This window comes from Daucus carota, chromosome 3 (genome assembly GCF_001625215.2).
Source record: "Daucus carota subsp. sativus chromosome 3, DH1 v3.0, whole genome shotgun sequence".
In the NCBI taxonomy this organism is placed as follows: domain Eukaryota; kingdom Viridiplantae; phylum Streptophyta; class Magnoliopsida; order Apiales; family Apiaceae; genus Daucus; species Daucus carota.
The window spans coordinates 36,922,357-36,994,445 of record NC_030383.2 but is presented as its reverse complement, the minus strand read 5'-3'; the positions used below and the strand labels follow the sequence as shown (position 1 = coordinate 36,994,445).

The window sequence follows — 72,089 nt, the reverse complement described above, 5'->3', positions numbered from 1 at the left end:
CAGGACCAAGCACATAGATATCAGGTATCATTTCATTAGAGAACATGTCATGAATGGTACTGTGGTGTTACATTTCGTACCCACAGCTGATCAGATTGCAGACATCTTCACTAAACCACTTGATGAATCCACTTTCTCTAAGTTGGTTTGTGAACTAGGGATGTTAAATATGCCATGATTCTCTTTGTATATATATATGTATTTTATATATTATTATATATTTTTGTGAATTTTCTGTGTAATTATATCTATTTTATTAGTTTTTATATAATTGTTTGTAAATTATCTGATTAACTTATGTGTAATTATGCAGGTTCATATCCGTCTCTATAATTTTCTAAGTGCTGCATACTCCCCTGTAATATTCTCCATGCATTTAGATAATTATATGTATTTAGTTTGTATTTTTCAAAATTAATCAAGCATAAATATTTGTTTTTAAGTTAATTCATTTTAATGAATTAAAGTTAAATTCATAAGTATTTATATTTAATTAAAGTTGAATTTTACAAAATATATGTGTAATATATTATATATTATGTGTATTGGATTTTTGATTAAATGTGCAAAAGGTTTTATTGCTTTTAAATAATCAAAATTCATAATACTTTTTATTATTCTGTGTCTAAAAGCTCGGTATGACTTTTTCAGAAAAAGTCATACCGCGTTTAGCTTCTGTCGCACACTTCGCTGTGTGGCATGACTTTCTTTAAGAAAGTCATACCGTATGCTGCTAACTCCCCTTTTCATTTCCTCGGTATGACATTCTTTAGAAATGTCATACCGGTTGCACGAGAATGTCTTTCTCAAGTGCACGGTATGACATTTCGAAAGAAAGTCATACCGACCCCCTTAAGTCTGTATGACTTAACATAATAATCTCATACCGCTTTCATTCATCTTCTCCACTTCACCACTTACACGCGCACATACACAGACATTGTTGTTTCATTCGAGTTTTTCAAGTTTTTGCTTCAAAGAACTTGCTGGTTACTTATTTCAAGCTTAAAGCTTGCTGGTTACTTCGAATATTCAAGAAATCAAGTCGAATTGCTGCTGAAATTTTGAAAATTTTGAAACCCTTCGACCCGAGTTAGACTGAGTCACCGAGTTTCATCGATTTTGACCGAGTCTGAACGATTCTTGACCGATTCTGTGCTCCTGTGGCCGTGTAGTACCAGTTTTGTGCGATTTGTGGTGGTTTGTGCATACTGATTTCAAAACCCCTGTTTGTTGATTTCGAAAATTAGGGTTTTGAGAAGCCAATTGGGATTTTTTGAAGTTAGTGGGTGCTAAGACATTGTTTGGGACCTTGTTAAGCCTTTTTAAGGATTAATTAAATTTTAATTCGATTTTACCCATTTAAATCGAATTATTAATTAATTAATTAATTGATTTGTTAATTATTAATTGAAATTTGTGAGAAATTTGAAAATTATTATTTTATTTGAAAAATTCTCACTTAATTCAATTTTTAATTTTAAAAATGGCCGGTCGCTTTGTAATTGAGGAGACTAATTTGAATGGATTTTTCGACCCTGAGGCCAGTTTGGCTCGATTTAGACCGTGGGTCCGGTTTCTGAATAGCCAGTCGCTCGTCAGCACTGCTATTACAGCTCATGCAGACCTCCAGATACAACCAATTCAGGACTTCTACTCGACAGCCCTGAATACTACGTTGTTGGATAATCATCGGGTTTCTGGAGATTTACACGGAGGACGTACGATTACTATCAGCACTGATGATGTGAATCGGATTTTGGGGTTTCCCAGGGAGAATTTTGCTGAACTCCCTACCGAAGCTGAACTCTCCAATTTCTTCGAGACAATCTTATATCAGGGAGAGATCAATTTGCCTAGAATGTTGAAAGGCAATCTGAAGCCTGAGTGGGATCTTTTCTTCGACACTTTGGCTAAAGTGTTTGCTCCGACCACTCGCAAGAACTTTAATGTAATAACCTCGCTGCTTCAGAAAATTGGGTTCAGCATTGTTTATAATCGTCGGATTAACTTTGGAAAGCTTATTCTGCAAGCCATTCTTTCCAAGTTAGGGCCCCTAAGGAACAGATCTGTTGAACAGAACGCAAAGGTTTCCTGTTTCTATCCAAGGTTTATTATGCTGTTTCTGAATGACAAGATGACTGACGCTGAGAAGGAACACTACTCCAACTCTCCTGTGGCACAAGTTCCTCGTGCCTGCACCAAACTTATGACTCAGTTGGATAACAAGAATAAATTTGCCAATGTTCCACTAATCACCACTCCTCACATGCTCCAAATGTTCAATGCTCCTCTTCAACCGTATCAACTTCAAGTGGCTCCTGCACCACAACCTCAGCAGCCTCAACAACAACAACAGCAGCAGCAGCAACCTCAAGAACCTCAACCCCTGCAGACTCAACAACCTACACAACACCATCAACAACAACTTCTACAACAACAACAACAACAACAGCAGCATTCACCTCAACAATCCCAAGAAGCACAATCTTCACACCACTCATCCAACCAATCATCATATCACTCCCCCATCCATCAAACAGAACAATCTAACCCTTCATTTGAAGATCAAACTTTGGATTATGATCTCTTCGAGCATCAACCATCTTCATCTGAACCTCTCCCACACCAAACACAATCCCAAATCATCCCACAAACACAATCTACCTCACAACCCCTACCCTCTGACTCTCCTATCAATCCAGAGCTGCAGTCCTTCCGTCAGGACCTACAGGTAGCTCAGGTACTTTCTAATTTATCATCTAATTTTAATGTTGATACGTCAGATTATGGTTGTGATTTTGTTTGTGACCTTGATTTTGTTTTCCAGCCTACCAGCAATGAACCTGACAACACACAGGTTCATAACCTAGCTGAAGATTCTCTTCAACAAATATTCGTTTCTCCAAACACATCAACCAACACTTCAATGCAACCTGTTCGTAAAGTTGCGAGGAAACGGAGTTCGAGTAGTTTAATGAATAAACCCACAGCTCTGTCTCCCTCAAAGAAGCAAAGGGTGGAAACCTTGGAGACAACTGTAGCCTCATCTGTGCCTTCCCAACAAGGCTCAGATTTTGATATGGCAGATAAACAGTCTCTGGACCCATTCTCTCTACAGGATGTGGCCATTGAAATTGACCGTCCGGCCGCGGTAACTTGTACAGAGTCAAGCACTGCGCTAGCACTCACGCTAGTGCCAGACCAAACAGATACACAGGTTACTATGTTTACTGAGTGCACAGATTTTCAAAATCAATGTATTATTTATGAAAACTTTGCTGATCTCCCTTTATTTTCTGATCAGGCGGAACTTGGCAGCGTGCAAGTTAATCTGCCCTCACAGGCGTCCGGAGGACAATTTGTTCCTCCACTACCTTTGAACCCATCTCAGGGGACATTGGTAGTATATACAGGTACAGCGGGAAGAGTGAATGAACAGAGTGATGTAAGGCAAACACCGAGCGATACACATGCACGTGAGGCTAGTGAAACAGCTTTGAGTGTACGTGAGGTGAGCGCACACACTAACCCTGCTCTGTTTGAGGAACAAATGGCAAAGCTAAGAGCTGAGCTTGCCAGAATGATTGCTGAGAACGAGAAGCTCAAGGGTGCACAGTTGGTGACCCTGCAACAGAAAACTGAGGAAAGGCCATCCAGTTCTTACAGGGATGAGCTTAAAGAGGAAATCCATGACTTGGCTGTTGAAATGAGGTCTAATCATGAGCTTTACATGTCCAAATTTGAGACCATCGACAGCAAGTTAGATCAACTCCTCAGAAACTCCAACAAGTCTGATGATCAACCCTCCGGAGAGGATCCCTCAACTAAGGGGGAGAATAGAGACAAAGGTGACAGGGATGATAGAGGCAATAGCTCAAATCAAAGCAACAAGGATAATACCACTTCTGGATCTGCCCCTGACAAAGAAACTCATAAGTCTAAAGGCAAAGAACCGTTACATCAGTCCGACAATGTTTTCAATTCTGATAGTTATGATGACTATCCACAGGATATGGATGATGATGACATCTTCGATGCTACCTATCGTCAAGCAGAAGAAGAAGAAGGTAAATTTGATGAGGGTTATTTGTTTCAGGATGAAGAACCTGTTGACCTAGAACATGAGGAGAATGTCCGGAAGTTCAAAGCTGAAAATGAAGCTAGGAAGCGTAAGCTTCGTGATTTCCAAAAACTTCTAGAGGACAAGTTGATCACAGAAGAACAAATCAAGATCGAGAAACAGAAAATCTATGATGCTGCAATCAAGCAGAAGAATCTTGATATAAGGAGGAAAGAAGGAAAAAGCTGGGACATTGCAAGAAGAATCATTAATGGACCTCAAAGGGAGCCTTTCGACGACAACAAGTTCTTATCTCTGATCTATGATCTTAGAGAGGTAAACCCTGACGAGGATGTCTTTATGCATGCCTTTGCTTTGGAATTGAATTATGTGACAGTGGGGGTCAACAATTTGCTAGAGCAATGGGAGCTAATTGTCTATACACAGAGGAATGGTTCTTTCAGACTATCTGTCGAATCTCTGAAATCATTCTCTGTATCTGAGCTCTGGGTGCTTCGGAATAAGGTAAAGCGCAGCTCCAACCTGAATGAACTTCTTCGTGACAAACTGCTGGAACAAGCTGTATTCAACAGTCCTCAGGTTGTCAGGAATCCTTATTGTGTTAAGTTCGTTCACAAGGAGATCTTCAGCACTGTCTATCTCAACGAAGAAGCCTTGCCAAAGTATCCAGCTAAACAACTTGCTCTTGCCTCCACTCTTTTAAGAACCAAGGGCTTTGCTTCTAAAGCTAAGTCTGATGCTGATGATGTGATTCTTGCTTACTGCACTCGAAAGAATGTTGCTCAATACTTTCGAAGGATGAAAAATGTTACAAAATCTCAGCCATCAGACTTCCGCGAAGACCCGGTGGATTTGGAAGTACTACATCAACTGGCTCTGGCAAAGGAACGAATGAAGCGTGGTGAATCCACTACATCTGAAGTGCCAACCAGGGAAGAACCATCAACTCCTATCCTTCACACTTCTGATATCGAAGAAGGAGAAGTTGATCGTTAGATTCATTAGGGATTTGTAATATATGTTCAAAAAGAACATCCTTTTGTAATCTAATGTAATCTTTTGAATTCTGGTCAATGTTTAATGAAATACCAGAAACTTTTTGCTATTTACAATTCATGTTTAATCCTTTGTCTTATCAGTTAGTTGAGTTATCCTCTCGATAATTTGCATGTTATGTTAACAAACAAATAGGGGGAGATTGAAAGGCATATGTTTAGCCTATTTGTAATTAAAGAGGTACCAACTCAACTCTGATAAGAAAGCAAGGTAAATAGCAAGTACTGTTGAAGGAATCCGTACGAAGAACGTCAAGTGATTTATTGAAATTATATGTCTGAAGAATTTCAGGATGCTGCTGCACACCACTGGAAGAAGTTCATTAATATGTTCAAGCCTCAGTGTACAAATAATCTTTTGTAGCACGTCCAGAAGTCCAGAAGGTATAAAGTTTTAATACTTTATTTATTCAGAAGATTCCATACTATTGTTACTAATGAAGAAGAACTACGAAGACAAAGAATCGACGAACAAGCCACATCTCAAATGTTTATTTGATAAAGAATATTTAATTCAGCTAGATACAGATGAACCAGACAGTACATTTGTGTGTCAGCTACTCTAATTAGGTATTCTGCATCAACTACAAGTGGCCGTTCGATCAAGACAAAGATCTACAACGTTCATCAAAAGCCTGGAGTCCCTGCTGTTGAAGAAATATAATTTAATAAATATTTCTTTAATTATTTCACTTATCAAAATAATTAAATTAGTTGTATAATTTATTTATTAAATTGATTCACCTTCGAATTAATTTAATTTATGAATTTATATAATTAATATAATTAAGTGAGTAATTATTGAGTATTTATTCAATTATTTATAAAGGTTTTATTGTTTAAATGACTCGGCATGACATTCTCAGAGAATGTCATACCGTGTCATGTATTTAGGCTTCCTACAGCATGACTTAATAAAGTCATACCGTGTCTGTTCAACAGACTTTGTTGTCATGACTTTAACAAGTCATACCGAGTTCTGTTGTATGACTTATTGAATGTCATACCGTGTGTTGGTATCAGACATTCACTAGTATGACTTAAAAAGTCATACCGTGTCCTGTGATCAGGCTTTGTTGCTTTGTGTGTATGACTTGAGTGATTATGACTTAATAAAGTCATACCGAAGTGATCAGAATGGCTTTTGTGTTCAAAGTCATACCGAATGACTTAGTGACCAAGTCTGATTAAGTCATACCGAGTTTTTCAGTATGGCTTTCTCTTAAAATGTCATTCCTTCTCCTTGTTTGGCATGGCTTTGTTGTTTTAAGTCATTCCTAAGCTAGAAAGTCATTCCTTTCAATGTCATACCTAGATCTAAGTGGTTTGCCTATAAATATGGCTTCACTTCTTCATTTCCAAATGTTCAAGCATTGTAAAAGCTTTCAAGTTGTTTGTAACTTGCAATTGTTATATCCACAGTTTTCTGTGCTTTGATCACTCGGTTGTTTTAATCACTAAACTAGAATACATCCTGTCGAATTTATTCTACGAACTTTAGTGGACATTAAAACGAACCTTATTAATTATATAACGACTTAAAACATTGTTATATTAATTAATTAAAATCTGATTAACAAGTTTAATTCAAATCAGATTATTCCGCCGCGATTTTTAGTGACGATTGTATTCAACCCCCCCCTTCTACAATCGTTTCAGGACCTAACAACAACAGTCCATCAAGTCATTACCGTACTACTGTTCCACACAAAAGTGGACCTATGCGTGTCCTGCAATGTCAACAAAGTGTCGTTAACCGGCCCGGGATGATAAGCTGCAGGATCCATCTGTGCCAACAATTTTCAAATATATTTATAATTCGAATTCAAAGCTTTTGTATATATACAAAATCTCATTCCAACATAATATTTGTAATTCGAATTCAAAGCTTTTGTTTCTAACTAAATTAAATTACTACCTACAAAATCTAACATGCACAAAATCTAAAATTCCAACATATCAAATCTATAAATTAGCCTTAATTTCAATTAGCCTTAATTCCAACATATCAAACAACAAATTAATCCAAATCAACTCATTATATATACACACACATTAATTTAGAGAGAATCGAGATAGTACCTTAAATTAATTTTTGTTCGAATTTCTTATTTATTTTAATTCTCTAATTTCATAAATATTCTAATTCTCGAAATTTCATATATATCTTATTTTATAGAAAATTTAATATATTTGAATTATTTATTAATATAATTAAGATTTTTATTAATATAGTTCGAATTTTTTATTTTAATTCGATTATTTTGTTTTATTTCGAATTTTTATTATTATAAATCGAATTTTAATATAATTTTGTTTTATGCTAATAATATTAATATAAATCGATTTTTTTTAATATTAGCTATTAATATCTTTTTAATTCGAATATTTTATTTTATTTTTAATTTTTTTAATTCTCAATATATTTTATTTTATTCTAGCATATTATATATATATATATATATATATATATATATATATATATATATATATATATATATATATATATATATATTTTCGAATTTTATATTTTATTTCAAATTTAATTCTCTTCATTTCAAATTAATTTTCTACCTACAAAATCTAAAAATTCCAACATATTTCAAATAATTCCAATCAATTATTTTATGCTCTTAATATTTTGATTTTATTTCGAAAATTATATTATAATTTTTGTTTCTAACTAAATTAAATTACTACCTACAAAATCTAACATGCACAAAATCTAAAATTTCAACATATCAAATCTATAAATTAGCCTTAATTTCAATTATAAATCTTAAAAATATTTAACAAATTTAAAAATCTAAATGTAATAACAAATCTCAAGGCACAATCATTAAACTAACCGATCTTATAACATGCAAATCAAGCTAATCAAACAACAAATTAGTCCAAATCAAGTCATTATATATATATACACTAATTTAGAGAGAATCGAGATAGTACCTTAAATAAGATTTCGAATTTGATTTGGTATTAAGTGATAAGTGGTATTTATACACACTTATAGGCCTTCATTTCCACTTAAATTGGTTGGTTGTACTTAAGTGTTTAGTGTCTTTTGATGTGTTTTTAGTGTTTTTCTGTGCAGGTCACGAGTTGAGGTGATGAAGTGATTTTCTATCATTTTAGGTTGTTTTTGGTGCATTATTTGCAAGAATAGAGAATTGTGGATTCATCACGACTTGGGATTTTGTGGGTACATCTTCTACAAACCCTCACGAGAACACACTTGTCCACTAGAGCTATCTAGGGGTTTAAAGGGCTTGTTGCATGTGCTAAATGCAACCGTGATCACCTACGGAAGTGGTACTAGAGCGAGGAAGAGCATGCACGCGAGAACGAGCTAAAAAACGAAGAAACGGGCTGCCAGTGGCAGACAGTAGCGCGCCCGCGCTAAAGCTTAGCGCGCCCGCGCTAGCTACTGTCCCCAATAGCGCGCCTGCGCTAGTTTAGCGCGGCCGCGCCCAGCAGAAGTGTCCCGGGCCGATTTTTGATGCTTTTCTGATGGATTTTAGCAGCGGTCGAGGCCCAGTTGACTTGGTCAATGTATTTTAATTTCTCATGTGAAAAACCCTAGCCTCCAAGTAGTTTTAGATCGTAGAATATCGTAAAAATAGTTTTATCAGTTTTTCTCTTGTAATCAAGCACATTATCAGTTTTGTATTGGATCGTTCTTCGCGAGGAAGTGACACTTTCGAGCGAGATCGTGAACATCAAATCTGTAACGTTGTGTCTTTATTATTAATTCAAGTATTTTTATTCCGTTTAATTCTCGTAGTTTATTTATCATGTTTTCATTAGAACCCATGATGTCGATTAGTGCGATTATGAACTAACCGCCTTCATGGGATTCTAATGGATTTATCGATGTAGTCTAGTAACGAATATTAATTGCTTGATTTTGTGACGTACGTTGATTTCTTTGCATGCGCCGTGCTTATTCTTCTTAGGAGCGTAGCTAACTTCTAAGTTGTTTGTTAATTCTTTCTGAAGCGAGAGTGGATGATTGAATTTAGAACTATGCCATGTAAACATAGGATTATGTGAATGAAGCATAATTTGTGATAGACTTGAACTATTTTTATCACCCTGTGTAATCACGATAGACGACTGGCTATTAAACCTCTCTGCTTACACTACCGCTATAGAGATATAGGGTCTGAGCTTTGTTGGTGTCCATGAGATTTCTGTCTTAATTGCGGATTTTGATTGGTATGATATGTGTGCAACGAGAGTTGGCATGTATTACTTTCGTGTTGTCTGATTAGGATCAACAGTCGCATGTTAATCAGTAATTTCAATTCTAGATGAATTCGATAATGAAGTTAGAATCCCATGTGTTTTCCTATTCTGAATTTGATTAGTAAATTTATTTATTAGTATAAAAGAACCCATCCTTGTTAATTGTCTTGGCAGTGAAAATTGCTCATACATTGTTGCATAGGTGCGTATTCTTAATTCACCAGTCTCTGTGGGAACGAACAAATATATTACTTGTGATCACGTGCGCTTGCGTGTAGATTTTTTGCGAACAAGTTTTTGGCGCCGCTGCCGGGGACTCGGTGTTAATTAATTAGTTTATGTACTTGTCATCAGTGTGCATTAAAATTCACTGACTAGGATTTTATTCTCTTCTCACTTTTCTTCTTTTCTTTATTTCAGGTACTTGGGTCGCGTTTATGCTAACACGTTCTAAAGCTCGTAAGGAAGCAATTGATTCATCTTCTTCTTCTTCTTCTTCTGATTCTGAAACAATGACAGAACCTGAAGCACAACCAGACAGTAAGGCATTGAAGGATTTCTCTATGCCAAAGATCGATGATATCCAGTCAAGCATTGTCAGGCCTGCAATCGCAGCCAATGCCTTTGAAATCAAACCTGGAACTATTCAAATGGTCCAGAACTCAGTACAGTTTGGGGGTTCTTCTACTAAAGACCCTAATATGCATATACGTAATTTTATAGAGATCTGTGACACTTTCAAATTTAATGGAGTTTCTGATGATGCTGTGAAGCTAAGGCTTTTCCCATTTTCACTGAGAGATAAGGCTAAGGGATGGTTGCATTCTTTACCATCTGGCTCTATTACTACATGGGAAGATCTAGCTCAGAAATTTCTCACTAAATTCTTCCCCATGGAAAAGACTGTTGCACTACGAAATGCTCTATCTCAATTCTCTCAACAATCAGGAGAAACATTCTGTGAAGCCTGGGAGCGATATAAGGAGATGCTAAGGAAGTGTCCCCATCATGGCATGCCGGATTGGATGCAAATAAACTGTTTCTATAATGGTCTTGGACCTCAATCCAGACCTATGCTTGATGCTGCTTCTGGAGGTGCGCTATGGGCTAAAAGTTATGAAGAAGCTTATGATCTTATTGAAATGATGGCTGCTAATGAATATCAGAACCCTACTCAAAGACTTACTCAAGGGAAGGTAGCCGGAGTTCTTGATCTTGACACGTCTACAGCTATTGCTGCTCAACTTAAGGCTCTCACGATGAAAGTCGATTCTCTGGCTCACCAAGGAATTCAACAGCCAATCTCAATTTGCGAATTATGTGCTGGTACTCACTCTACTGATCAGTGTGCCATTTCTAGTGAATCAGCACAATTTGTGAGCAACTTTCAGAGAGGTCAACAGCCTGCTCCAGCTACTTACCATCCTAACAACCGAAATCATCCGAATTTCAGCTGGAGTAATAATCAGGGTTATAATCAGCCTCAACAAGGATTTCAACAGGGACCTAAACAATATAGTCAGGCTGGAACTTCACAACAGTATGCACCTAAACAGCCATATCACCCTCCGGGATTTCAGAATCATGGGCAATCAGCTAACGAAAGGTCTGACATGGAAGAACTAAGACTCATGTACAAGAGTCAGGCAGTAACTTTAAAAGCCTTGGAGACACAAGTCGGTCAGTTAGCTAATGCTTTATTAAGCAGACCACAGGGGAATCTCCCTAGTGATACAGAGGTACCAGGTAAGAGGGACCCTAAGGAGCAAGTCCAATCCATTACGCTGAGATCTGGAAAAACTACAACAGGGCCAACCTCAACATTAGTACAAGATCAGGATGATGAACCACAAGAAATTCCAGCAGAACTCCCTTCGAATACAATGGGCATAAAACCTAATGTTGAATTGGATAGGGCTATCCCTGCAGCTGCTCCGGTGTCAAAGCCATTATATCCACCACCTCCGTTTCCTAGGAGGTTAAAAAAACAGCAGCTGGATAAGCAATTTGGTAAATTCCTTGAAGTTTTCAAAAAGCTTCACATCAACATTCCGTTTGCTGAAGCACTCGAGCAAATGCCTAGCTATGCCAAGTTCATGAAGGGTATTCTTTCAAAAAAGCTAAAGCTCGAGGAGTTAGAGACAGTAGCTTTAACGGAGGAATGTAGTGCTGTGCTTCAACAAAAATTACCACCTAAGCTGAAAGACCCGGGAAGCTTTACTATCCCTTGCACTATTGGGAAGTTCTCTTTTGATAAGTGTCTGTGCGACTTGGGAGCTAGCATCAATCTGATGCCTCTATCTATCTTCACACAACTTGGCCTGCCAGAGCTCAAGCCGACAAACATGTCTTTACAGCTGGCTGATCGTTCGATCACATATCCGAGGGGTATAATTGAAGATGTGCTGGTCAAGGTTGATAAATTAATATTTCCAGCCGACTTCGTGATTCTTGATTTTGAAGAAGACAAAAGAATTCCTATCATCTTGGGTAGACCCTTTTTAGCCACCGGGCAAACATTGATCGATGTCCAAAAAGGGGAACTTACAATGAGAATACAAGATCAGACGGTCACGTTCAACGTATTCAATGCAATGAAATTACCAACTGATGAGGAATCTTGTTTCAGTATGGATGTACTTGATGCTACGGCAGAAGCTAATAGCCAGCGGGTTTTACAGAATGATGCATTGGAAGCAATCCTTACCAATGATGAGGAATTGGACAGTGAAGAAGAATTGGAAGAAATCCATCATCTTAACTCATCATCTTGGAGAAGGAAGTTTGAACCACCTGTCGAATCTCTTGGCTTGGAGGAACAAAAGGAAGATCATAAACCACTACAACCATCAGTAATCGAAGCACCTAAACTTGAACTTAAACCGCTACCGGATCACTTGAGGTATGCTTTTCTTGGTGAAGGTTCTACTCTTCCTGTTATTATTGCAGCTAACTTGTCAGGTGAGGAAGAGGAAAAACTTTTGAGGGTGCTAAGGGAATTCAAAACAGCAATTGGTTGGACTATAGCTGATATCAAGGGAATCAGTCCATCCTTTTGTCAACACAAAATTCTCATTGAAGAAGGAAGCAAACCTTCAGTGGAACAACAGAGAAGGTTAAATCCTATCATGAAGGAGGTTGTAAAGAAAGAGATTCTTAAATGGCTCGATGCAGGTATCATATATCCAATTTCAGATAGCTCATGGGTGAGTCCAATACAATGTGTGCCTAAGAAAGGAGGCATGACAGTAGTAGCCAACGAAAAAGGGGAACTCATCTCAACTAGAACTGTCACTGGTTGGAGGATTTGCATGGACTACAGAAAGCTGAATAAAGCTACAAGGAAGGATCACTTCCCTCTGCCTTTTATTGATCAGATGCTTGACAGGTTGGCTGGTCATGAATTCTATTGCCTGTTGGATGGGTATTCTGGCTATAATCAGATTGCTATTTCTCCGGAGGATCAAGAAAAGACAACCTTTACATGCCCTTATGGTACATTTGCATTCCGAAGAGTACCTTTTGGCTTATGCGGTGCACCAGCCACTTTTCAAAGGTGCATGATGGCAATATTCTCAGAGATGATCGGCATCAATGTGGAGGTATTCATGGACGATTTTTCTGTATTCGGAACATCTTATGACGAATGCCTCACGAATCTGAGAATGGTTCTTAAGCGATGTGTGGAAACTAATCTGATTCTCAATTGGGAAAAATGCCATTTCATGGTGCAAGAAGGAATCATATTGGGACATAAAGTATCTGCCAAGGGACTGGAAGTTGATAAAGCGAAGGTGGAAACAATTAAAAATCTTCCTCCACCACTCTCGGTTAAAGGCATCCGAAGCTTCCTTGGTCATGCAGGTTTCTATCGGAGGTTCATCAAGGACTTCTCAAAAATTTCCAAACCTCTTTGCAATCTGTTAGAGAAAGACATTCCATTCAAATTTGATGAGGAGTGCTTGGAAGCATTTGAATTTTTGAAAAAGAAGTTGACATCAGCACCTATCATCACTGCACCTGATTGGAGTAAACCATTCGAATTGATGTGTGATGCCAGTGATTATGCTGTAGGAGCTGTACTGGGCCAGCGTACAAGTAATGTGTTTCATGTTATCTACTACGCCAGCAAAACTTTAAATGATGCACAGTTGAATTACACTACTACAGAAAAAGAACTTCTAGCTATTGTCTTTAGCTTTGAGAAGTTCAGGTCTTATCTTCTTGGAACAAAAGTAGTGGTATACACTGATCATGCAGCCATTCGGTATCTCATCTCAAAGAAGGATTCTAAACCAAGACTAATTCGTTGGGTTCTATTACTCCAAGAATTTTATGTGGAAATTAAAGATCGGAGAGGCACGGAAAATCAGGTAGCGGATCATTTATCCCGACTAGAAGATCATAGCAAACAAACTACCGACAGTATTCTAATTAATGAATTCTTCCCAGATGAACAGTTGTTTGGGGCTGAGGCCGAAGAGCCATGGTTTGCTGACATTGTAAATTATCTGGTGAGTAAGGTCATTCCTCCAGAATTCTCTTATGCTCAACGCAAGAAATTCCTTCACGATGTGAAATGGTATATTTGGGATGAACCCTTTTTGTTTAAACAAGGAGTCGATCAAATTCTCAGACGGTGTATCCCTAATAATGAAGTTGAGGGAGTTTTGCGCGAGTGCCATTCCACTGGTTATGGAGGCCATTATAGCGGAGAGAAGACAACAAAGAGGGTACTTCAAGCAGGTTTTTACTGGCCAACTCTGTTTAAAGATGCTCATCAGTTTGTGTTGGGTTGCGATCGATGTCAACGTACAGGTAATATTTCTAGGAGGAGTGAAATGCCTCTTAAAATGCTTTTGGAAGTCGAAATATTTGATGTTTGGGGTATTGACTTTATGGGACCGTTCGTTTCGTCTTGCAACAACCAGTATATTCTATTAGCAGTTGACTACGTGTCTAAATGGGTGGAGGTGAAAGCCTTACCTACAAATGATGCTAAGGTGGTCTTGCAATTTCTTCAAAAACAAATCTTTACCCGTTTCGGAGTCCCTAGAGTCATTATCAGTGATGAAGGCTCTCATTTCTGCAATCGGAAATTCACAACCTTGATGACGAGGTATAATATCAATCACCGGGTTGCTACTGCTTATCATCCTCAAACGAATGGTCAAGCTGAAGTGTCTAACAGAGAGATCAAACGCATATTAGAGAAGGTAGTTAACCCTTCTAGGAAAGACTGGTCCTTGCGATTAGACGAGGCTGCTTGGGCTTATCGAACAGCTTACAAAACACCATTGGGTACTTCTCCATTTCAGTTAGTGTTTGGGAAAGCTTGTCACTTACCAGTAGAATTGGAACATAAAGCTTATTGGGCACTAAAGAAGTTGAATTTCGACTTACAATTAGCTGGAGAGAAACGCATGATGCAACTCAATGAGTTGGAAGAGTTCCGCCTCCGTGCTTATGAAAATAACAAACTCTACAAAGAGAAGGTGAAAAGATTGCATGATCAGCGGTTGATACAAAAATCTTTTGTAGTAGGACAATTGGTTCTATTGTATAACTCTCGGTTGAAGCTGTTTCCAGGGAAACTCAAGTCACGCTGGTCGGGGCCGTTTACAGTCAAGACGGTATTCCCCCACGGTGCGGTAGAAATCTATGCCAAAGCACCGGATGAATCATTTAAGGTTAATGGTCAACGGTTGAAGCCTTACTTTGGCGGAAATGTGAATCGTGAGGTACAAACCACGATTCTTCAATCGGAATCGGATTAATTCTGGACTTCACGTCGAGCTAACGACGTTAAACAAGCGCTTCGTGGGAGGCAACCCGCGCATTGGAACCATGTTATACTGTTGTAAACATCAAAAACGCAAAAAACGAGAAATTTCGGCCTTGGGTGACAGACACTAGCGCGCCCGCGCTAGTGTCTAGCGCGCCCGCGCTAAGTTGCTCAGCGCGCCCGCGCTGCACTTAGCGCGACCGCGCTACTGTCTGCCCAGAAGTCGTTTTTCTCACAAAAAATATTTTCTTTTCGTTTTTAAAAGCCCACAATCCTAATTTTGCATGCCTAGCCCGAAATATATCCTCCATAACCCTAACTCAGCTCTCAAAATCCTATATAAACACAAAACCCATCTCCAATTCCTATTCTAATTCTAAAAACCCTACATATATATATACACATCCATACACACAACCACCATCAAATCTCTCAAACCCACCACACATAAACCTCTTGCAACTCTAAATCTCTATCAATGGCACCCAAAAGAGCCCGAAGATCACAAGGACCAAGCACCCAAGCCCCTACATCTAGCGATTCTTCCTCGATGGGTGAGGTTGAATTCACCTCCGATGGTGCACGAAACGAGTTTCAACGGCTTATGAATAAGTCGATAGTCAAGGAGAGGGGATTCTTACCCACGGCGGAAGATGGTGATCTCTTGAAGATGATTCAAGAAAGGGGATGGGAGTCTTTTTGCGAGGCTCCGGAGGCGATTCCCTTGGCCATTATTCGCGAGTTCTATGCTAATACCAAGGAGAATCGCGATGGGTTCACGGTGGTGCGAGGAATCCGTGTGGATTATAGTGCGGAGGCGATCCGTAGAGTGATTGGGGGGCGTGCCAAGCGCCGTAATGAAGAAGATTGGGTTGTAGAGAGGATCGGGCGTGCCAAACGCCGGTTTGACGATGATCCGGTTGATCTTGAGCGGTTGGTGTATGATATGTGTGTGCCGGATACGAATTGGAAGATAACAGCACCTCCTTTGCCGGCACATGTTTCTTTTCCGGCAGCCGCTTTGAACCGGTATGCGAAGGCGTGGAACGCCTTCATCTGTGCTAACATCATGCCATCTTCACATGGGCATGAGGTGACGGTGGATAGAGGTATTCTGCTCTTTGGGATTGTCTCGGACAAGTATATTGATCTGGGACATGTTATTCATCAGGGGATTCTGAGGTTCTTACAAGGAGGAACCACTGGTGCCATTCCATACGGCACAATTGTTACGAAGCTATGTCGAGCAAGCGGTGTTCGTTGGCCAGCCAACGAGCAATTACAGTTGCCAGCAGCACCTATTGATCATTCGGCGATCAGTCGGATGACGGAGTGGGATGGAGGAGTTCCCCACCCTCGAAGCCTCGGGTACATATATGATGAGATGCCAGGGGGACGTCCAGGATTTATTAGGAGGGAGCGCACTAGAGCTTCTGGAGCTGGTACTTCACAGACGGAGAGGAGCTCCAAACCGATGGGAGATGTTCATTATCGCCGACTAGCGAGACAGATGGACACTATGCATGACATCCACCAGAGGTTTGCATTTGACTTGACACAAGCTCTTGGTAATGCTTTCCAGGCACAGGGGGTCACAGTTCAGTGGCCAGTATTCGGAGCAGGGATGCAGTATCCTCCACCTGATTCACCTCCAGCAGAGGAGGGGGAGGACTCGGACTCCGAGTAGGTATGTGGGTGCTCTAGCCTTTTTACCGCTTTCAATGGGGACATTGAAAATTTTAAGTTTGGGGGTGGTAATCTAAGGAAGAGCATATTATTATAATGTAGTTTATTATTGCATGTGTTAGTTAGTTCATGTAGTTCACGTTTATTTTATTTTGCTTTGATTATTTCTCACGTTTTCTTTCTATTTTTCTCAATTTTTTTATTTTACATGTTTAGTGGTAATTGTCGTAGTTAGTATCACGAGCATTTGCATGAATTATGAAGTTAAGCCAAGTTAATTGCCTATGATGAGTTATGTGCGTAGTTCTTGATTAGTAGTTTCAATTGCAATGCTAGGTTAGTACTTGGAAATTGCTTGTGTTGGAAATTGTAATTCACATATGTTCTTGAGATAGGATTTAGACGAAATTCCATGAATTCTAGGATTGAATTGAACACCCTTCAGCTTAGGTCTGTAATTCTTAAGTTTGGGGGAACTGAGGAGTAGATATACCTTTCTAGAAAAAAAAAAAAAAGAGAAAAAAAAATAGTAGTAAATAAATTCACCAAAAAAAATAAGTGGTAGAATTAACTAGGTTGAGCTTATTAGTACTCGAGTAATTAAGTCTGAGGGGACTTTGTGCCTAACAACCTAAAGCCTTCGTGGTTTGGGATTGTTGACCCAACGCTCGCTACATGGGTACTAGTGCATAAATCTATAGGGATCTCAACCATTGCACGGTTAAATAAACCACTAGAATAGAGTGAATAATTAGTGTGTGAAGTCTTGTGGTGTTCGTAACGCATTTACACTGCGAAGCGCTCTGACCTTAGACCGAGCAATTAATCACCAATAAAAAAAAAGAAAAAAAAATAGTGAATAAAATAGAAGGGTGTGGACATTCTTTGGGACCTTGGCTTTTAGTGGGACTTGAGTGACGGGGTGTTAGTTTTAAACTTTTACGATTCTTGATGGGGATTCTGTGGAAGTAGTAGTTTTTGTCTTGTCTCAATAAAAGAGCATTCTTGCACACACTGGCACTCCACACTTGTAAATAGAAGAGTAATTGACTTAGTAGCGGGAGAGATGAAATTCGAGAACATTAGCACAATCTGAGGTATTATAATTGGCAAGGCAATTACTTCATAGTTCACTCATTCACCACGTAGTTGCATTCATGCATTGCATTGTATTATTGTATAGTATCGTTGACGCTTGAGGACAAGCATCAGTTTAAGTTTGGGGGTGTGATAAGTGGTATTTATACACACTTATAGGCCTTTATTTCCACTTAAATTGGTTGGTTGTACTTAAGTGTTTAGTGTCTTTTGATGTGTTTTTAGTGTTTTTCTGTGCAGGTCACGAGTTGAGGTGATGAAGTGATTTTCTATCATTTTAGGTTGTTTTTGGTGCATTATTTGCAAGAATAGAGAATTGTGGATTCATCACGACTTGGGATTTTGTGGGTACATCTTCTACAAACCCTCACGAGAACACACTCGTCCACTAGAGCTATCTAGGGGTTTAAAGGGCTTGTTGCATGTGCTAAATGCAACCGTGATCACCTACGGAAGTGTTACTAGAGCGAGGAAGGGCATGCACGCGAGAACGAGCTAAAAAACGAAGAAACGGGCTGCCAGTGGCAGACAGTAGCGCGCCCGCGCTAGTTTTATCAGTTTTTCTCTTGTAATCAAGCACATTATCAGTTTTGTATTGGATCGTTCTTCGCGAGGAAGTGACAGTTTCGAGCGAGATCGTGAATATCAAATCTGTAACGTTGTGTCTTTATTATTAATTCAAGTATTTTTATTCCGTTTAATTCTCGTAGTTTATTTATCATGTTTTCATTAGAACCCATGATGTCGATTAGTGCGATTATGAACTAACCGCCTTCATGGGATTCTAATGGATTTATCGATGTAGTCTAGTAACGAATATTAATTGCTTGATTTTGTGACGTACGTTGATTTCTTTGCATGCGCCGTGCTTATTCTTCTTAGGAGCGTAGCTAACTTCTAAGTTGTTTGTTAATTCTTTCTGAAGCGAGAGTGGATGATTGAATTTAGAACTATGCCATGTAAACATAGGATTATGTGAATGAAGCATAATTTGTGATAGACTTGAACTATTTTTATCACCCTGTGTAATCACGATAGACGACCTGCTATTAAACCTCTCTGCTTACACTACCGCTATAGAGATATAGGGTCTGAGCTTTGTTGGTGTCCATGAGATTTCTATCTTAATTGCGGATTTTGATTGGTATGATATGTGTGCAACGAGAGTTGGCATGTATTACTTTCGTGTTGTCTGATTAGGATCAACAGTCGCATGTTAATCAGTAATTTCAATTCTAGATGAATTCGATAATGAAGTTAGAATCCCATGTGTTTTCCTATTCTGAATTTGATTAGTAAATTTATTTATTAGTATAAAAGAACCCATCCTTGTTAATTGTCTTGGCAGTGAAAATTGCTCATACATTGTTGCATAGGTGCGTATTCTTAATTCACCAGTCTCTGTGGGAACGAACAAATATATTACTTGTGATCACGTGCGCTTGCGTGTAGATTTTTTGCGAACATTAAGCCGCGCTAAATCTCGATTGTGAGCCTCGGGCGACCTCTATTTTCTCCCTATTCTCCCTCTTTTCCCTCTTTTCTCTTCTCCTCCTTTTCTTTCACTTCGGCAGTGCAGTGCTTGTGTATGAAATGTGTGTGTTTTGTGGTGTTTTGGGGTCAGGCTGGGGTTTTAAGCGAAAAAGGAGCACACGTGGTCGCCCGTGATAGGGTCGACCACGTCACGGCTGTTCAGCAGGGGTCGCCCCTGACAAGGGCGTCCTGCACGGTGAAAAAAAACTACTGAGGTCGCCCCTGACGAGGGCATCCGGTGCAGGGGAAATTTTTCGGTTGGGGTCGCCCGAGTTTTGTTGAATTAGGCTGGTTAGTTTTGAAAAGTTGAACGTAGGCTGGTTAGTTTTGAAAACTTTACGTTCAGACCGGCTAGTTTCGTAAGGGAGCCCAATACATATGGTAGAACATTTATCTGCCTGCCAAGTGCAGAATTTCAGAATTTCACATGTTATAGTACTATGCTTCCGCTTTTATGTAATTTGTTCATAATATTTTAGATGAATCGGTTATTTATTGATACTATTAGCAGCTTGTGACAGTTTTATTAATCCGTAGTATGATTGTGATGAATACCTCAAATTACACAATTAGGTACTGATATGGGTCGGAAGTAATATTTAGATATTAAAAGCCCAAGAACACTAAAGCCTAGTTAAATAGGGCCTGAGACTATTAAACATTAATTTCGTAATTAATTAATAGAGGCCCAGTTGTAGGTCCAGTTACGAATACAAGTTCTACAATACATCTGTTTCTAACAGATAAACATCCCGGAGTGCGGATAAATATCAGCAACGAAAGAATAAGAGTTTTATCTTACCTCTTGTCTCGAGGCATACTTCGATAAGAAGTCTGATACACGGAATTATACTTCCATCCGACTTCTGACTCCGAAGCGCCTATATAAAGGGCTCTACCCCTCATAACTAGAACTACGTTTTGGACTTGATTCTTCTCCACGCAGAAGATACGTAGGCATCTCGCACCGAGACCAGTCCAAAGCACGAATCGCTCACCCCCTTCGTTTTCTATTCTATAACATTTGGCGCCGTCTGTGGGACCTCAACAACAACCATGACGAACCCAACCGGACCGCGTTCAGAAATCCATGTTCCACGCAGTCGAACCACCACCGGGGTCTCGACTGAATCAACCCCTGTAACTACCTCCCTCCCGCTTGGTACGACCATTGCTCGAACTACTACTCCCCTGACTTTTGGCTCGCTGCCCCCTCTGACTCGAGTAATTGCAACCGTCACCGACGCCGGCACACATTACTCAACGGTCACTACGACCACCCGTGGAGGCACAAGAGATGACTATGTGCATGTAACTGACTACGACTCTTCCGAATCGGAGCAGGAGCATGATACACCCCCTCGAAGGAGGAGAGATGCTGATCGACACCGTCGACGCCGCCATAGGCAAGAAACTAATGAGCCCCGGGGGCCAATAACTTATGAGGAAAGGATCCGGGCCTATGAAGAGGAAATCGCACGGTTAAAAAGAGACCAGGCAAGGATGCAACCCCCAGAATCTAGAGATGAAAACCCTCGTCAAACCGTGATGAATCAAATTCACTTGTTACCAGCAGGCGATCCTGATAACCCGGTTCCCCCTTTTACGCAAGAAATCATGGGTGCAAGGATTTCCCGAAAATTCAAGCTCCCAACCATTAAAGCTTACGATGGCACGGGTGATCCCGCTAATCATGTTCGGACCTTCATGAACGCTCTGTTACTCCAGCCCGTCACTGAAGCAATCAAGTGTCGCGCTTTTCCCCAAACCTTGAGTGGGATGGCCCAACATTGGTATAGTCGCCTACCCCCTAATTCTATCTCTTGTTTTGCTGACTTGAGCAGGGCTTTCATAGGGCAATTTGTTGGAACCAAAACACATGCAAAGAGTTCTGCCTCTCTAATGAATTTGCACCAAGGTAAGAACGAATCACTCCAGGAGTATATGAATCGTTTTACCAAAGAAGCCTTGAAAGTCCCAGACCTTGATCAGAAGGTAGCCATGATTGCACTCCAACAAGGCACCACTGATGACAATTTTCGCCGATCTCTAGCCAAGAGGGCTCCGGACAATATGAACGACTTACAAGAGAGAGCCGGAAAATATATAAAGGCGGAGGAAAGTTTGAGAAAATCCCAGAACAATCAGGGACCGAATACCAACTTCAAGAAACGTGGGAATGACACGGAGTATAATGCTGAGAATAAGTACTCCCGGAAGGAAGATGGGGAAAAATCGCCTGCTAAAAAGAAGCTGGGGCCGAGGTTTACTGAGTATGCCAGGCTTAACGCCCCGAGGAGTCAAATCCTCCTGGAGATCGAAAAGGATGAGAGTGTTCGATGGCCGAAGCCCATAAGGACCGACCCAGAGAAACGAAATAAAGATTTGTATTGTCGATTTCACAAGGACACAGGACATAAGACCGATGATTGCCGGCAGTTGAAGGATGAAATTGAGTTCTTGATCCGAAGAGGCAAGTTATCCAAATTCACCAAGGATGGAGACAAAAATTATCGGGACAATGACAGCCGTGGAAGAGACAATGATGATAAGAGAACCCAGCCTCGAGGGCCTGTAATTAACGTGATCTCCGGAGGGCCTACAGCTGCTGGAACTTCAAGTAATTCACGGAAAGCTTATGCGAGGGAAGTAATGAGTATAGTTGGAGAACCCCCGAAGCGGGCAAAAATTGACTATGCGATGGCATTCGACAACATCGACCTCGAGAAGGTAAAATTTCCCCATGATGACCCCTTAGTAATTACACCAGTGATTGGAAACTCGTCCGTAAAAAGAGTGCTCATTGATAATGGAGCCTCGGTGGATATTTTGTTCTATGATGCCTATGAAAAGATGGGATACTCCGATACTCAACTGACACCCTCGGATATGCCTATATATGGCTTCAACAATGTGGAAACCAAGATTGAAGGCATGATCCAACTCCCTGTAACTATGGGTACCGAACCTAGGCAAGCCACATGCATGATAAACTTCTTGGTTGTTAAAGCTTCGTCGACCTATAATGCCATCCTTGGAAGGACTGGAATACACGCTTTTAAGGCAATCCCATCCACTTACCACATGAAGATTAAATTCCCGACTAGGAACGGAATTGGAGAAGAATTAGGAGATCAGAAAATGGCCCGAAGCTGTTATATTGGGGCATTAAGATCTGGAGGAGCCGGGGGGCAAGTATTACCTATAGAGGACCTTGATGTCCGAGAAGAAGAGGAAAGGAGAGGCAAGCCTGCCGAAGATTTGGTTCCAATCCAATTGTATACAGAAGAACCTGAAAAGGTCACTTATGTTGGAGCATTACTCCAGGAAGATTTGAAACAAGAATTTGTGAGGTTCTTGAGGAACAGCCGTGATGTTTTCTCTTGGACAGCGGCTGATATGCCAGGTATCGATCCCTCATTCATAACACATAAGTTGAATGTAAACCCCGTGAGGAAACCTATTAAACAGAAGAAAAGGAACTTCGCCCCTGAAAGGCAAGAAGCCATTAAACAGGAGGTCGATAAGTTGTTGGAAGCAGGTTTTATCGAAGAGATACAATTTCCAGAATGGTTGGCGAACCCTGTTATGGTCAAGAAGGCCAATAGAAAGTGGAGGATGTGTGTAGACTTCACTGATCTGAATGATGCTTGTCCCAAGGATTGTTTCCCTCTTCCAAGGATAGACACGTTAATAGATGCCACCGCTGGCCATGAGATGCTGAGCTTCATGGATGGCTTCAGCGGATATAATCAGATCCGGATGGACAAGGACGATGTACCCAAGGTATCGTTTATCTCTGACTTTGGTGTATTTTGTTATTTGGTTATGGCCTTTGGACTTAAGAATGCAGGAGCAACGTACCAACGCCTTGCAAACAAGATGTTTAAACATCTGATTGGAAAGACTATGGAGGTATACGTAGACGATATGTTGGTGAAAAGCTTGAACAAATCGGATCACCTTGAACACCTTAGAGAGGCCTTTGAAGTCCTGAGGACGCATAAGATGATGTTAAACCCGGCCAAGTGTGCCTTTGGGGTTGGGTCCGGGAAGTTTCTTGGTCTAATGGTCTCCAAACGTGGTATCGAGGCCAACCCTGACAAAATAAAAGCTATCCTTGACATGGAACCTCCCAAAGGTGTAAGGGATGTACAGAAGCTAACAGGAAGGATTGCGGCCCTAGGAAGATTTGTATCCAAGTCGGGGGACAAATGCTTACCTTTCTTCAAAGCCTTGAAAAAGGTTAAGAATTTCGAGTGGACAGAAGAGAGCCAGGTAGCTTTTGAGGAACTGAAGAAGTACATGGCAGAGCCACCTCTTCTATCGAAACCCATTGATGGTGAAACCTTGTATATATACCTAGCTGTTTCAGAACAAGCATTGAGTGCTGTATTAGTCCGAGAGGAGTTCAAGGTTCAAAAACCGGTATACTACGTGAGCAAGGTTCTACATGGAGCGGAGCTCAATTACTCCGTGATCGAAAAGTTTGCCTTGGCCATGATTACAGCATCGAGGAAGTTGATGCCTTACTTTCAGTCTCATAAGATAGAAGTCTTGACAGACCAACCTCTCCGAAATGTCATACATAGCCCTAAGGCTAGTGGAAGATTGGTCAAGTGGGCAATTGAGCTTGGAGAATTTGATATCCGATACAAGCCTCGAACGGCGATTAAAGCTCAGGCCTTAGCTGACTTCCTAGTTGAATGCACCATTAGCAACCAGGAAGTCGGGGGGCAAGGAGACAAGGTAGAAGAACCTACTGAGGAAGAACAACCTAAAGAATACTGGCTACTATTTTTTGACGGGGCTTCAAAAACAAGAGGTAGTGGTGCAGGACTTGTGCTCCAAAGCCCTGATGGCTTTACAGTGGAATATGCTATTAAGCTGGACTTTCCGACCACAAATAACGAAGCAGAGTATGAAGCATTAATAGCTGGACTTGGTTTAGCTAGAACCTTGAGGGTAAAAAACTTGAAAGTCTGTGGCGACTCAAAGCTCGTGGTCTTCCAAGTGAATGGTGAGTTCGAAGCCCGTGAGGAAGCTATGACAAAGTATCTGAGGATTGTAAAGACCCAGATGGCACAATTTGAAGAATGTCTGGTAGAGTATGTGCCGAGGGAGGAAAACGCTAAGGCTGATGCCTTGTCGCAATTCGCGTCCTCTGATGACGAGGTATGTTCAGGAAGTGTTTATTATCAGGTTTTGAGAACCCCGAGCATCGAAGCAAAACTAGTTGCCCCCATTAACACAGGGGCCACTTGGATGGATGAAATTAAGTTGTACTTACAAAGCGGCCATCTGCCGCCTAATGCTGATGAAGCACGAAAGTTACAGGTAAGGGCCCTTAAGTATGTACTCATTGAGGGAGTCTTATATAGAAAATCGTTTGTGATCCCTTACTTGAGGTGTTTGTGGCCTGATGAGGCCCAAGAAGCCCTAAGGGAGGTGCATGAAGGTGTATGTGGCCAACACCTTGGAGGAAGGGCATTGGCTCACAAAGTAACCCGTCTCGGATTTTATTGGCCAGATATGCTTAAGCAGGCCCAAGAATATGTGAAAAGGTGTGATCGATGTCAAAGGTTCGCACCAATAGTACGACAACCCCCGGAAATGCTAACATCTATCAACACTCCTATCCCCTTTGCCATGTGGGGAATGGATATCCTTGGACCTTTCCCACTTGCTAGTGCGCAAAGGAAGTTTCTGTTGGTAGCGATTGATTATTTCACTAAGTGGATTGAGGCCAAACCACTGGCTAAGATAACCACCAAGCAGGTTGCCCAGTTTGTATGGGAAAATATTATCTGCAGGTACGGAATACCCCGAATCATGATTACGGACAATGGGACTCAGTTTAATAATGCTGAGTTTAGAAGTTATTGTGAGGATTACTCGATTGAGTTACGCTTCACTTCAGTTGCTCATCCTCAAGCTAATGGACAAGCTGAGGTGGCCAATAGAATAATCCTCGATGGACTGAAGAAAAGAGTTGAGAAGGCCCAGGGGTCATGGGCCGATGAGATACTTCCTATACTATGGGCGTATCGAACCACTTGCAAGGTTTCAACTGGGGCAACCCCCTTTCAGCTGGCTTATGGAGCCGAGGCAGTGGTGCCACTTGAAATCACTCATACGTCCTCCAGGGTCCAGCAGTATGAGCCAGAAGCCAATGAAGAAGGTATGAGACTTGCACTTGATATGATTGATGAGATTCGTGACGAAGCTCATGCTAAGATTGTGGAAAACCAGAAACGAGCTTCCTATTACTATAACCTATGGGTTAAGGAGCGATATTTCGGAGAAGGAGATCTGGTACTTAGAAAGGTTGAGGCTTCTAGGGTAGGTCCCAAAGGCAAGATGGCTCCAAATTGGGAAGGCCCATACCAAGTTAAGACTGTCACAGGCCATGGCTCATACAAACTTCAAATCTTGGAAGGAGTTGAAGTCCCCAGAAGTTGGCATGCGACCAACTTAAAGATATATTATATTTAATGTCTACTCTGTGATAACAGAAGTTAGTAGTTACCACAAAAATAAGGTCATGTTGACCACTGCCATGTAGTTGATTTCCGGAGATAGTTATTTCTTTTGCTATAATAATAAAGTCCCGAGGATTATCTAACTTGTTTTATCCAAGTCACTTTTGCTTGTACTTGTGTCTTGTTCGATGGAAAGTTCACAAATTCTGATCGAACTTACATGTTGAAGATAAAAATCCTAAGTTTGGACTTAAAATAGTCAGTTTCAGAGTTTAAAAAATTCTAAGTAAGAATAACTCTGATTAAAATCCCGAGGATTATTCTGAGATTTAAATTAATCTTACGAAAAGTATTCTAAGTAAAGAATGTTGAATATGCGAGAATAAAAGTAAAACAAAGGAAGATTTAAATATATAAATTAAAACCCCGAAGGGTATAAACATCTGTATAATTAGTTACAAAAGCAAGCCACGCAGGGCTAGAAATAGGCCTAATCTAAGGAAGATCGTCGTCAAAGACGTCTTCCTGGTCCTTCCCCTGGAGTTGGGCTGTCTCCTGGGCCTCCACAAGAGGGGTCTCGTCCTGGGCTTCGATGTCTTGGGCTTTTTCCCCAAGATCCGCCCCAGCCTTGTCGAGTTCCTCGACCTCGAGTTCCTCAGTTGGAATCTCCACATCTTGGGAATCAATTGGGTGCGAGTCCCCAAGATTCTCGACCTCCATGGGAGAAGATATCTCTTTCCCTGAGAGATCGGGGACTGGGAACCGCTCCAAAGTAACCCCCTCGATCTGAGAACCGAGTTCCTCGATGATCTTCACCCAACAAGACTTGAACGTCTCGGGGAAGCTCGCGTCGTACTCAGCCACCAGGAGATCCTCGAACTCCTGGGATTTCTTGAAGTCCTCCACCGCCTCCTTCTTAACCCTCGCCAACTCCGCCTCCAGGGTGCGGACTTTTTCTTGCTCAGCCACGAGCTCAGCCTCCACCTTCCTAAACTGCTCAAAATTGGCGGCCGAAGACTCGAAGTAGCGATCGCGGTCACGTTCCGCGATCGACTTCTCGGCCCTCACCGCCTTCAAATTATGAACGGCGGCTTGAAGGTAGGTGTTCATCTGCCAAAAATAAACAGAAAATTACTAAGTCAGGAAACACCTAAGTAGGAAGGAGGTGAAAAATATTGCGAAGCATGGAAAAGGAAAAACCATCAAATATCAGAAAAAAAAGGGGGGTATTTAGGCCTTACCGTGGCAACTGCTTAGGCCCCCAACATCTCGATCTGTAGATCGTCGGAGGACTCGACCACGTGGGCCCGGTCGCGTGGCGTCACGACGCTCTTGGACCACTCGGCTGCGGCCCGGGCGTCACCCACGATAGTATCCTTGTTTAAAAGGCCCCACTGGACCACGTAAGGACTCGGGTCCTCGTCCACAGCTTTGGGCCTTGGGGCCAAAAAAGCCGGGACTTTCTCCACGACTTCTTGGGCCCCACTTTTTCTGGGCCTCTTGACCCGCTGGACTTCGGCCGGTACCACCTTTGCAGCAGCCTGTTCCCTCTTCGCAAAAATGGTGTTTAATCTATCCAAAACTGCAAGTGCAGAAAATAAAAAATGGTTAGAATACATGGAAAATAAATAAGGCCCAAAAGAGGTGAAGGTAAAAGTAGAGTACCCTCTGGGCCCAAGTCACTCAGCCCACACTCTTGGAGCGAGGCCTCTGAAACTAGCATCGAACAATGGTGGAGGCAATCCCCCGTTAATATCTTGACTGCGGCCTCTTCCTCCACCCCTAGTTTTATGGACCTAACGGCCCCATCTTCGGCCTTGCTAAAGTCCGAATAAAAATAATCGGCCCAATTCACGTCCTCCAGATATATATAAAACCATTGTTTCTTCCAGTGAGGAAGAGAATCGGGTGCCGTACCCGAAACAAAAATACTACGGGCCAGTGTCCTGTATTGGATCTTGACCCAACCCTCGTCATTGGGTGCGTTGACGAATTTAAGAAGATACCTAAAAACGGAGACACTGGGCTCAATGCCATGTCTCCTACATTGGACTAAGAAGCAGTAAATGAATTTCCAGCCGTTGGGCTGGAGTTGGGTTGGACAAACGCGGGCCTCGGCCAGTAGTCTAAAAACAAACTCTGGAGGAGGCAATCTGAAGCCCGCGTAAAAAGTTTCTTTGTAAATTCTAATGGCCCCAGGCTTGGGATAGCAGGCTCGGTCATTTGGGCCTGGGGCCACGGCCCTATAAGGCCCGTTGATGCCAAAAAGATAAGCTATGGCATCAACGTCCTTCTGATCATACTTGGAAGGAAACTTATATGCATCTAAGTGAAGTAAGTTGGGAAAAGCTTGGCCAAATTCACTTAGCAAATCACGAAGAGAAAAAACACTGGCATGAACGAGAGATTTTTTACCTCGATTGGCCCTAGGCTTGGCCGCAGGAGGCTGAGAGAGCTGAGATTGCTGGGATGAAGAAGAATCCGCCATTGATATTCTTCTGATGAAGGTTTGAAACCCAGAAATTGATGAATGAAGATGAAGATTGATCGGAACCTGGGGAAATCTTTGAAGATTGCCCAGAAACTGGAAAAAGCTTTGAAGATTGGCCAGAAACTGCAGAAGAACTTGAAGACAGCCGGAAATACGCCTCAGAATTCGCCGAAAAACTAGAGGGTTTGAGAGTGTTTGGGAGGATTTTTTAGCTCTTAAACTTGGAAACTTTGGGTGAAATGAGAAATGAACTCTCAAGTCACTCAATATATAGGCAATCAACAACCGGTTCATTTACCGGTAATCCCTAAAATGAACTGGCAACAGCCCGTAGACTGGGCTTTGGGCCGGTCACCAAGCCATGTCACAGGCGGGAAGCCCATGAATTTGAAAAATTCGAACCTGTTCTAGAAAGATCTCGAGAATTCTGGGAGACACCCACGAAAAAAATAAATAAATAAATAATAATAAGCCATATAGGCCTGACAAGTTATAGACTAAGGCCCACAACATATAACGCTGCTTGACTCCCAAAACACATCTTCTAGACGTGGCACCTGCCATGTCTCCTTGGCGGGGCATGCAACGCCTAGGGCACATTCACTTGTTGAGCAAAAACATCGTTTACTTGAAAAATAAATGGCAATTTCATTAATGCCATAAAGTGACTATGTATTCTTGGCGTGGGTTCAGAACTATGCTTTTTAGGCGCGGCATAGCACGCCTAGGAAACAACTATTTCTTCAATCTTTGGCAAGTTCCACTCATCCACGCCCAGGAGACATATCGCCTAGGCCTGTTAAATAACGAGCCTCCTTGGCGTGGTAAGGCACGCCAAGGAAGCATCATCTTGATCAGCCAGGACAGGCCTTATCTATCAACGCTCAGGAGACACCCTGAGTAAACATATCTCCTTGGCGTGCCCACGCATGCCAAGAAAGCATCAATTGGACGGGCCAAAGCAGGCATCAAATACACACGCCCAGGAGACACGTCTCCTAGGCGTCGTGTATATCATGCCTCCTTGGCGTTGCTAAGCACGCCAAGAAAGCAGCATAGCACTCAGCCACGGGTGGCTAACTCATCCACGCCAAGGAAGCATTCCTCCTTGGCGTGGCAGGTGACATGCCTCCTTGGCGTGGCAAGACACGCCAAGGGAGCACCACACGAACCAGCCTTGGCTGGCTTAAAGCAACCACGCCCAGGAGACATGTCTCCTAGGCGTGGCAAAGCACGCCCAGGAGACACATTCCATTCAAGGGCTGATTGATCAAATTAAAAAGAATTATTTAATTCTTTAATTAAATTCTGAGAATTCCTAAACATTGGAAAAATACAAGAAAAATTCCTGAAAAATCAGGAAGAATAGAAAAATTGGGATTTCAATTTCAAAAAAATATTTTGAAAATTCTTTAAATTGGAATTTAATCGCAGAAATTCCGATTTAATTGAATTAAGCCCCGGAAAAAATACGGGAATGCTCGAGAGCACCATTACAAGCATACCTCTGAAAAGGATACTTGTTGTACCAATAAAAAAGACTCGTAGTATCATGAAAATGATTCGAAAAGTCAAAAGAAAGACTCATGTCTTCCGATACGCCAATCAAAAATGAAGTACGATCCCGAAGGATACGAAACAGAGCTATCTTTACTATACAGTCAATTCGAATCATCTCTCGAATTGTTTCAAAGTAGTCAAGATCGGTGAGATCCTTGCGCTATTTATGGGACTTCAGACCTTGGACGATGGGAATTTGCAGAAGTTAGCTTTCTCGCATGATATATGAATCAGGAGCTCAGAAAGCCGATAAGGACTCAGCAACTTTTGAAAAGTTTTTACAAAACTTGTCGAAAGTTGGGGGGCAAATGATATGGGTCGGAAGTAATATTTAGATATTAAAAGCCCAAGAACACTAAAGCCCAGTTAAATAGGGCCTGAGACTATTAAACATTAATTTCGTAATTAATTAATAGAGGCCCAATTGTAGGTCCAGTTACGAATACAAGTTCTACAATACATCTGTTTCTAACAGATAAACATCCCGGAGTGCGGATAAATATCAGCAACGAAAGAATAAGAGTTTTATCTTACCTCTTGTCTCGAGGCATACTTCGATAAGAAGTCTGATACACGGAATTATACTTCCATCCGACTTCTGACTCCGAAACGCCTATATAAAGGGCTCTACCCCTCATAACTAGAACTACGTTTTGGACTTGATTCTTCTCCACGCAGAAGATACGTAGGCATCTCGCACCGAGACCAGTCCAAAGCACGAATCGCTCACCCCCTTCGTTTTCTATTCTATAACAGGTACACAACATGCAAACACGACACGAAAAGTTTGTATTTGGTTTTCAATATTTGATACACGAACACGAAAATACGCCAAACATGAAAATACATGTTTAATTTAGTGTTGGGTTCAGATTTTTATTTTATAAACATGAAAGTAAACGAACGTACATAATATAAATTTTTCTTTTAAAAAAAAATAAGTATAAGCATATGTTCATGTAAAGATATATATGTTTATATATATATAATCGCCTAAATTTGGAGGCTAGCTCAACTTGTGAAAATTTCTCAAAACTCATATAATAATGCAGTTGATTAATGAGTCGCAAAGAAAATAAAAACAAATGTGCTTGAATTAAATCCAGATAATCGGAATTTTTACGGAGTAAACAGAAATTGAAAATAAAAATATGATAAAACCGGATTGCATATCCGATTTTGCTGGCAGAGACTAATCTGTATTAGGCTAGAAATTACTACATTTTATATTGAAACTAGGGAAAAAAACGCGCTCCGCGCGAGTGAGAAATTGTAGGATATAATTTTTTTTAAAGACATGTATGATTTATAATTTCTGAGAGCTTTTATTTTGCATTTGTTATTAGAATATAAGGAAAAAAACTTTTATAAAGAGTGCAAGGTTCAATCAAACATTTAATTATATTTCAATTTAATTATTCTTTTAGTAGAATAGTGCAACATCTCGTATAATTTTAAGAAGGGGGAAAAATTTACACAAATGCTAGAGAGCACGTCCCATAAATCGAAACAAATCAAACACATGGGTACTTCCAAAGAGTAAGTTGATTCTAGGTAAAACATGAGAATTAAGCGGCTCACGCTCATTCTTATTCCACATAAGTGAATAGACCTGTGAGCCTGGGTGAACTGTATTCAACCAAGCACCAGTGTTGGTGTTCCAAAATCTAATGCACATACTCGGCAGCTGTGGCATCCTCTCAATGACCTTAGCTGCAAATTGATCCTATATACAATTAAACTAATAGACTATGTAATTCATTATCATATCATTTCTGAGATTGAACCAAAGATACCAAAAGAAACTAACTAACCTGTTGATTGGCAGATGAATTCCAAAGCTGAACCTTAGAGCTGTTCATACCAACAACAATGTGGCACCCATCTGGAGCCCATTTAACACTTGTCAACGGACCAAGTTCCTTGCCAAGTGTAACTAATTAAGATGTAGCACCATTAGAAGCATCACACAGATACACTGTGTTTCTAAGAGCAATTGCGAGAACATTGCTACTGCCACAATCTAATAAATTCAAGTAGTAATCATTCACAAGATCCAGAGCACTTAATGTCCTCTCAGATGTCTGCATTACTTGGGCCTTGGCTACGGCTAATCTATTAACAGACCACTCAATTCAACTGTGGTAGATAATATAGAATTTTGACCATTTAAACATGCTCGTGTGAGTAGATAATGACAAAAATCCAATTTAATCAGTATGTACCCTACTGACTATTAACTAAAACTACAATAAAGAAATGTATCACATAAAAAAGCACCAGAGCACGTTGCATTAGTTGAGTATGAAAATTTGTGACCTCAGAACTTTTACCAAGTCAACAAAGAGTTCTTCAATGTTTAATAGCTAATACAGTACATATACTATCAAGGTTATGTAATAAGAGAATAAACTTCCACTAAATAACCCCTCAAAAGCATAAGAGGAATCTTATCCATATCATACGCATGTAGCTTGATTTATGTTTGTGCTTGTTTATTCATTGCAGATTAATCCCCAGATGAGACATAATACACACCTGCATTCTACTAAACTCAGGGATTTATAACGCTTTTTAACTAACTAAGGGCAATGGCTTAGCTTTAAGAGGAGAGCAGAATCAGTTTTCGTGATTTAGTCGATGATTACCCTTAATATCCTTCTAATCATAGTCTAAAGAAGAATCAATCACCGAATCCAATTTTTGGATACCTATACATTAGATTTGCGATAACATTTGGTTTTCCTAAAGCTAAAACTCTTCAAATATTTTTTTACAACTGAGCTCAATGTCACTTTACAAAAGCATTAATGCACCTAAATGTTTGGGTTTTTGGGTATGTGAACTCTGAAGTAAACCCAAACATGGCCAACGCACACTCGCTATACAGAACATATTTGGATCCCTAAGTGTCGGGCCAAAAATATTTGCTATGCTCCTCTTAAAACTGCTGCTATTGAAGCTACAGTAGACATGAGAATTTAAACACGCAAGTAAAAAAGAGTAGACAAAAGGAGACCACTTAAAACCACAACTACACAAACCATTAAGCTACAATTAATAAAACAGAGCAGGAAATCATATAAAAATCCTACACACAAACAACCTCGATTGCCTCAAAAATTTTCATTGAACCACAGTAGAAACATTTTTGCTATCCCCGAAACACGCAGACAGGAAAAATATAATCTTTCCACTAACAAAAGCATCATTAGCTCGTAATCATCAAGCATCAATTCCAATCAGCTTAATTAACAAAACTCATGGACAACTAATCACCAAACTGACAATTACACAGCTCCAAAACAAACCCAGATCCAAAAAATTCACCACAGATAAACTACTTGGTACTTACCACATCTCTCCGCACAAAAGCAGTAAGACAATTGCTATTTGCTAGAATGAAATTACTTGTGACAATCTTCCCAATTTTACTTAACATAATTTAAATATATTCAAACTAGATTCATATACTGGATCTAAGTTTTAAAATAATACTTAAAGGTATCTAAGCAGGTGTATCACGCAACACAGACTAAGCACTAAATTATACAGTCATGAACTAACACTAACATTGTAATAACAAAGTCAATATGTTTTTTCCACCTTTTTTTGATCAAATCCACTAACATCAATACACAAATAGGCACATCAAGATATACATGTACAGATATATAAAGACATGTACCTCCCTGACATTGCCTCGTCGAGCACCAATATGAAGCATAGTTCACCCCCTATCATCCCTATCACCACCTCCACCCCTCGAAGCTCGTCTACTCCCACGTCTCGGAATCAAACCCCTAGAACCACTCAAAACACATAACCAACAGACCCTTTTCAAATCTTTTTTCTTTAACCGAGATAAATCACTACAAGCACTAAAGATGCAACCTTTAAGCTAAATAGCAACAAACAAAATTGCTTTTCAAATTAAACATACCCTCTTCGAATTCTTCCTTCTTTAACCTAAAAAAAATTAACATAAGCAATAAAGATGCAATCTTTAATCTAGAACACAATCAAGAAAGCACACTGAACAATATAAAGACACAATTTTTATAGCAAAATTAGCGAGAAAAAGAGTGGTGACAAGTGGGATTCAAGCCAGGGCCAAGAACACGAAAATCAGCGAGGTGATTTGAGCCCGATGGTGATAAAAATTGTGGGAAAAGAATAGATATTATCATAATATATACTGGGTTTCTCCATTCATCAAGAAACTTACACATCCATCAAAATCAGTCAAGTAAAATGGAGAGAGGAGGGGAGAGGCGGAGAGAGATAAAGAGTAATACACTGAACTCATGAGCTTTCTTCATCACGATCCATTCCATCGCCTTGTAAATTTTGGTGGGATAACGCGACTTATCACCTAAATGAATGCCTGAGATCCAAATAAAGAAGCAAACAAAATTAGATCGAATTAAAAACAACGTTGAGAGCGGGAGAGATGGTATATAGAACTACAGAGACCGAGAGTCTGGAAGAGAAGCTACTCGAGATCCTAACAACAAAAGGACACCCGAAATAGAAAACCAAAAGCTCATAACTGATAGTAATTAATAGAGTAAGCTTTAAAAATAGAGAATAAATAAAAAAAATACAGAAATCAGACAATTTGCTAGGAAAACAGGGATATTGGAGGAAGGATTTTGTGATTGGAGGAAGGATTTTGGGAGCTGCCACGTCATCCATCCAGGAACCTCCTTCATGTAAAGATATAAAGATAAAGATTTCATTGGGCGGTTGGTGATACAAACAGCCTAATAAACAAGTTAAAAATGTTTAAACGTTTGCTTTATTCCTATCGTTACTTCCCTTGATGTACCAGTTCGTCTCTCAACTGTCGCTCCGTGTTCAACTCGTAGACAGTGGTGGACAATCAAATAACCGCGAGACTCGAAATCATACCTCCAACTCTCTCTCTCTCTCTCTCTCTCTCAGCTACACCTCTCTCCCTGCCTCTCTCTCTCTCTCTCTCTCTGTATTCTCTCTTTCAACTAAACCTCTCTCTCTCTCTCAACTACACCTCTCTCTCCCTCTCTCTCTGTATTCTCTCTTTTCAACTACACTTCTCTCTCCCTCTCCCATTTCTCAACAACACCCCTCATTTCTCTCAATTTGATCATCAAGATTCAAACTTTTGCATTTCCCAATTGCTAGTGGTCAAAAGATTCAATCTTGTGTTGTTTTCGAGATTCCTTAATCCGAAAAGATTTGATTTACACAACAGGGTGATGAATGGTTGGGTTTGTTTTGTAATGTAGTATGGCACTGCCTTTCTTGATTATACAACACGATGTCACTTTACATTGGCCGAGAGGCTTCTAAGGTATGTGTTCTATATCTGTTGTTTTGCTTTAGTTTTGTATGTCTTGTGATTATTTATTGATTCGGGTTGGTGGGCTGTTTTATGAAGCTATGGAAGAGAATTTGTGCAGAAACAACTACAGAAATCAACCTTTTGTTAGAAAATTGGAAGTATCTTCTTGGTGGTCTCATTGGTCAGGTAACCATTTTACTTTAAACTTATGTTTGTATTTTCTAAGGATGTTTTGTTCATGTGGTTTTATGGTTAAAAGGGCATTTATATGACTACATGCTTCATTGTTGTGAGCTAGTCCCCATGAAAGTAGATAATAAGTACACGAATTCATTGCTACATGAGCGGCTACATTAAGTATATGTTTTGTTTCACTGCTCAACTAGATACATTGAGTATATGGTACATTGAGTATGTTACTCTTGTTCAGTTTAAGGGATCACATTTGTAAATGTTATATTTTGTTTTTTTTTGTGATTAATTTGTTATATATGTGTGGAAATCTCTGTGGATAACTCTTATAATCAAGAAAGAGTCTTTATTTTTATGTTGATATAGTAAATTGGGTTTGTTCTATTTAGTACATACATGGAGTGGCTGCTCGAGGAGTTCACTTCATCCATCGACCAGGACCCTTGCTTCAAGATGCTGGCTTTTTCCTTCTGCCGGTTCGATTCGTTTCCCCCTTTTTAGTTTGGTTGGAATAATTACTGCCTGTAGCTTGGAATATATTAGTATCAGATGCTTTTTGTCTTACTAATTTACTACAGGAGCTTGGCCAAGAAAGAGGGTACGTCAGTGAGACTGTGTTCATCTTCATCTTTTTGTCCTTTTTCTTGGTAAGATTCTCTTTGCTTAGTGGAGGTCTTGATTTAGAATTTGATGTGAAGGGTGTAATTTTTTGTACGATATTTGGCTAGGCAGAAAAGTGACAATTGAAAAATTGATAAATATTCTATTATCTTGAAAACCTTAAGACCATGCATGATTAGTTCTAACACACCTAAAAATTCCATGTTGTTTGGGGCAATGGCTTTTATTTTGATAGTTGTGCTCCCTAGATTATGAGGTCTGTTGGTCTGGGATCTCTTTCTGACTGTTGGTTACGTTTTGCTGCAGTGGACTTTCCATCCGTTTATTTTCAAGAGCAAGAAGATCTACACAGTTCTTTTATGGTGCAGGGTCCTGGCCTTCTTAGTTGTAAGAAGTTTTGTTTGGGTGTACTTGGATAGTTGTTCTGTGAAATTATCCGTTGCACTTTATGTTGTTTAGATATAAATGTACATGGCTTATACACATTAATGTGTTCTTTATGAGTTTGTGACTAAGAATGAGTGCTATTGTTTGGAGACAGGTTTTATATTTTTGAGTCATTATCCAGATGTTCATCAGCTGCAATGCTACCATACCAGTGTCCTACAAAAAAAGCAAATATTTTATAGATTTCGTAAGCAGCAGTAGATATTTGTGAAATTTTTAGGTCTACGAACTTCTTGCATTCACAATCATACAAACGCAATTGATGTTGTCATTTATTGTATTTCATCTTCTCCCATTATACTATTACGTGGTATGCTAGTTCTATTTTTCTATGATTGAGCAATTGAGTTCCCCCCACGTGTTATTTTGCATAAAATTCTGAGTGATGTGCGCATTTTTGCCTTGTCAATAATTACTTATCATTTTTTACAGTGTCCTGATGCCTACTCTTAGCAGTAGTCTGTCATAGAATTTTGGACTTATAATATTATCTCCTGAGTGACTAATATTTTCCCTTCTATTGCTGGATGTGGTTCCTGAAAGGGTGCATATGCTAGTCCAATTTAAATGTTATTGTATTCCACTAGGACTGGTGTTTTATGCAGAGAACTGGTATCTTACAACAGCATCTCTATTTTTCTGTAGGTTAGTCAAACACTTCGAATCTTAACATTCTACTCTACTCAGCTTCCCGGGCCAAATTACCACTGCCGTGAGGTAAAACTTGTATATGATAAATCTTGCCTAAATAAGAACCTGATCTGAAATTGAACTTATTATTGTTTTACAGGTCAAAATCCTTTTTTTTAAAATTTAATTTGTCAATCTGGTATAGATGTTATATTTTAGCTTCGTTGTGCATCATGCAGGGGTCCAGATTTGCAACGCTACCACAACCAGACAGTATTTTGAAATATTTCATAATTAGTGAGTGTTTGTTTGTTTTCTTTTTATCTTTTTGCTTGGAATTTTTTTTTTTACAGCTCGAGTTGGTATATATTTACTTTTATGTGCTTATACAGTCTTCGAAATCTGCAGTTCCTAGTGGTGTGCTACATGGTTGTGGTGATTTGATTTTTTCATCTCATATGATCTTCACTCTAGTTTTTGTGCGAACATATCATAAGTATGGCACAAGAAGGTATATTTGAAAAGTCATGTAGCAAATTTAGTGAGATAATTCTTCAGTATACAATTGATATTGTTTGCACAACTGGTCAGACCTGCATTTTTGAGATCTGAGAAATACTGAAGTTGTGTGATTTTAAGCACTGAGCGAGCTTTTTAATGTTTTAATTGTAGGTTCGTAAAGCAGTGTGCTTGGTTAACAGCTGTAGTTCAGAGCCTCTTGATAATTGCATCCCGAAAGCATTATACAGTTGACGTGGTTGTGGCATGGTACATGTTTTTTCTATTTGTTTTCTAAATGTGTGTATTTTCAGCAGCATGTGGAAGCAATGTCTTGATTTTTTTCTAATCAATTGCTGCAGGTATACAGTCAACTTGGTAGTGTACTTTATTGATTCTAAATTACCCGGTAAGCATAAATATTCAACAACCTTTATGCTACGTATTTGTTATTGTGTCACGCCTTGGCTGTATGAATCCTATATTAAAAGTGATTTATATCTGTATAGAACTGCCTGATCGTGGTGCAGCTGCACTGCTTCCAGTGAGCAAGGAGAGCCGAACAAAAGAAGAGAATCATAAACTTCTGAATGGCAATGCTGGAGACCCCACAGATAGGGTATTGATCAATACTATCTGTAGCGCTTATCTTCTTATTGTGTAGATAACTATACTCATCTTCTTATTGTGTAAATAACTATCTTTAGACAACCGGAGTTCTTATTGTGCATATATCTTTATACATCAGAGGTTTTTCCTTGTGTTTTTAACATTTTTTTGTTCTGGACAGAGGTTGAGATCCCAAGTTAATGGCAAGGTTGTGGAAGACAGCAACACACTGCTTTCGGAAACAGTGCTGAATAGTGTATAAATGGCGGAAGCTGCTATTATAACAACTATTTTCTTTTTATAGCTTTGATTCCGAAGGAGTCGAAGACTGCAGACCAGATTACTAGTTCTAGGAGTATGCAGTATAGGTTTGCTATTAGGATATGAGTTTTTCGTTTCCAGAATCTCTGGCTCATCACTATGTGCATTTACATGTAACATGGATCATTCACTTGTTTCGATCTGCTTCATTGATAATCATTCACTTGTTTCGATCTGCTTCGACTACTAATACTATCACATGAGACTTGGTAATCAATGACAAGATTATAAGATGTGTGTAGTTTTTTCCTATGAAGCTATTGCGGAAACTTAGCTCACAATTCTGAATCAGAGACAAACGCATTCCATGTTATATAGCAAGAAGTATAGCTATGTTCCCTTTATATGAATTTCATATTTTCTTATACAAGTCTCCCTCTCTTGTCTATAGATAAAAGTATAGCTATAATCTTCTCATAGTACTCCCAAATTTCATTAGACAAATTCCCTTTTATAATAAACCAAGGTCCATGTTATTCTCAAGCTAATTTCAGTGGTAGATGGGGGCTGCTGCATCTTCCTCAACTTCGTCCATACTTGTTGAAGCGGAGGGAGATGGAGATGGAGCACCTTCTTCACCTTCAGCACTTTCACTTGAGGGAGGTGGAGCATAAGCCACGTCTCTGTATTCACCACTTAAAAGAGATGGCACATAATCATCAGTTTTAGCACTCTGACTCCAAGGAGATGGAGAATCATCTTCATTTTCAGCGGTTTCACTTGATGGAGCTGGAGCCAGAGCATCATCTTCACTTGAAGGAGCTGGAGCATCGTCTTCACTTTCACTTGAAGGAGCTGGAGCGTCGTCTTCACTTTCAGCACTTTCACTTGAAGGAGCTGGAGCATCGTCTTCACTTTCACTTGAAGGAGCTGGAGCGTCGTCTTCACTTTCAGCACTCTCACTTGAAGGAGCTGGAGCACCATCTTCATTTTCAGCACTTTCAACCGAAGGAGCTGGAGCTGGAGCAGGAGCAGGAGCAGGAGTTCCATTACTTTGACTTGAAGGAGATGGGGCATCTTCTTCAGTATCATAATTTGAACCCACAGCTCTAATGTGAACATAGTTCATTAAGACTTGCATTGCGCGATGAGGGTTAACTTTTTGTTCAGCACACAGATCAGGTAAAAATACCCCTGCATTCAAAGACCGAAAATCATAATACTTAATCACAGACAACGTAAAACTTTCTTAAAAACGATAGTTTTTCGTCTCACATGCAATATTTTTGAGGAGAAATTAACCATGATCTAAAAAAAAACGCGGAAATCTGCATGCATTGTGTAAACAGCAATATGCAGAAATGATAGGGTACCTTCTCCAGCAGCCAAATTGAAGTAAAGGTCGATAATGTTGGGACAGTTGTGGTAACAATAGTCAGAGCAGAGCTTCGCGGTGAATTGTGGCTCTAGCAACGAATCCGATGACATCCCCACCATGGTCCGATCAAGGCCACATGTATTAACACAAGCATCCGTCTCGATATGCTCTGCCATTCTCTGCACAATCACATCTGATGTTGTGCATTGATAGTCTAGCCCTTCCTTGGTCTCCGAATTCTCCAGCAAACATCTTTTCCCAGAAGATGATACCGAAAATGCACATACTTCCTTGGATAACTCCTCGCATATTATTTCCCCTGCACCATGATAAAAATGCAAATGATATTAGATTTATGTTTCTGTGTGAATGCGTGTGATTTTCTGTTAATATGAATCATGACGATTGCGCGATGATTACCTAGAGTTGTTCGAAGGAGGAGGGAAGCAAGGAAAAGAATCAATGGCAGTTTGTTTGAGGAAGACATGTTTTTTGGTTTATATTGAGGTTTTTGCTAATGTGTTTGGGAGATGGATTGAAGGCTGGAAGCTAGCTAGCTAGCCACGGAAGGGAGGAGCTAGCTTCGAGATGCCCCGGAGAGACAAATGAGATGATCAAGATGCATCTGAGGAGAAAATTGAGATGATTTGGGGATATATATATTCATAGATTTGAGTGACTAGATATAGGGATTGCTAATTTTAGATGCATGATAAGCAATTCTATATATAGAGTTGAGGTTACGTCAATGAAGGTTCCGAATCCCGTTAACCACATTTTTTCATATTTATATTTTGCAAACCTCCGGATACTATTTTCACAGGTTTACAGTTGACAACATGAAGGCTTCTATTCGACATTGTAAATTCGAAATGGCATGAGCCCATCCAAATAAAGTAAGAGATCGTTTGGAAACTTATATTTTATTTCAAATTATGGATTTGGAATATCATTTCAAATTCTCAAATTTATACTAATTTATGAATGTCTGGATTTCAAATTAAATCCATATTAAAATTCTCAAACAAGTTATTCGATCAAATCCAGAATTTCATTTGAAATTAAACAGACCATAAATAAAATGAAAAAGTATTTATGGAATGCTCAGCATATGCTTTTTAGCAATGTAACTCAAATCTAAAAACGATCCCGAAAATTGATTTCGACTAGAGCTTCACGTGTCACGGGTCCATGACAAAGTATTGCAATTTGCAAGTCCACTGCATTACACGCAAGCAAGATAAGCAGGACCCACGTAAGTGAAATGGCTACTAGCCTTACAATCCCTCACTGCATTCACCACACTCAATCCACACCAAAGAACAAATATCAGCAACATATCAACAAAATTTATCTCATCGAAAACTTAAAAAAAACAGAGCAGCCACTATGATTACAGGAACAGCAGCACCTCTGAAACTCCGGTGCATATCCAGCTCCCATTCCCTATCTTCCTTAACACCTTTCCAACAATGCAATTCACAAGCCAAGTCCCTGCTATCAGGCTCCCCAACCATCAAGAGAAAACCATCGACAGGAAGCGCAGTGAGGTGCATGGCCGTGGAGACGACAGTGACTAATACCGCGCCACCAAAGAAGAAGAGCTCCTACCAGATTGAGACCTTGACGGGGTGGTTACTCAAGCAAGAGATTGCTGGTGAGATTGATGCAGAGCTCACTATAGTACTGTCTAGTATTTCAATGGCTTGCAAGCAGATTGCTTCCCTGGTTCAGAGGGCTAGTATTTCGAATCTTACTGGCGTTCAAGGTGCTGTTAATATTCAAGGTGAAGACCAGAAAAAACTCGATGTTGTCTCCAATGAGGTTTGTAAAAAATTTATATTCCACTCCTTCAAATTTTTGTATTTGGTACTAAATATTAAAAATTCTGACATGAATTTGAGTAGCTGAAAAATGAAAGGAAATACTTTTGTGATTGCAGCAATTGCTTTCTATATTTTCTTCGTGTTTTCTGAAGTTGGTACTGTTCTACCATTGAACAAGAAAAATCGTATTGCTCCCCTGACCTTAAAATCTGGTTCCTCCGAAAAGTGTAACATTTAATTTTTGCATAGTTAGCTTAAGGGTAGCTTTAGAAGATTTTGATTTACAGATAAAATAGGGTACTGATGCATTAGCAATGCTAATTATGGTGTGGGGAACAGGTGTTTTCGAATTGCTTAAGGTCAAGTGGAAGGACAGGAATTATAGCATCAGAGGAAGAGGATGTGCCAGTTGCAGTAGAAGAAAGTTACTCTGGTAACTACATTGTGGTGTTTGATCCTCTTGACGGATCATCCAACATTGATGCTGCTGTTTCCACTGGATCCATTTTCGGAATTTACCACCCTAATGATGAGTGCCTTGTAAATATTGATGAAGATTCCACGGTAAGCAATGTAGTCGTAGTACTCAAACCAGAAATGACCATTTAATTGAATGAGCTTAATTGCCCTAGCGTACCTAATCCATGCGTCTTTAGTTGGAAATTGTACGATAAATATATAATGTTACGATTTGGCACTACCTGATAAGTAGCACAATGCAGCCTAAAATTGTAGTTTAACAGAGGATAAACCCTTAACCACTGGGCTATCCAATCGTGCTTAACTATCACTTACTTGTTTGTTGCACATTGCAGCTTGACAGCGAAACACAGAAGTGCATTGTGAGCGTATGCCAGCCAGGGACGAACCTTCTAGCTGCTGGATACTGCATGTACTCGAGCTCTGTGATATTTGTTCTGTCTATAGGCACAGGCGTCTATTCTTTCACCTTAGATCCCATGTATGGTGAATTCGTACTAACTCAAGAAAAGATCCAAATTCCAAAATCTGGAAAGATTTATTCGTTTAATGAAGGAAATTACCAGATGTGGGATGAAAAATTGAAAAAGTACATGGATGATCTTAAGGACCCTGGCCCAAGTGGCAAGCCATACTCAGCAAGGTACATTGGTAGTTTGGTTGGTGATTTCCATAGAACGCTTCTCTATGGTGGCATCTACGGGTATCCCAGAGACGCGAAGAGCAAGAATGGGAAGCTGAGGCTTTTATATGAGTGTGCACCAATGAGCTATCTGGTGGAACAAGCCGGAGGGAAAGGATCAGATGGTCACTCAAGGGTCCTTGATATTGTGCCAACTGAGGTGAGTTTCAAGTGTCTTTTGAGAGTATTAATCTAAATTTTTCTGTGCTTTTTATGCAATCTGAAATGTGTTGTTGTCTTGGCAGATTCATCAGCGAGTTCCCCTTTACATTGGCAGCACTGAGGAAGTGGAAAAATTGGAGAAGTACCTGGCCTAATCAAAAATATGATATTGTAAATGTGTTCTTGTTTCGAGAGAAGATCTCTAGCAGTTTTCAAGAAATTTAACTTTAAATAAAATTATGGAGTTGTTTGGCTTAATATAAAAGAAATGACTTATTGCAAAGATTAACGACTTAACAGTGTCGTTGGAAAATCAAAGGCAATTGAGGCATTAAAAAATTAAAATACAAACCCACATCACAACTCTTATTATCTTCTGTTGATGACATGAAGGGTCTTGATGAGTTACTAGTAATAGTACTCCCTCCGTCCCAGCCGTTTGTATACAAATGGTTGAGACACGGAGACCAAGAAATTGTGTAAGAAATGAGTAAAGTTGGATGAAAAGTGGGTATAGTGGTGGGACCCATTTATATTTAATAATAGATTTGAGATAGTGGAGGAAAATAGTGGGTGTAATAGTGTTTATATTATTATAGAATGAAGATAGTGGAATAAAGTAGTTGCTGTAATAGATTAAGAAGAGCAAGATCATGTGCAATCATCTGAGACCGATCATTAATCATTATTGTATAAAAAGATTTCAGATTAGCACTTGTCACAATGACAACAATAGGATATTCATTTTTAGGAATCTTTTCATACGCCACAATCATAGTTGTCGCCAAATGTCCCTATATACTTTATGTGAAAACCTGAGTGTAAAAGTTTTAATGTTAAAAAAAGCCAAGAAACTAATCAATCGGATATCGCAATAATTTGCAACTACATACGTGATAAAAATTACCTTCCGTAATACGAAACCTCGCAATGTTTCTTTGTCCAAACATAGTCTGAATGGGTTTAACCTTTTCAAAATCCTCCAGAACACCGATCATATCTTGCAAGAATTACAGAGAAAATGATTTGGTCATGTAAAAATTGAGACTAAAATCATAAAATAGTAACGTAAATTTGATTGCACCACATAGCATAAGAATATGTACAAACCTATCGCGAATGATGGAGCATCTGCATTCTCATAACAATTGACGATAATGTACAAATCACCTAAGTTACTGAACTCAAACTTGTTCATAGGTATCATATAGTCATCTGTTTCTATTTTGAAAGAAATTAAAACATATTAATATTATCTATGTGTGCTAGATCCTCTCGAGAATAATAGTATGAAATATAAAATAACCTAGTGCATACCATGAACATATTATAATGAGATGATACTATTAAATTAAGCATGAGAGAATAATTTAACTTGACCTTAGTGCATCAACAAACTCACTAACCAAATTCAGATAAATCTTCGATGATGGCAATGTACTCAACAGAACAGAGCCTATAATGTGGTTGTACAAATTATAAATTGTGTAACATATATCACAATAGTTATAATCTTACTTTTAGAAGTTTTCATCTTAGCACGGTCACAATGGCAATAATAGGATATTTATTGTCAAATATCTTTTTCATACGCCTCAGTAGTAGTTGTGGCCAAATGTCCCCATATACTTACTTTATGTGCAAATTCTGTAAAAGTTTTAATGTAAAATTAAAGCCAAGAAATTAATCAATTAGATATAACAATAATTTGCAAATACAAACGTAATAAAAATTATCTTCCGCTAGTAATATGAAACCTCGTCATGTTCCTTTGTCCAAACATAGTCTGAATGAGTTTAACCTTTTCAAAATCCCCCGGAACACCGATCATATCTTGTAAGAATTACAGAAAAATGATTTGGTCATGTTAAAAATGAGATTAAAATCATAATATAGTAACGTAAAATACATTCTAAAATTTGATTGCACCACATAGCATAAGAATGTTTACAAACCTATCGCAAATGGTAGAGCATCTGCATTCTCATAACCATTGACGATAGTGTACAAATCAGCCAAGTCACTGAACTCAAACTTGTACCTATGTATTACGTAGTCATCTGTTTCAATTCTTTCAAAAGTAGTTGATTTTGAAAAAGTGATCACTAATTTTGCACTTGTCGGACGCAGTGAACCTAAAACCTCAGTCGTGTAAAAGTTTGTAATGACATGCATGCCACCTGAAAGGATATCTTCGATATTAATCTATTTTGGTATTTATAAATAATCGTAAAATTTAAATCACCTAGTAATCCTCCCAATAGGACATTAATTTGCATGATTATCCTTAAGTGGAGAAGTTATTTCTAGCAAGTCATTTGAAAAATCATTTTATATTTCTTCGTATCAAAATACCCATTTCTAAGAAATATATTTTCACGCAATATTCATGCTGAGGGATATCGCCACTCTACGATATTTCTCTATCTTCATATTGCAAAATTAAACTCGCATGAAGATCGAAAAAGGATTATCAAGATTTGATATTCTTTAGAACCCTCATGTAACATTATTTTTTAAATCTCTTAATTAAAGTAATTTATTCCTTGATTTACCAATTCCTATTTTACGGGATAAATTATCTTTAATCATCCAAAAATAAATCTTTCATTCCAAATATTGTTTTCTATCCAAAATAAAGATTTACTCTATCAAAACATTAATATTTGGATGGTCAAATATTAATATCCATTTTTCTTGGTTCGTTAAATATTTTCTCCAAGGTCTCACAAATTATTCATTTTTCGGAGAAAAATATTTTAATACTTAGAATGCACTTTAAAATTGTCAAAACCATTATTTATCATGATTCATATTATTCTAAGTATTTTGGTATCAAAAATTAGTCAAGGGTCTACTTGTTTTGACCAAATACTAATTTTCTCGGTTTTCGTACATTTCCTTATTTACCGAAGGAAATTAATTTAAATGCTCAAAAATATTTCCATAAACTCCAAACTATTTTATTCTCAAGGAAATATATTTGTAGTATTTATTCAAGTCAAAATTCTAGCCAAAAACATTTTACAAATCGTCAAAAGGATTTACGTATTTTATTACCCGAAAAGCGGTTTTTATCGTTTTAATTCCGGATAAAATACTTCCACTTGCTAGAATGACTTGAAACTTTGGGGATGTCATTTTTATGATGTGATGTATGTTAGGTAAAAGTTTTGTGATTTTTGGAGAATGTTTGTCGGGGTGTGTTTCCGAACGGTTGACCCGAGAAGCTTTGACTGAGCGTTTGACCTAGGAGACTTTGACCAAAAATTACCAAACTTCACAGATTTCCATTTTCCAATATTTATAAAATTATCATATTTTTTGTTGGATTTATTGGAGATGTCTAGAAATAAGCTAGTTTTAATTAACGATACTTAATCGTTAATTAATAGTTAATTGGGTTGCATTGGGGTGTGTGCCTTATCCTCTTCCAAGCATTAAGTGCTAAGATAAGAAGTCACATGTTGGTTGTCAAGTTGCTAGGTTAGTGGACAAGAACAATGTAGTCATCCCTTACATCACCTACCTATTTACATCATCCCTTACATCACCCTCCACTACCCACTACCCCAAAATTTCCCTATAAATACCACCTCATCCCCATTCATTTTATACACAAGCTAAGGGCAACTCCAACCCAACACCAAAACACCATTTTGGTGTCAAATTCACTCCAACCCAACATCAAATTGGTGTAAAGTTGACACCAAATAAATTGGTTGACACCAAATTTGGTGTCAAGTATTGATTTGGTGCAACTTTTACACCAAATTTGGAGTTTTCCAAAATACCTACTATACCCTCACATATGTTAATGAAAACAAAATTATTCCATCTATGTCCCATTAAAATTGTTTTATGTTATATTATTTATTCTTTAATCATAATTGTTTTAAATTTTCTTTCTTTACTATTTTACTCAAGTTTTTTATTTATTTCCAAATATCAATAAATTTATATTCTTATATAGAAGATATGTTTTTTAAATAGATTTGATTAAAAATAAAATACACAATGATTAAAATTACCTCACATATGTATATGCACAACTTGATAGTTGAGGATGAACGAGACTTGAATTTGCATGTACATGATTACGTGGAAACATCTTCTGCAGCTGTCGAAATGGAAAGAAATGGAGATGACGAATTTCAAGATTTTCTTAGTAAAAGATAAGGAAGCTCATTTTGAACTTCGCAATGCCTTGATCGAGCACATATGGGAAGAGCATGGGAATTCATATAATTAAGTTGTCCTCTTGAATTTATTAATGAATTTATAATTATTTTAGGTCCTTGTTTATTGAACATGTTAAAATTTAAGTACAAATTCAATAATGATATAAATAACTTAAAAAGAGAGAATATTCCATTTAATGTGTAAAAGATTCTTTTTGGTGTAGGATATGGTGTTGATGGGTTGGAGTGAAATTTTGATTTGGTGTAATTTTCACACCAAATTGGTGTATATTTCACACCAAAATGGTGTTATGGGTTGGAGATGGTCTAAAGAGCTAATTAGTTGCTGGGAATTTTAGAAGTATTCTCTCTTTCATCTCTACAAACACTCTCTACAAATACTTCTTCTCTAAAACCTTCTTTCTTATACATATATATTTATATATACAAGGTTTTAGTTATATAAGCTTAGTTCAACCAACCAAGCTCTCTCCCAACCCAACTAGCTCAACCACTACTACTTTAGGCCTCCCGTAGGGCTTCCCAAGTTCCGCCACCAAGCCAAAATCCGGCCGAACCTCCGGCGAACTTGCCGATCGTTTTTGTAAATGGTTATTATTTTAGCTTCGATCCGAGTCTTGACCGACCATTATATATACAAGAGCTCGTTATTATTCTCGATCTATTCATCTTAAAGCTCTTCATCTTATATCTCTTATAAAAGAGATTTCTTATTTCGAATTAAATTCAAACACGAACTAACAAAGTCGTGTTATTCGAAATATAAATATATATACAAGAACTATAGATTCGGTGTATATTCAAACGAACTAAGATTCGTTACATTTGAGTTATATACATAAACAAAGTTTATATCTTCCGAATATACTCAAATATATTTTGATACAAACGAACAACGATTTGTATCTTTTTACGAACTAAAAGATTCGTACAAAATCTCGAAAACGAGATTAATATTTGACGACGGTCAAAATCAATTTTATTAAGCTTGATTCTATTCCCAACTATCATCGTATTGTTCCGTGGGAAGAAAATCTAAAAAGCTTACTTTAACTCTTTAACTTTACTTAGCACTAACATAGCCAACTAACTTATTTACTTTCCGCTATTTACTTTCTACATTTTATTGTTATTATTTATTGTTGTTGTAATTGCGGATTCTAGTTTGGCTATTTCATTATATTGTGCTAAAGTTAAAGAAAGACTACACTCTCTCTCTACGCACTAAATCGATTATATCTAGTCTAAAAAGACTATATCAAGAGAAGAGTTGTATTAAGAAGAGTCCATAGCCAAAGAGCTAAACCAAAAGACTCTCTTAAATCCGTACTTCGAAAATAGACGTATATTCGAAGTAATATATACTTAGTCAAAAAGACAAGTATTATACAAGTCTTAAGCAAAACTAAAGCTTATAAGACTTTTATTACTCCAACTATATACTCATCTTTAGTATTGGAGTAAAACATCAAGTATACTTAAATCTTTCTAAATCATTCGGAAAGTATACTTTAAATATATATATCATCAACATATATATATACCCACTATCGGCCTAGTTGCGTCTAGTCCAAAACCCTCTTTATAAACTAAGGTTATTTGTAGTAGATATTGTTTTCTAAGTTTTGCAGTGAGGTGAAGTGAAGTGAGGTGATCTTCGTTCTAAGACCCAAGTCCCAGACGAGCTAACGGGGAGTTAGTCGTCTTTGCACCGTGAGGAAGAGGAAAGACCCAAGACCTAAGACCTAAGATCCAAGACCCGCAAAAGTTTAGAAGTTCAAAGACTACACCTGGAGTACAACGACTTTCAGGAGGTGACGGGGAGTTACGCTCCAAGACGAGTCTTGTAAATTTACATTTATAGTGAGGAGGTAACGGGAAGTTACGCTCCAAGATATATATTTGTAAAGGCTTCTCCGCCTACTGTAAAGGAGTTTCTTCATAGTAGAGAAAATATCGAGTCCGGGGAGGAGCTCGGGGACTGGAGTAGGGGTGAGTGGACTCCAAGTGTTGAGTTAGCCACCGCGAACCAGGATAAAATCTCGTGTGTCGTATTACTCTTACATTGCTTCCGCACACATAAACTGCCTATACTCTCGATAAAAGCTATTCAAAAGGGGGATAAATTTTATTACACCACATCAATTTTTAAATTGGTGATTAAGCTATTCAACCCCCCCTTCTAGCTTAAATTACACTCTATCGGGACCTAACAATTGGTATCAGAGCAGTTGCTTTTAAACGTGCTATTTGAATTTCAAGCACAAAGAAAAGTAGATCTGATATGGCTTATATAAATGCTATTGGTTGTAGTGAAGGTCTCTCAAATTCTAGACCTCCTCTATTTGATGGCACAAACTTTGCTACTTGGAAAACGAGATTTAGAATATATGCAAGATCTCAAGGAGTCAAAGTTTGGATGGCCATAGAAGATGGTACTATTATACCGACTAAAATTGTCGACGATACCATCATTGAAAAGAAAGTAAGTGAATACACTCACGAAGAAGAAGATAGAATGAATATTGCCGCAAAAGCGGAAATGGTTCTCACAAGTGCACTTGCGGAAAAAGAATATAAACGAGTAAACAATTGCAAGTCGGCACAAGAAATGTGGAACAAATTAGTGGTAACCTATGAAGGTACTACCGATATAAAAGATTCTTGAATGGACACATTGATCCAAGAATACGAGAACTTTAAACTCCAAGATGGAGAAAATATCATCGATATGGAAACAAGATTTACTCGAATAATCGATGAACTATCTCAACTCGGAAAGAACTATACACAAAATGAAAAGAATCGTAGAGTTCTTAAATCTCTACCTCCGAGTTGGAAAGTGAAAGTCACTACTATTAAAGAGATGCATAATCTCAATGACTATCACATTGATAATTTATTCGGAAACCTTCGTGCTTACGAAGAAGATAATATTCCGGATGTTGTCATTCCCAAAGTAGAAGACAAGAAGAAAAATATGGCACTAAAGGCTATATTAATCGATGAAGATGAAAATGATGAAGAATTAAATGAAGAACTTCAAAATCTCGATAAAAGCGAAATTGCTTTACTCACGAGACAACTTCGTCGTGTGCTTCAAAGCAAAGCACAAAGGTATGGAAAAGGCTTCCTAAAATCAAATAATCAACAAAGAGTTTTCAACTCTAATGGAAGGCCTAATTACTCTCAAAATTATTCTCCAAACTACAAGAGTAATTTTCCTACCAACTCGGGCTTTTACAAAGGTAAAACCAATCAAAGCCCAAATGGTTATAATACCAATAATTACACTCCTCCAAAACAAAAAGAACAAACTCCGGAGGAAACACAAGAAGTGTGTTTCGAGTGTAAACAACCGGGTCACTATAAACGAGAATGTCCTAAACTTTCTAAAGGTAGGATTCTCGTGGTCGAAAACGGTTGGGATTTTAGTGAAGATGAGGAACCTCCCGAAGCAAGTGAAGAAGTGGTTAATCTATGTTTGATGGCAATTGAAGATGCTTCTACATCAACGGATCCTTCCACTACTAACCAAGAGGTAAGTATTTCTTCACCAACTCTTGTTGATATTCCTCTTCTTAAACTCTCTAGTTTAAATTTGTTGAATATGGAAAAGGATGAATTGATCAAGTTGCTAGTTGAAATAAATACTCGATATGATTATCTTGATCAACTATTTTTATCTACTTGGTCCGAGAAAGAAAAACTTGAAGATTTATATCAAACTCAACAAAAAGAGTTTTCTCGGATAAAGGAATCAAAAATAAAACTTGAAGAAGAAATGGTATCTCTTCAAGATTCCTTTAATCTTGATAACAACAAGACCAAGAATGAAATTACAAAATTGGAAGTTGAAAATATTTCCTTGTTGTTGCAATCAAAAGAAATGGAAGATGAGAAGCTTAAATTAAATGAAAACATTGGAAAGCTTCATGTTGATCTACTAAATCTTAAAATATTATATGAGTCAATGACTCAAGAAAAGTCAACTACGAGTTATCAAAAAGATAAACTCGAAAAAGAATTTGCTCATGTCCTTGAAGTCAAAGATAAAGAGTTCAAAATAGAAACTCAAAAACTCAAGGATGCTCATTCCAACATCTTAGCACAATACATGGATCAAGAAAGAATTCTTAATGCTAAGATTGATGCCTTAATTAATGATAAAGAAGATCTTGAACGAACAATTCAAAGATTTACCAAAGGCAATGAAATGTTGGATAAAATGGTACATTCTAAAATATCCTACAACCGTGAAGGACTGGGATATGATAAAAATGCTCAAAGAAAGAGCAATGTTCAACCAAAAGTACAACCCTCAAGAATGGCTTCCAAATCACCTACGTTAAAATGCTCATATTGCAACAAAAATGGACATGAAGTTCAAAGCTGCAAATTCAAGAGTGGTGAATTTAAGGGGAAGCATATATGGGTTCGTAAAGGGTCAAATCAATACCCAAGGTTGAAAAACATGTATCATACAACAAAGTTGTAAATGAGCAAAGGCAACCAAGATTTAGTTATCATCAACAATCTATTCCGTTTCAAAGAAGAAACACACGAAACAAGACCTTCTCTAATGGTCAAACTTCCAAAAATTATCATGTACCAAGTTATGATTTCTATTCTCAAAATACAATGCATTATCCAAGTAATAGAAATCATGTGTATCAATATGAAAACTCTCAAAGATATAATTCGAGAGATACACGGTATTATGATAACTCAAGGTATCAAAGTAGGAACAATGCACCTCAAAATTATTATGCTTCAAGAAATGTGTTGCCTACTTCTAATCCTTATCTTTATTGTGAAGTACTAACCCCAGGACCCTCAAGACAAAAGGGTACCTATAAATATACTTGATTTATCTTGCACTACTAGAAAAAGTGGATATAACATCGCGGCTTTAACATCGGTTGTAAAAACCACCGATGTTAAAAGCTTTTCTAACATCAAATATGAAAAAACCGATGTAAAAGAGTACTTTAGACATCGGTAATTAAAATAACCGATATCTTATATGCAGTTTAAAAACGAAAAAAATACGCGCGCCTTGTTCCCCCCATTTATCAGACAACAAAACACTTCTTTTGTACTTAACAAAAAAAACCCAAATAATACATATTTCTTTTATTCCCTCTCTCCCTGCTCTCCCTCTCTTCAGACAGCCTCTCCCTCTCTCGATCACCATCTCTCTCGCCATCTCTCACTCTCACAACCTCACAACCTCAGCTCTCTCACCATCTCACCAACTCTCACATTTCACCTAGCTCTCTCATCATCATCTCTCGCCATTCACTTCGCTGTCGAACTTGTAGATTCAAATTTGGAGCACATCTTGAAGACCTGGTTGTTACCCATCTTGGAGGAGCACATCTTGAAGACTCTTGCTGAAGAAATTAGGGTTTGCAGCTTGGTTCGTAGCTCAGTTTGCATTTTGGAGTTTAGGGTTTTGAATCAAATTTGGGGATTTCATCTACAACCTCATTTCTCAGTTGCTCTAAGGTATATATCCTCTTTTCTCACTTTTATTGTGGTACAAATTGGGATTGTAGGTTATTATAATTTTTTTCAATTCGTATTACATGCATTTTTTGTTTATTTTTGATTTGAATTCGAATTTGTTGTATAATATAGTCTCATTGGTGTTACAAGTGTGATAATATGCTCTGTTATTTGCAAGCTTATACAGAGTTTATAAAGTATATTGTGCTCTGTTATTGTTTTTGAAATTTGGGGATTTTATAATGTTTAGTGTGCTCTGCTATTGTTTAGTGTGCTCTGTTATTGTTTTTGAGATTTGATAATTGCTATATTTTATTAATGAACTGATGTTTAATTATCTTTTAATTATGTAATATATGTGAATCTTATAATTAAGTAATATATGTGTAATAATCTATGTTACTATATATACTAATTATCTGTTATGTTACTTATGTATATATATGCTGTTATGTTACTTATGTATATGCTAATGCTTGAAATGACAATTAGGTAGGTTGTACTTGGTCCATTGGATACATGGAACAACATATAGATAAAAACTGGATTTTGAAAGACAGGGATACATTGGATTATGAAATCGGGGTCGAAAAGTTTTTAATGTATGCAGAGGAACATTGTGAAAACCCAAAGAGTATACCTTGCCCATGTGCACGTTGCGTGAATTTTAAAAAATTCTCTGTGAAAATAGTTAGGGGTCATATCTATGAAAATGGTTTTAGTCATGGATATGTTGAATGGATTTGGCATGGAGAGAATTCTTCTAGGACTAGCAGGCCATCTAGTAAATGCCCTAGTACTGACCCCGAGTTCAAAGCTACATGTGAAACCTTAGGTGTTTGTGAAGCCGCATATAAGTCAGGGGATTATGATAATGATTCCGAGAATTTCAGGATGTTTGTGGCTGATGCTGAGAAACCATTATTCGAGGGCAGCGAATCAACCAAATTAGAAACAATTTTGAAGTTACAAAATTGGAAATCTAGGTTTGGTATTAGTGATAGTGCCTTCACTGATCTGTTATCTTCAATAGGGTCATTTCTTCCTTAAGATCATGTATTGCCAGTCAATACATATGAAGCAAAAAAATCCTTATCTGATTTAGGGCTCGAGTACATCAAAATTCATTCTTGTCCGAATGATTGTGTGCTATACAGGGGTATAAATGCAGATGCCTCTAGATGCCCAAAATGTAAACTATCTCGTTGGAAGGTGGGGAAAGATGGTAAATGCAGGGTTAATATTCCGGCCAAAGTTATGTGGTATTTCCCAATAATACCTAGATTTAAACGGATGTTTAAATCTCAGTCAACTGCTGAGCAGATGACTTGGCATGCGAACCAACGAACAAAGGATGGCAAGATGCGTCATCCGGCAGATTCTCCTTCATGGAGAAATATCGATTATAGGTGGCCAGAATTCGGTACCGAAGCAAGAAACATTCGTTTGGCTTTGGCGGCTGATGGTATAAACCCTCATAACAATGGCCTCACCAATAGGTATACTTGTTGGCCCGTAGTGTTAGTAACTTACAATTTACCTCCTTGGTTATGCATGAAGAGGAAATTTTTGATGTTAACAACTTTGGTTTCTGGTCCGCATGAGCCTGGTAACAACCTTGATGTATATTTACAACCAATGATTGAAGATTTGAAGAAGCTTTGGGAAGAAGGTGAACCAAATGTATATGACGCTGCCACCAAATCTTATTTTACTTTAAAAGCAATTTTAATGTGGACGATAAACGACTTTCCTGCATACGGGAACTTGTCTGGGTGCGTCAACAAGGGTTATTTGGCTTGTCCTGTATGTGCTGATGATACTGTGGCTAAATATTTGCCTCATAGTAGGAAAATGTGCTACCAAGGTCATCGAAGGTATTTGGGTTTGTATCATCCTTATCGAAGGCAAAAGGCTGCTTTCAATGGAGAACAGGAGCTTGGGACAGCACGTCAACCGCTTTCTGGGGAAGAAGTGTTGGCTCGACAAGAACAAATTACATTTTCTTTCGGAAAAGAATTGAAGAAGTTTAAAAAGGTGGACTGTCCATGGAAAAAGAAGTCGATTTTTTTCGAGTTGGAATATTGGAAATTTCACCATGTTCGTCACTGTCTCGATGTTATGCACATTGAGAAAAATGTATGTGACAATCTGATTGGGACATTACTAAATATGCGATTTAAGTCAAAAGACAGCGTCGCGTCCCGTCTTGATATGATTGACATGGGTGTTAGGACTGATCTAGCTCCACAAGTTGGAGAAAAGAAAACTTACCTACCCCCATCTGCTTTTACCCTGTCCAAGGCAGAAAAGAAGAAAATGCTATCGTCTTTCTTGTTTATGAAACTTCCGTATGGACATGCATCCAACATCAAAAACTGTGTATCCATGGCTGATTTAAAAATGTATGGGTTGAAGTCCCATGACTGCCATATTCTCCTCCAACAATTACTCCCGGTTGCAATTCGTGCGGTTCTTCCCAAAAATGTTCGAGTCACAATCATAAGATTGTGTTTCTTTTTTAACTCTCTGTGTAGCAAAGTTGTAGATATATCAAAATTAGATAAATTACAATCTGATGTGATACTGACCTTGTGTGAGCTTGAAAAAATATTCCATGCGTCGTTTTTTGATGTAATGATACATCTTGTAGTCCACTTAGTTCGTGAGTTACGTTTATGTGGCCCAGTTTTTTATAGATGGATGTATGCGTTTGAACGCTTTAACAAAGTGATAAAAAGTTATGTAAGAAATCGTTACTATCCGGAAGGCTGTATAGCGGAAGGATACCTTAGAGAGGAATCTGTTGAATTCTGTGCTGAGTTTTTTAAGCAAAGTGGCACTGCTGGTCTTCCAAAGAACCAAAAGCTGTCAGGTCCTCTATCTGCGGCAGTATTAAAGCAACTGGAAGAAAAAGAGCGAGATGAGGCTCATTTATGTGTCCTTTTGAACAATCCTGAAGTGTATCCATATATTATGTAAGGTCTTTTTTATGAAATATTTTGTGTTATTTAGTGTCATTTATTTAATGTATATATATATTTGCATTCTATCAGAATGCACAAGGAGCATCTAGAACAAATATACCGTGGAAAGAAGAAAAGTGTGCATTGGCTTATGGGAGAGCATAATCGACTCTTTGCGGATTGGTTTGAAAAAAAAGTTTGTTTTCTTAGTCATTTGAACTTTTTTTATTCAACTTTGATGCCTATATTATTAAGGAATTAATCTATATGAACTATATATATATATATGTAGGTCAGTAGTGAAATGAAAGATAATGGTGAAAATATTTCAGAAACATTAAGGTGGCTAGCTGGCAAACCTTCATTTTCCGTCTTCACTTATGAAGGGTACATGGTTGATGGTGTCAGATACTTTACAAAAGATCGAGATGATGCACGTGTTGTTCAAAACAGCGGTGTGTCTTTAGTTGCCAAGACTGTGCAAGTATCCAGTGCAAAAGATTTAAATCCAGTTGAATGTGATATGACATTCTATGGCATCATCTTAGAAATATGGGAATTGGATTATCACGCGTTCAAAGCTCCGTTGTTCTTATGTAAATGGGCAGAGAACAATAAGGGTATTAAAGTGGATGATCTTGGGTTCACGCTTGTAGACTTCTCTCGACATGGCCATAAGAAAGATAAATATGTTTCTGTTCACCAAGTCAAACAAGTTTTTTATATCCAAGATCCGGAAAATGCTGCCTAGTCTGTTGTATTGACCTCCACAACCAGAGACTACCATGATATCTATAACGAAGATGATTTGGGAGACACGGCGATGGAACATTCCCCATTCTGCACTAGCATTCCTTTATGTGATATTGTCAATGATGATATTGGCCATAGTGTTAGGCCTAATATTGATGGAATCTGGGTTAAATCCTGAAGCATATATGCTGCTCTTTTTTTTTTTTGTCATTGTTCATTACTTTAGTAGTTGCACAATTTGAATTTTGGTTGTAATTTGGTTATACAATACTTGGAGCTGGAGTGCATTTTAAATGTAATTGCTGCTTATTTATATCCAAAATTGCTACTTGTACAACTTTTATTCATGCTTTATATCTACTTGAATGTGGAATTTAAATTCCTAGTGGTACAATTTCTATTCTTTTGTATGTCGTTCATGAATTCTTACTAATACATTCATGTGTTTTATGCTATATTCTACAGCTCATAAAATTTAAATGGCTAAGAAGAAAGCAAACAACAAAAAAGGAAAGCAGCCTATGGAGCCTGCAGGGTCAGGGGAGCTAGTGCATAAAGAGCCTGCTAAGTCAGGGGAGGCAGTGCATAAAGAGCCTGCTAAGTCAGGGGAGGCAGTGCATGATGATCAGCCTGGAGAGCATGAAGCAACAGTTACAAGCACCGAATCAGCAAAAAAAAGACTTGGAGCAGCAAGAGGTGTTTCGGCTCTACATAAAGTACTCGTGAAGAAGGCACAGGGTAAGAAGATTAAAATTAGATATAATGAACTTGGAGAGCCAATTGGAGATACAAGAGCCACTTTACAGTCCTACATAGGGATGGTGGCAAGGAATATGATTCCAATCGACATTCCTAGCCGGCCAGAAGTCGATACGGAATTAAAAGAAAAACTATGGCTCGATGTACAGGTGAAATTTAAACATCTCTTTAATTCCATTTTAGTACTTTGATTTAATTATAGAAAATACCCTGGAGTTTTAATCTCTTTAATATATAACTTGTAATATATGTTTATCTTCATCCATTTTTAGTACTTTGATTAAGTATAAAATAATAACTTGATTCTATAAAAAAGGATAAAATAATAACTCAGTTTATCAGTCTTAAAAGATATAATTACTATCCCTGTTTTAGATACTTATATCTAAGTACATAATCTTTGGAGAATTTTATATGTGCAAGTATATAATTTTGGGAATTTTACACCAGTGTTTTGTTATCATGTAGGATACCTTCGAAGTTGTTCCAGAACTTGAGGATAAGGTGCTAAAATCTGCAGGTTGTAAGTGGAGACAGTTCAAAACCACTTTAACAACCAAATATGTTGTTCCATATATTGGTCAAAAGAAGAAATTGATGAAGCCTCCAAGGAAGTATGCTTTTGTAGGCAAAGAAGCTTGGAGAAAATTTGTGAAACCTAGGATTGATAAGAGCTGGATGGTAAATTACATATTTCGCTCTAATTTTTCTTCTTAATACTGTATTTCAAAATCACATTGTTCAGAGCACAAGATTCTATATAGTAGTTCTATTCTATGCAGAAAAAACATACGGATCAGAGCGAGAGGGTGAAGAAGCGGAAATATCATCATCGTCTTTCAAGGAAGGGATACGTTGGGTTGCAGGAAGAAGAGGTATACCTTTTTGATCTTTTTTATATTTATACATTAGGTCTGCATATTACAGTGTCGGTCTATGTAATATATTTTGAAATTTTAAACAGATAAATGAAGGAAATTTAGAGCGGGGAGAGATACCTGATCGCGCGGTGTTGTGGAAGAAGGCTCGTAAAGTGCAGGAGGATGTTGAGATAAGTGACAAAGACCTAGCCAAAGTAGTTGGCAAAATTGTAAGTTATAATGTTAATAGTTTTAATTATAAGTATATTATTAATATATCATTGTTGGTCATAGTTATTAGTTTGTGTTCTCGATGATAGGATGATTTAATAAAGAAGAAGGAAATAGGTGAATTTCAACCCTCTGGGAGTAAAGATGTGTTGACTTTGGCACTCGAAACTCCTAAGCATTCGGGTAGGGTAAGAGGAGTTGGGGGATTTGTCACTCCAAAATTGTTCTTTAATTTGCCGAGACAGAAAAGGAATAGGGTCTCGAAGGCAGACTTGTCTGATGAGTTAGAGAGACAGAGGAAGGAGATTGCTGAACTAAAAGCAATAAATACATGCATCCAATATTGGTTCCCCAATTTCATCTAAATCAAGTTGCCAACCTGTTGTTGAAGAAGAAAAACAGGTTGCAGAACCTACAAAAAAGCCAGATGCTGCAAAAGAATTGGGGCTTAATGATGATGATGACTTTGTTGCTATAATCGATCCTCCTCCCCCAGCTAAAAAATCGGTATAAATTATTATTGTGTTCATTACATAATTTTCTCGTGTTTAATTAGTACATATATGTACTTGTAATTAGTATTTTGTGCTGATATTAATATTGCCAGTTTTTAATATATTTTTGTACATATATATCTTTAGGGGCAATGTGTCCTTGCAGTGGACACTATACAACGAAGGGTTGCGTTTGGGATCGTTTTTGATGATCCAGAAATGAATGCAACAGTGCATGGAGTGCCTGTGCCTCCTGGATGCATGCGTGTGTCTATTGACGGAATCATTGAGCCAAATGCAATGGTTCCTATACCAGTTCCTGGTGAAATAGAGAAAGTTTGTGAAGCGGTTGGATCTCAACTTGCTTGGCCTGAGGAGTTGATTATCTTTGGAAGAGCCTCTCCGAAGGTATGCATAGCTACTTAATTACTCATTTTTGTGTCCTATGAAATGTGTCCTTGCTGATTTTTGCATATTAATTACTTAATTATTTGTAGAAAAAGAAAAATGAAGAGGGAAAACCAAAGACACTTGATAGTGATGTTAGGCCGACTAAACTCACTATATAAGATAATATAGTGAACACAATCAAAAACAAAACACCAGTATAAGAGAATAATTCAACTAAACTCTTATTCACAAATCACAGTAGCTTACAAATAATCTCTTAGTGATTTATATCTTATCACTAAGAGCTGCTAGGTTACACGAATGATATTCAAATTAATAACTCATCTAGAGTAAACCCTAAGCTGTGTTTATATACACAGTTACATGATATCTACTGATTGATTTATAATTATCTGCTTCCTAAAATAATCTAATCAGTAGCTATCCTTCTGCTGTCCTGATCTGTACAATCTCTCTTGATCTTTATCTTCCTTATTTAGTCAGATATGCTCCTGAAAATCAGCCGCCTGCAAACTCTGATCATCGCTTAAACTCTGATCCAGCTGGCAGTCGTTAAACTCTGATTTCCAGCTAAACTCTGATATTTGCTTCTGCACACTAAACAAGTTAGATACCTGTGACATCATCAAATATGTAACAATCTCCCCCAACTTGTACATTAGACAGAATGAACAAGTTCTATATATTTACTGATGATGTCAAAAACAATCAAGAACAAATGCAAGAAATAATTTATCTGCATAAATGAATTATAACTTACAGATTGAGCAGAACTAATTACAACTTACAGTACATGTCAGAACTTAGTCAGCCAATCAGTCTATACCCATAGCTCTCCTTAACAAACTGAGTAATCAGATTTTCTTCAATTTGCTTCAGAGTCTGTATCATTTGAGCTTTGACAGTCTTAAGTTCTTCATCTTCATCTCCTGTCTGGTATATGGCTGATCTCAAAGCATTTGCTTTGCTTCTCTTCATTTCTTCTCCCAATTGAATCACTCTGGGCCTGTCTGCTTCATTATTATAACCCAAGACTCTGATATTTGCAATAGTCTCCATCACAGAGCTATTCTTTTCCATGTCAATTTCAGAACCATCATCTTGAGCTATTTTTGGAATGTATTCTTCATCAGACTGTACTCCATAGAATCTTCTCTTTTCCCTGATTGTCCTTTTCATCAAGTCTGACCACCTCTGAGTAGCTTCATTCTTGATCTCCAGCATGTAGTGAAAATGCTCCAGCTCCCTCAGAGATTTCAGTAACAAATCAGCTTCTGAGATTCTATAAACTCTGCCAGACTCCAGAAATATAGCAATTTTTTCTTTATCTTCTGTCCCATCATGAGTGTCCATTAAGATTTGAACTGACTCAACCTTATCAAGATCCTCCTGTGTTACAGCTTCTCCTACTTTTTCAGTCAGAGGATAAGGATCTCTGAAAGTAGTTGCTGAGCCTGTTTGAATCTTTTCTTTTCTATGACCAAGGCCAGTCCAGTCATATGCTTCTTTTCCTCTGGTTCCATGAGATCTGATTCTGGTGAGCAGTGGGCTTTCTTTGTACAGATTTGTAACAAGACTTCCAAATAGACTTTTCTTCTTCTGGAATTTAGCTTTGTCAACCTGAGCCCTGTCAGTGGTTGACCTGATCCATGTAGCTTTAACTTCAACTGGCTTCACATTTTCTTCATCTTTGCTTTTAGCTTGAGCAATGTCAGAGGCTAAATTCTGATCAGTTTCTTCAGGAATATTTACAAGTGTTTGTTGAACTTCTGATTCAGCCTTTCTTGTAGATGAAACACCATCTATAACCTTTTTCCCTTTTCTGCTTGAATCAGAGTCAGATTTTTGATAAACTCTGGGCCTATCTATATCAGCATAATTTATCTCACTGATCACAATTCCTTTCCTTCTTGAAGAAGTTGACTTCTCAGTGACCAGCTTCTTGCCATCAGAGCTTATTTCCTTCTGATCAGTTGCAGTTTCATTGGGCTTTGATTCTCTGTTCTTCTTGATCTCAGCAGCCAACCTCTCTTCTTCTTTTCTGATGTCTTCAAGTGATAACCCTGGATTTTCTTCTTCGAATAGATTCTTTGCAACTGCTTCATCAAAAGCTAGTTGTGTAGGGGCCTTGTAGAAGAAGGTCTTTTCCTCTCCTTGAAACTTCACTGTATGACTCAACAGCTTAGATTCAGGATCACCAAGCTCAACTAATTGCTCAGAGAGAGCTTTGGTTTTACAGTCAGCTGGTATCAGAGGTTGTTGGGATTTTGTTTTCTGTGGTTGCTGAGTACTGCTTCCAGCCTTATCATCCCTCTTTTCTTTAGATTGACTCTGAGAGTGCAAGATTACCTCAGAGTTTAAATGTCCAGACTCCTTCTTTTCTTCATCCTCTTCCTCATCATCTGGTTTTCTCTGTTGCTGATCAACCTTGCATTTGTCTTTCAGTACTTTCTCCCCCTTTTTGGCATCATCAGGGATGAGAAATTTGACCAATTGAGCAACAGAGGAGCTCAACTCAGCCAGAGTTTGCTGCATGGATTGCTGAGTGAATTCTATAGAGGATAGTCTGGCTTCCACAGAGGAAGTTGGAGCTCTTTGCATCCTCTTAGAGTAACTGAGAGTGCAAACTCTGTTATCTGTAGGTTTGGAAGAAGGAATTTCACAAACAGGAGCCGTTGATGCAGATTGAACAGGTGAAGGATCTCTGACTAGAGAGACTTCCCTGACTGAAATGCTGACTCTGTTCTCAGCAGAGACTTCAGCTGCAAGAATAGCTGGGGCAATAGGATGACCAGAAGTGACCTCTGTAGTATCTGTATCATCATCATCAACTGCAATACTGAGTGTCTGTGAGCACAAAGGGGCTGTAGCTTCCTCAGAATTTGCAGCAGATAATATCTCCTGATCAGGAGCTGGAACCAATTCTTCAACAGGAGTCATAATTTCTTGAGCAATGTCTGGAGTAGTGACAATTGCCTCTGGAATCGATTCAGATTCTTCAGGAATGTTGTCAGAGATAGGGATTGCAGCTTCTGTGGAATGCGGCAAAAGATCCTCTGACTGAGGAATAGATTCTGACATTGGGGTGTCAGTATGAGGTGAAGTAGTCAGAGGTACTGCAGATAAGGGCTCTATTATCAGAGGATCAGATACTGTTACCATCTCAAGAGGATTTACTGTGGATTCTAGAGGAGGGTCCACAGTAAGATCAGTGATAGTGGAGGTGGGCTTGATCTTCTTTCTGGGCCTTGAGATGAGTGGTACTAGTTCTGGCTCAGAGTCTGAGTCAGAATCTGATAGTTTCTGCATAAATCTTCTCTTCCTAGGTGGAGGAGATGACTGTTTGGATGGAGATGACTGTTTAGATGACCTCAGTACTCTTGTAGGTGAAGATGTTACAACTGGCCCTTTTTGGGAAGGACCAGAGGTTTGCTTTGGTTTAGATTTTACAACTGGCCCCTTTTGGGAAGGACCAGAGGTTGGTATTTCTTGTGGCTGTTGAGAGGAGGTTGGTAGATTCTCATCAGAGAATAGTGAGCCATATTTATCTGGCATTGCCAGCTTCAATTTATCCTGCACAGTTACAGGTATGGCAAAAATGGGCAGTTGGGGTTTCTTACTGTCCTTCTTAATTAAGTCAGAGAAAGCTCTTTTTGTAATTTTGAAGGGTGGTTCAGTGTCAGTATCAGGAATAGGTACCAGAGGATAACAATATGAGAAAATAAGCTGACAAAATCTAGCAAAGTAGACAGTATTTTCATCCTCTAATCTCCTATCACCAATAAATCTCAAGATATAAGGAGCAATATCAAAGTTGAGATTATGAATCAGAGCATACCCAATTTGCTGACTGAAGAGTGGGATTGCATCATAATTGCTGCATTTATTTCCAAAAGCCCTGGTGATACAGTCGTAGTAAAAGCTCCATTCTTTGCAGAGACAAGGGCGCTTGAGTTCCCCCATCTTGTCAGTGTTACCAGAGTATCCAAAGAATTGCATCATATCCTTCAGAGTTTGGGTGCTGACAGAGCTATGATATTTGGAATGCTCTGGAAGGTGGAGAGCCTTTCTTACAGTTTCAGGAGTGACAATATACTCCTGACCATCATATATGCATGTCAAAGATGGTGATCCATGTTCACCACCATCATTGTATCTTGCTGAACGCCAGAGTGAGAGAACTTGTTCTGGAGAAATCACCTCTGGTTGTGTGAGTGCATACATGAGCTCACTGTGAGCCAGATAGTCCTGAATGAGATGGAACTCGCTTGGAGCTTCAGCGTTTGACAGGATTGCAGCGTAGTTGTTGGTGACGAACTTGGCACCATTATATTCAAAGGCTTTGGTCGACATTTTCTGAAAAATCAAGAGAATAGTGAGGTGTAGATAAGGTGTTTGATGAAATGCGTACAAGAGTTTTTGAAACGATTATCAGAGAGAGAGAGAGAATGATTAATTGTGTGAAATAATGAAAAATTTCAATGTCTGACAATATATATGTGTATACGCATGTTGATGAGAGAGAAACGCTGTAGTGGGGCACGTGGCAGGTTCTAAACGGTAAAAAAATATGGTAGTGGAGAGGTAATTATGAGTGGCGTGTGAATCTGAACAAATATGCACCATTTACCAATAAAACACAAATAATTACCGAGTTTTTCTCCACTCAGGAATTCAAATGGTTTTTCTACCGTTTGATAATAAAATCTAATACTATCTGACCAAAATATTTATTTTAACTCGGACTTCGATCAGAGGCTGACCATTGACCAGAGTTTAAATAAATGACTTACAAAGTGACAAATCAAAGAGTGATCATAGAATCTTGTAATGATGAGAGATAAAAATTCAAGGTCTATACGACACTTGCTCCTCAGAGTTTGCAAATATTTATTGAACTCTAGTCAAAAATTACTCGAAGCCAAAAAAAAATGTCAATCACAGAAGTGGAGTGAGGTGTGTGTTAACATGAATATTCTAATGTCACAGAGATTGTCAAATTTCTTAACTAATATTAGAAAGAATCAAATTATTAGAAAATTGTTTAATCATCTCATAAGCCGAGTTTCTCAAGAGATGGATCAGAGTATACTTATTTCTTCTCTTTGGAATCACAAATGTCTTTTGAAAGGGAACTCCTCATGGTAAGTGAGTCATAACCTTTATTAGACTTTTTGTTTTCTCAGAGTATTTCTCCAGTAATCAGAGAATGTGAAAAGTCACCAAAAAATTGTTTCAATTTTTGATGCATTTGCTTAATACCAGCAGTGCACTTGGTTCTTTCCTTTCACAAATTTTCTAAGATCTCAAAGGAGTACCTGAGATTATTTCTTTTGTTTTTCTTTTCTTTTGATTTTCTTTACTGAGAAGAAATTTCTTGAGGACCCATAACTGAGTTGTCTTAACTCTTAGCTTAGAAGAGGAATAAATCAGATTCTTTTCTGAGTACATGTCTAATATTTAAGAAGTAAGACAATCTAGGTGACAAAATTAACTCATGTGTTATGTGTTAAAGATTTCCACAGCTGTAATATCAAAAAAAATCAGACTTTAGAGATACTTAACGACCAGATTCAGGTAAGTGCAACATGTTCTTCACAGGAGTATCTTTCATCATGAAAAATTCAAGTCATCAGAGTTTGTCGGGTCAGAGTTTAAATATCAGAGTTTATCAAATCAGAGTATAATCACCAGAGTTTAGATCAGAGAATAACAGATGCAGTTGTAGATCAGATTTATAACAACAAATACTAACAGATATAGTATGATGCAATGTATCAGAGTTTAGAGAGGACCAGAAATCATCCCTAATTCGTTTACAAGCCTTGTAAATGTTGCTTCAGCCAGAGGTTTGGTGAAGATATCTGCCAACTGCTGATCTGTTGGAACAAAGTGAAGCTCTACTGTCCCTTCCATCACATGTTCTCTGATAAAATGATACCTTATGCTGATATGCTTGGTCATGGAATGCTGTACTGGATTTCCTGTCATAGCAATAGCACTTTGGTTATCACAATAAATAGGAATTTGAGTTAGAGTTAACCCATAATCCAGTAGTTGATTCTTCATCCATAAGATCTGAGCACAGCAGCTTCCTGCAGCAATATACTCTGCTTCTGCAGTGGATGTGGAGATAGATTTTTGTTTCTTACTGAACCAAGAAACTAATCTTCCTCCTAGAAATTGACAGCTCCCACTTGTACTTTTTCTGTCTATTTTGCATCCTGCAAAATCTGCATCAGAGTAACCAATCAGTGAAAAATCTGATTCCCTGGGATACCAGAGTCCCATCTCAACTGTTCCTTTGAGATATTTTGAAAGGCATATGTTAAGCCTATTTGTATTTAAGAGTATCAACTCAACTCTGATAAGAAAGAAAGTAAATTAGCAAGCACTATTGAAGGAATCCGTACGAAGAACGTCAAGTGATTTATTAAAATCATATATCTGAAGAATTTCAGGATGCTGCTGCACACCACTGAAAGAAGTTCATTAATATGTTCAAGCCTCAGTGTACAAATAATATTTTGTAGCACGTCCAGAAGTCCAGAAGGTATAAAGTTTTAATACTTTATTTATTCAGAAGATTCCAAACTATTTCTACTGATGAAGATGAACTACGAAGACAAAGACTCGATGAACAAGCCACTTCTCAAATGTTTATTTGATAAAGAATATTTGATTCAGCTAGATACAGATGAACCAGACAGTACATTTGTGTGTCAGCTACTCCGATTAAATATTCTGCATCAACAATAGGTGGTCGTTCAATCAAGACAAAGAATCAGATCTTTTAAAGGAAGTCAGAAGACCTGCTGCTGAAGACCATGCTCAATATAATTATTCTTTTAATTTATTCACATCTCTAATTAATTATATAAGTTATATAATTTATTTATTAAATTGATTCACACTTGAATTAATTTAATTTATGAATTTATATGATTAATATAATTAAGTGAATAATTATTGAATTAATTATATTAAAGAAAATCAATTTATATTGATTTTGGGCACGGTATGACAATCATATAGATTGTCATACCGCCCCTGGAAGGTTCCATTTCAGCTGGCATGACATTATTCTGTTTGTCATACCGAATTAGACTTGGCATGACAATACCCTGCATTGTCATACCGAATTCATATGGTATGACATTGTTAGGCATTGTCATACCGATTCTAACTTAGCCCCCAAGTCTTACAGATTGTCATACCGAATTTTTTCAGTATGACAATGCTTCAGATTGTCATACCGAATTTTGTATGGCATGACATTAGCACCTTTTGTCATACTGATTTCAATTTTAGTATGACATTAGCTCACATTGTCATTCTGATCTTTGTAGCATGGTCATACCAGCTTTGTCATACAAGTTCAAGTGATTTGCCTATAAATAGGCCTTCACCTCTTCATTTGTAATTGTTAAAAAGCTTTGTAAACTTTCAAGTTGTTTGTAACTTGCTATTCGTTATATCCACAGTTTTCTTTGCTTTGATCAATCGGTTGTTTTATTCACTAAACTAGAATACATCCTGTCGAATTTATTCTACGATATTTAGTGAACATTAAAACGAACCACATTAATTATATAACGACTTAAAAATTGTTATATTAATTAATTTAAATCTGATTAACAAGTTAAACTCCGATCAGATTATTCCGCCGCGATTATTTTGTGACGATTGTATTCAACCCCCCCCTTCTACAATCGTTTCTGGACCTAACAATTGGCATCAGAGCAGTTGATACCATTTTCAGTATCAGATCCTTTACACACTCTGTAACGTCCAAATATTTTTTATTCGAATTAATTTTATTCCAAAAATTAATTTTGATTCAAAATATTTTTTCTTTCAAAAATCCAAATCTCATCCAAACACTATTCACGTCAATTTCAAATATTTTTAATTCGAATTATTTTTTTTAAAAAAAATAATTTTGATTTAAAATATTTTTCTTTCAAAAATCCAAATCTCATCCAAACACTATTCACTTCAAATCCTTAAATATGAGTACACAAAAAATCAGTAGCATCAAAATCCCACCGTTCAGCCAGGAACACTTTGGCCTATGGAAGAGGCACATGTTCCTATTCCTCCGCACCGCGAACAGAAAATACATTGGGATTTTAGACAAGGGTGTTACTACTCCGATGAAGGTCATATTAGCACACGAAGAGGATGGTGTGTTGATACCTCATCAGGTCATTCCGAAAGAACTTTCTGAGTACACAGATGAAGAGAGTGATCAGATGAACTTAGATGATGCTCTTCAACTGATCTTGGTTGAATCTCTAAATCCAGTGATGTACAATGCTGTTGTAAATTGTACGAACGCCAAGCAAATCTGGGATACATTAGAGATTATCAATGAAGGCTCAGAGGAAGTTAGGGAAAACAAGAAAGAGATACTGATGGCTCAGTATGAACAGTTTGGTTCCCATCCCGGTGAAGGGATTTCAGAAGTATTTATCAGACTTAATAATTTGATAAATAATTTAAATCTGAATGGGAAATTCTACGACAAGAAAGAAGTCAACTTGAAGTTTCTCTTGACCCTTCCCGAACATCTGGAACACAGAATCACTGCCATCAGGGAAAGCAGAGATCTGCATGAGATTTCTCTGGAAAGACTCTACGGAGTTTTGAAAACTTATGAACTGGAGCAAGTTCAGAGTAAACAGAGATATGGCTGGGGTAAAACACTGAACCATTCGAGAGCTCTAGTTGTTGAGTCACCTATACCGGAAGAAAAGAAGGATGTTGTTGTTCCTTCTAAAACCACTCAGGAGTTTGTTGTACCTGAGATGGGTCAGACTGCTTCTTCCAGTGGTGACGAAGAGTTCTATACAATGGAAGAGCTTGAACTGTTAGAAGATCAATCTCTATCACTGTTTGCCAAGAAGTTTGGAAACATGAGATTCCGGAAGAACCCTTCCTATAAATACAAACCTACTGTTAGTAAGTTTCAGAAGGGAGGCTATTCATCTTCTACAAGCAAAGGAGGATACAAGACTGGGATGGTGGACAGAAGCAAGTTCAAATGCTTCAATTGTGGTGAACCTGGACACTTTGCAACTGAATGCAAGCAGCCCAAGGTTCAAGGAAAGAGAAAGGATTCGTATGATGAGCTGAAGCAGAAGTATGATGCCTTAGTAAGAAAGCATCATGGAACTTCTGGAAGTCAAAGCTTCAAGAGCAAATCATATCTAGCAGAAGGGAAAAGCTGGGATGATACAGATAGTGATGAAGAAGAGCAGATTGGGAATGTTGCTCTCATGGCTAATGCTGGATCATCTTCACCTCCTCCTGCTGGAAGCTTTCAGGTAGATCCTACATGCCCTAAACTGTTTATGCAATTAGGACTCGAAAGAGATGATGCTATTAAAAGGTTGAAAGCTGCCAATCTTAAAATTGATACTTTAGTCTTGGATATTCATGCTTATAAAATGAATGAGATGAAAGTATTAAAACCTAAAATAGAACAATTGACTATGGATTTAGGATTACAATGTGCTAAAGTCAAAGTTCTAGAGAAAGGTGAGATTGCTTTAAGACTTCAGCTAGACGAAGAGAAAGTGAAATGTAAAGCCTTTAAGGATGCCTCCATGATAGTCAAAGAACTTAATGATAAACAAGAGATCAAGAGAACTGTTGGAATAGGCTTTGACTATAACAAATCTGTAGGTAAGGCTAGTAACATTACTCCCTTTAAGAAGAGTGCAAAGGAGAGAGGAATTCCTTTTGTTTTGAAAGATTCCCCTCAACCTTTGTTTAAGGCCTCAGAAGCTGAACCTCTGTTAGAAACTCCTGTTGTCATTAAATATGAACTCAAACAGGAAGACCTTAAAATGAAAGAGAGTAATGAGAAGAAAGATGAGATCCCGACATCACTGAAACCACTCAAAGTGAAAGGCAATGTTAGGTTGCCTAAAGCTGGTTTAGGTGTCAACTCTGAGAGAACTAAATTCAACAAGCCTAATAGTTTCGTGAATAGTAAGAACAAGAACAATAGATGTCATTCTACTGAGAACTTTAAATCTGATAACAAGGTTAGAGTAGAATCTATTGATGTTCCTACTACTATGACTGATACTCCTGTTGTTCCTGCTTTTGATGCATGTCATAAATACTGTGGTGTTGATAATTGTATGACTTGTGCTTTCAATTTGATGTCTGCATATTTTAAAAATTTGCATGCTAAAAATGAAAACACATCACCTAGACAACACACAAACAACAAGCATGCTAGATCAAAGACTGCTAGTCCCTCTCACAAGAGAAAGGAGACTTATGTTCCGAAGCCTAAAACCAAGGTTTATAAGGCTGTTGTTAAGGAAGTAAGTTCAGTCAAGAGTGAACCAAGTATCAGTCCAAGGGGCTCTGTTGTTACACCTGATAGAAATCAGTTCTTTAAGTTTGCTGGACCCAATCAAGTGTGGGTCCCAAAGAATGTTTAATCAAGTATGTCTTTTGCAGGGTGCCAGTGGATTTGTTCGTGTTACATGGGTGCTTGACAGTGGAGCGTCAATGCACATGACTGGCAACAAATCCCTGCTGGAGGACATAAGAGAAGGAGCTGGCCCTACAGTCAGTTTTGCTGATAATAGCAAAGGTCGTACTGTGGGATATGGCAAGTACAAAATTGGAAGGATCATCATAGAAGATATTGCAATAGTTGAAGGACTTCAACATAATCTCCTGAGTGTCAGTCAATTCTGTGACAAAGGATATTATGTTCATTTTGAAAAGGAGATATGTATCATTAAACATATCAAGGATAAGCGTCCTTCGCTATGTGGCATAAGGAAAGGCAATATATTCGTAGCTGATTTATCTTCAGGACCAGGAAACGAAGTTCACTGTTTCTACGCCAAAGCGTCGGCTGAAGATAGTTGGTTATGGCATAAGAAGCTCTCACACCTCAACTTCAAAACCATGAACTCTCTAGTCAAGAGAGATCTAGTGAGAGGTTTGCCTTCCCTGGAATTCTCAACTGATGATCTGTGTGAAGCTTGTCAGAAAGGAAAAGCGAAGAGAGCATCTCACAAAGGCAAAACCATCAATACCATTACAGATCCACTTCATTTGTTGCATATGGATCTGTTTGGCCCTGTGAATGTTGCATCCATTGATGGAGGAAGATATGCCTTGGTTATTGTGGATGACTTCTCAAAATATACTTGGGTTTACTTCCTGGCTTCTAAGGATGAAACCCCGTTGACAGTGATTGATCATATAAATTCAGTTGAATTAGAAAAGGGTGTGCCAGTAAAAGCTGTAAGGTCAGATAATGGCACTGAATTCAAGAATCAAACTCTAATCAACTATTACTCTGAAAAGGGAATTAGAAGGCAGTATTCAGCACCAAGGACTCCACAACAGAATGGAGTCGTCGAAAGAAAGAATCGTACACTGATTGAAGCTGCAAGGACTATGATTGCTGAATCAAAGCTTCCACTGTACTTTTGGGCTGAAGCTGTGTCTACTGCCTGCTATACCCAGAATAGGACCTTGATCAACAAAGATCATATGAAAACTCCATTTCATTTGTATAAAGACAAGAAACCATATGTCAAACATCTTCATGTCTTTGGAGCCAAGTGTTTTGTTCTCAAGGATAGTGAAGAGAACTTGAACAAGTTTGAACCAAAGGCATCTGAAGCAATTTTTGTTGGTTATACAAATAATGCTTATAGAGTTTTTGTAATTGATTCTCTGTCAGTGAAAGTTAGTGTCAATGTCACATTTGATGACACTAAACTTCCAAGTATACAATCTGCTGATCCATCTGAATCTCTGAAGTTTGATAACTATCCAGATTCAGATTCAGATGATGATGTGCCACCTGAGGTTGCAACAGGTGATGACAACAATGATGATGATCCAGGCAATGGTGGAGGAAATGGCAATAATGCTGGAGATTCCACTGATGCTAGTGGTGGATCATCAAGTCAACCTGGCAACAACTCAGGGGGAGCTGGTGGATCAACTAGTCATACACATCAGCCTAATGATAATACTGCTGAATCGTCAAGGACACAACTTCCAAGGGAAAGGATTTGGAGTAGAGATCATCCCTTTGATCTGATTATTGGTGATCCTGATGTTGGTGTAAGGACTAGAAGTGCTACGACAAATGAATGTCTATTCTCTGGTTTTCTATCACAATTAGAACCAAAGAAAGTTGATGAAGCACTTGCTGATCCTGATTGGGTTCTTGCCATGCAAGAAGAACTCAATCAATTTGAGAGACAAGAAGTCTGGGCCCTGGTTCCAAGACCAAAAGGAAAGTCTACAATTGGATCTAGATGGGTCTTCCGTAACAAGTTAGATGGTGATGGCATTGTTGTAAGAAACAAAGCCAGATTGGTTGCAAAAGGTTATTCTCAGGAAGAAGGAATTGATTACGATGAAACCTATGCTCCAGTTGCTCGTCTTGAAGCCATCAGAATATTTCTTGCATTTGCTGCACATTCCAACTTCAAGGTTTATCAGATGGATGTGAAAAGTGCATTTCTGAATGGAAAGCTAGAAGAAGAAGTAAATCTGGAACAGCCCCCTGGCTTTGAAAATCCAGAATTTGCTGATTTTGTGTACTTCTTATTCAAAGCTGTCTATGGGCTCAAGCAGTCACCAAGAACATGGTATGACACCCTCTCTGAATTTTTAATTGAAAATAAATTTACTAGAGGTGTCATAGACAAAACTCTCTTTTACAAATTGCATGATAATGATATGATATTTGTTCAAATATATGTTGAT

The 72,089-nt window shown here is 38.3% G+C and overlaps 3 protein-coding genes and 1 non-coding gene across 5 annotated transcripts; 2 read left to right on the top strand and 2 right to left on the bottom strand.

The window, feature by feature from the left end:
- Positions 1-10,295: 10,295 nt before the first annotated feature.
- LOC135151774 (small nucleolar RNA R71) lies at positions 10,296-10,402 on the bottom strand. The gene has a single exon (XR_010290693.1). It is a non-coding gene; the product is annotated as a small nucleolar RNA R71 (small nucleolar RNA).
- Positions 10,403-34,854: 24,452 nt separating this feature from the next.
- On the top strand, positions 34,855-38,841 carry LOC108211663 (phosphatidylinositol:ceramide inositolphosphotransferase 2). 2 transcript variants are annotated; one of them, XM_017383319.2, is made up of 12 exons: positions 34,855-35,357; positions 35,445-35,534; positions 35,930-36,016; positions 36,119-36,187; positions 36,468-36,548; positions 37,254-37,325; positions 37,478-37,535; positions 37,647-37,749; positions 37,911-38,006; positions 38,099-38,145; positions 38,246-38,355; positions 38,527-38,841. In XM_017383319.2, the coding sequence occupies exons 1-12, from the start codon at positions 35,325-35,327 to the stop codon at positions 38,605-38,607; spliced, it is 927 nt and encodes a 308-aa protein (XP_017238808.1). In that variant the 5' UTR covers positions 34,855-35,324; the 3' UTR covers positions 38,608-38,841. The 2 variants fall into 2 exon arrangements, with proteins under 2 accessions (XP_017238808.1, XP_063944744.1); XM_064088674.1 differs by lacking the exons at positions 37,911-38,006; positions 38,099-38,145; positions 38,246-38,355; positions 38,527-38,841 and having other exon boundaries at positions 35,179-35,357; positions 37,631-37,749.
- Positions 38,842-38,949: 108 nt separating this feature from the next.
- LOC108211662 (uncharacterized) lies at positions 38,950-40,639 on the bottom strand. Its single transcript, XM_017383318.2, has 3 exons — positions 40,405-40,639; positions 39,980-40,303; positions 38,950-39,800 (listed from the first exon to the last, which is right to left on the bottom strand). Exons 1-3 carry the CDS (start codon positions 40,469-40,471, stop codon positions 39,157-39,159), a joined length of 1,035 nt encoding a protein of 344 aa, XP_017238807.1. The 5' UTR covers positions 40,472-40,639; the 3' UTR covers positions 38,950-39,156.
- A 640-nt stretch (positions 40,640-41,279) lies between these two features.
- On the top strand, positions 41,280-43,374 carry LOC108210663 (fructose-1,6-bisphosphatase 1, chloroplastic). The gene is made up of 4 exons (XM_017382044.2): positions 41,280-41,808; positions 42,150-42,374; positions 42,626-43,132; positions 43,218-43,374. Exons 1-4 carry the CDS (start codon positions 41,374-41,376, stop codon positions 43,287-43,289), a joined length of 1,239 nt encoding a protein of 412 aa, XP_017237533.1. The 5' UTR covers positions 41,280-41,373; the 3' UTR covers positions 43,290-43,374.
- Positions 43,375-72,089: the final 28,715 nt, after the last annotated feature.

Excerpts from the sequence above, each read along its gene's own strand:
- LOC108211663 (XM_017383319.2), top strand. The coding sequence starts at position 35,325 with ATGTCACTTTACATTGGCCGAGAGGCTTCTAAG. Across the intron at positions 35,358-35,444 it reads TTGGCCGAGAGGCTTCTAAG|CTATGGAAGAGAATTTGTGC; the intron begins GTATGTGTTCTA and ends TGTTTTATGAAG. Across the intron at positions 36,188-36,467 it reads TCTTTTTGTCCTTTTTCTTG|TGGACTTTCCATCCGTTTAT; the intron begins GTAAGATTCTCT and ends GTTTTGCTGCAG.
- LOC108211662 (XM_017383318.2), bottom strand. The coding sequence starts at position 40,471 with ATGTCTTCCTCAAACAAACTGCCATTGATTCTTTTCCTTGCTTCCCTC. Across the intron at positions 40,304-40,404 it reads CCTCCTTCGAACAACTCTAG|GGGAAATAATATGCGAGGAG; the intron begins GTAATCATCGCG and ends ATCATGGTGCAG. Across the intron at positions 39,801-39,979 it reads CAATTTGGCTGCTGGAGAAG|GGGTATTTTTACCTGATCTG; the intron begins GTACCCTATCAT and ends CTTTGAATGCAG.
- LOC108210663 (XM_017382044.2), top strand. The coding sequence starts at position 41,374 with ATGATTACAGGAACAGCAGCACCTCTGAAACTCCGGTGCATATCCAGC. Across the intron at positions 41,809-42,149 it reads TCGATGTTGTCTCCAATGAG|GTGTTTTCGAATTGCTTAAG; the intron begins GTTTGTAAAAAA and ends TGTGGGGAACAG. Across the intron at positions 43,133-43,217 it reads TTGATATTGTGCCAACTGAG|ATTCATCAGCGAGTTCCCCT; the intron begins GTGAGTTTCAAG and ends TTGTCTTGGCAG.